The sequence below is a fragment of the Gracilinanus agilis genome, chromosome 1 (genome assembly GCF_016433145.1).
Source record: "Gracilinanus agilis isolate LMUSP501 chromosome 1, AgileGrace, whole genome shotgun sequence".
In the NCBI taxonomy this organism is placed as follows: domain Eukaryota; kingdom Metazoa; phylum Chordata; class Mammalia; order Didelphimorphia; family Didelphidae; genus Gracilinanus; species Gracilinanus agilis.
In genome coordinates this window covers 151,553,152-151,625,240 of record NC_058130.1, presented here as the reverse complement: position 1 = coordinate 151,625,240, position 72,089 = coordinate 151,553,152, and the positions used below count along the sequence as shown (strand labels likewise).

The 72,089-nt window shown below is 36.8% G+C and overlaps 1 protein-coding gene across 1 annotated transcript; it reads left to right on the top strand.

Moving 5' to 3' along the window:
- The first annotated feature begins 35,310 nt into the window (after nucleotides 1–35,310).
- NR4A3 (nuclear receptor subfamily 4 group A member 3) lies at nucleotides 35,311–63,621 on the top strand. The gene is made up of 7 exons (XM_044657223.1): nucleotides 35,311–35,326; nucleotides 36,650–37,575; nucleotides 41,120–41,249; nucleotides 41,673–41,845; nucleotides 48,380–48,579; nucleotides 51,390–51,568; nucleotides 63,358–63,621. The coding sequence occupies exons 1-7, from the start codon at nucleotides 35,323–35,325 to the stop codon at nucleotides 63,618–63,620; spliced, it is 1,875 nt and encodes a 624-aa protein (XP_044513158.1). The 5' UTR covers nucleotides 35,311–35,322; the 3' UTR covers nucleotide 63,621.
- Nucleotides 63,622–72,089: the final 8,468 nt, after the last annotated feature.

The following is a 72,089-nucleotide window of genomic DNA, read 5'->3' as shown; positions in this document are numbered from 1 at the left end:
TTTTATAGATTCTTACTGCCTTTTGAAGTCATTTGCTTCTAGTTGTTGGATTCTAATTTTTAAATACTAAATTTCATTCCTGGCTTTTTGGTCATCCTTCTCCTTCTGGTCTGATTTTCTTTGTAGGTCATCTTTCACCTTCTTTGCCTCATTTTCAAGCCATTCAATTCTGGTTTTCAAGACACTATTTTCTTTTTAGTTCATGTGACTCTGTTTATAGATGACTTATTTTGCTTTTTAAGTTCTTTTCCCAATTGTCTTCAGCCTCTCTTAGTTGTTTTTTGAATTGTGTTTCAAATTCTTCCAAAGCTTGTGTTCAATTCACTGGAATTTCTGTGTTTTTGTTTGGTGTTCCTTGATCCTCCTCTGTTCCATTTGCTGTTTGTTCATTACCTGGATAGAAGCTGTTGATTGTAATTTCTTTTTTCTTTTTCAGTTTTTACTCATATTTTTTCCTTCTTTCCCTCCTGTCATTGGCTGTAATCTTGTTACTCTGTTTAATTGCTGGATCTATGGGTTTGGGCTATTATGTCCAGAAGGGGCTTCTTCTCTGCTCTGATGATTGACTAGATTAGGCTCATAGAGTATTAATGAGCCCTGAGGTCAGATCTTCCCCAGCTGGCAGCAGAAACTGAAAGTGTAGGTGAAGGTATAGAGGCTGAAGGGAGCTGTGCTTCCCACTATTACAAGGTATTCTGTAGTGGTTACAGCCTTTGCCCTGGGAGATTAGTCCCCCAAATTGCCTTCTGACAATTCATGAGAAAAAAAGAATGGTAAATTCAGTCTATACCTGGGATAATGGTCATTAAATACCATCACTATATAAAACCAGGACTACTTTTCACTGATCCTGCCCTAAAGGACCAGTTGTACATACCAAAATAGTCAACAAGTGAGACCTTCTAAAAAAGATAGTGAGAAATGTGTCTACATATCCTTACCAAAGTAGATACCACAGAGGGTACCTATGTGCATGTCTGGAGCACCTTTTTAGAATAAACCTAAAGTATCTAAGTGTTTGTGACAGACTGCTACTACTTCTAGGCTTTGAATATTTTTGTCTTTTGACCCCTCTGCATCCCTGGGATTTCTTATACAATGAAAGTGTCATCATACTTAATCTTCCTTGCTACAACTAAATCTAAGCAACATAGTACAGTGGACAGAGCTGAATCAGTCAGATCTGTTTCTGAATTCCAACTTGTTCTCTGATAAAGGTCTAATTGCTCAAATATATAAAGAATTAAGTCAAATTTTTAAGAATCCAAGTCATTCCCCCAATTGATAAATGGTCAAAGGATATGAATAGGCAGTTCTCAGATGAAGAAATCAAATCTATTAATAATCATAGGAAAAAATGCTCTAAATCCCTCAATTAGAGAAATGCAAATTAAAACAACTCTGAGATACCACCTGATACATATCAGATTGGTCAATATGACAGTAAAAGAAAACAATAAATGTTGGTGAGAATGTGACAAAATTGGGACAGGAATGCATTGCTAGTGGAGTTGTGAATTGAATCAACCATTCTAGAGGGCAATTTGGAATTGTGCCCAAAGAGCTATAAAAGAATGCATACCTTTTGATCCAATAATGCTACTATTAGGTCTGTATCCCTAAGAGATTTTTTTTAAAATGGGGACGGATATGTTTGTACAAAAATATTTATAGCTGAGCTTTTAGTGATGGCAAAAAACTGGAAAATGAGGGAGTGTCCCTTAATGGGGAATAGCTGAACAAATTGTGGCATATGATGGTGGTAAAATACTACTGCATTCTAAGGAATGATGAACAGGATGATTTCAGAAATAACTAGAAAGACTTATATGAACTGATGCAGAGTGAAATAAGCAGAACCAGGAGAATATTATATACAATAACTGCAATATTGTGGAATGATCAAATGTGATTGACTTTGCAACTAACAACAATACAAAAATTCAGGACAATTCTGAGGGACTTATAAAAAAGATTATCTACCGCCAGAGAAAAAACTATTGGAAAAGAAATACAGATGAAAACATAAAATTTATCACTTGTTTGTTTATATGGTGTGGGATTTTGGTTTTATAAGATTATTCACTTACAAAAATGAATAATATGGAAATTTTTTGCTTGATAATACATATATAACCCAGATTGAATTGCTTGTCAGCTCTCTAAGGGAGAGGAAAGAAAGGAGAGAGACAATATTGTGATAATTAAAAGTAATAATTTAATAGTAAAAATAGATCTGGTTAAAAGAGATAGGGAAGGTAATTACATTGTGATAATTAGATTAAGTCTACACTGCCTATCTTTAGATTTGATCACCAAAGGTGAGAACACCTCTAATTCTGGGAGGTAATCAACTGACCTGCCCCCTAGGCAGTCTATGAGAATTGTCTATTGTGATTGGACATGCAAATTAGGAGGGAGGAACAGGAAGTGACGCATAAGTGACCCCTTTAAAAGGAGGTCCTCAGTCAGCTGAGGGCTTCAGTGGAAGAGAGCATCTGGTGAGGACCTCTTCTGGTTCATGGAGGAGTGTTGGAATGCTGAGACTCTGGTGGGACCTCTGGCTGCTTCCCTTTGAATTGTCATGTGGGTAAGTTAGGTTGACTCTTTCTCTCTCCCTTGGCTTTTCTGGAGGCTCTACCCTCAAGGAGGCCTCTCTTGCCTCTCTAATTGTAAAAGGCTTTGTGGCTAGAAGCCTTGTTTAATTAACCTCTGTGCCCCTCTGCTGGGCCTTAAATTCTTACCTGGTCCCAGGCCTCTGGTCTGGGACAGAGTTTCTCTCTCTCAATTTTCCTACCTTAAACCTTCCTAATTGTAAATAAACTTCCATAAAAGTCAATTTTGACTTGAGATTATTCTTAATTAAGGATTGATCTGGCAACCAACTTTTAATATATTGAACCCATAAAACCCCTTTTTCACCCTTACAATATGAATCATATAACTTTGGAAAACTTATGTGGAAATTTGTTATTAAAATAAAAATAAAGATAAAACATAAAAACAATTTTTAAAATGAAACCAACTTGTCTACTTGCTATATGTGTGACATAGGACAAGTAATTAATTTTTCCTTGGCCTCCATCTCTATGTTTATAAAATGAGGTGAGTGGACTAAATGGCCTTTAAGTTCTCTTCCAACTCTAAACATCTGATCCTATGATCTTCATAACTGTCCTTTGAGTGTCTCAAAACTTTGCTTCAGAGACTATGGCATTTACAATTGTATTTACCAGTGGAAGAATATCATTATTAAAAAGATGTTCCATTGATATCCATTGTAATGCCAAGAAATTTGGAGGATAACTACCAAAATCTTGGGAAGATGCACTATGGAGAAGTTATGAGAGAATATTGACAAGAGTCACCCATGAAAAGAAGGAACAAATGGTTACAAACCACATTTTGTATCAAAATGAGAGGGAGATGATGGAAAACTACATTGCAGATAGAGCATAGAAACATTCTCAATATATGATAATACCCATCGATTTGTTATCAAAAGCTTTAATGATTCTCTAGTGCTTCATGAATTTCTGTCTTATGTCATTATGAATAGAGGCTAGTCATCTACTTAAAACACATATTTATTCAAAAGATCACAACCAGAACATTTGTCTAAATCATCTTAACTCATCTCTGAAACCACAGCCATTTCATACATCTATAAAGGTGATGAGAAAAATAGAGAGCTCCTAAGGTACATCTTATAGACCTGTAAGATTTAAATTAGTATGCAATAACTCCAAGTATTATATTTTATAAAGCTTATTAATAATCACTTGAAGTAGAAAGAAAATAAACTAAAGGAAACAGAAATTCAAACCTAATTATCTAGCAAAAATAAACTCACATGAGTAAAGCCTCCAGCCCGCTTCTGCGCCTGTGATCAAGGGAAAGAGAGAGAGGTGGGGCTACACAAAATAATATCCTCCCTATGTTAACACATAACGTGAGAAGGAACATGGAATGCTGGGAATTGGAGTTCTCAGGATCAGATTCTAATTACACTATCCCCCCTGTGATTCCAATGGAAAACAAGCATGTAGAAATCTCCCAGATTTATATGCCTGGGACTTCCCCATGGAATCAGTGCACATAACCAACCTATATCTCTAAAGATCTTTAACTAGAGGTACATACAATATTGCACTTTCTCAAGGGAAATTACAATAATTTGGAGATAAAAGGGAAAGAAAAGAGAAAGAAAAAAATGATTGCTAGGCACATTGGCAAAAAGCCAATTGGGGGCAATCCCCTTTGGCATGAGAGTACATTCAAAATAAATGTGTCCAACACCCCACAGTTCAATTTCACTACATTCCAAAGTTCATTCTGGATCTTTTGGTACAGTGTGTGGTTTCTGCAGGCTTCTTTATGGTATCTTCTCCAACAGTTCACTTTCTTGATTCGGGGAGATAGCAAGTTTCTTATCCTAAAATTACAATCGAACAAGAAAATTTTTTATAAATCTAAAATTGTATGACAATTATACAGCCCTTAAAAGGTTTCATGAGAATCCATAGATGTTCCGGGCAAAGCACAACTTGAAGGACCCCACAAAACCAAAGGACATCCTGTGATCTGCATATATCATCATTTATTCCCAACCCCCATATTTTTCAACTTTGTCATCCTCTCCTCATGGATTTGTTTACGAGACAATTTGTCTAGGAAACTCCTTTCCAGTGGTTTCCTACTGCCAAACAATCCTTTTATGCTTAAATGTCAGTTCACCTAGTGGTCCCATTTTGGGATACAGTTCCAACGAGGTAAAGATTTTTCTCTTTCAGTATGGGACATTTCATTTGTCAAAAAAAAAAAGGTTCAACTCTCCACTGCTTACCACCCCAAATCAGAAAAGAAGATTAAATAAATTGACCATACTCTCAAACAATATATCCAGAGTGGTACCTCTCTTTGGGGTCAGGTTTAACTCAGGCCAGTTTAGTGGTTCAGGTCCAGAATTGAAATGAAATGATATATATAGCCTGAATGACATTATATAAAAGCAAGTTTATTTTAAAATAGCAAGGGAAAATACCCAGCATACATATACCAGTATTGGTTCAGTTGGATTAGCATCCATATGGAAATCTTTTTGGTCCAGAAAGTGTGTTGATTTGCATGGCAACATCAAATCCAAACAACTAAGTTGCTGGGCTTATCACGTCATCAGCTACTAGGAAGCTACATCCATGATTCAAGCCTTATTCCTCTGGGACAATTAAGCCTTTAAGTCAGTTTATTGCATTTTTAGGGAAAAACTAACCAAGCTATATAATATTGCAGTGTTAGTAGATTTGCTCCTATCACATACCACTATTGATGGAAAGGACCTTAAAGGTTTTTCTAGAGTAGTATCAGACTCAAATTGAAACAGATCCCTGTGGGTTGCATATTGACTTAGAAAACCACAACTTAACATCTATGTTATATTTTTATTTATTTTGTTAAACATTTCCCAATTATATTTTTTGCAGAAAAACAAAGGTTGGCCTAAATGTTTTTTATCATTTATTTTTATTTTTACATATAACATAATATGTAACATAATAACATAATACAACATATTTGTTATAAATATGTAATAAATTATAATATGCTTATCCAAGAGAAACAAATGTTCACATTAATTATGTCCAAAAATCTATGACTCAATTTTTCCTGCCCTTCTACTTCTCCCCCCTCCTCAAGAAGCCAGGTAATAAGCTTTTTATATGTTGATCATCATACATTATTGTTGTTACTATGTAAAATGTTCTCCTGGTTCTGCTCACTTCACTTTGCATCACTTCAATTAAGTCCAAAGTTGTAATTGTTGCTGTTTGTGTGGTTTATTTTGTTTGTCATTTCTCGTGGCACAATAGTATACCATTATAATCATATGCCACAACTTATTCAGCCATTCCCCAATTGATGGACTTCCCTTCATTTTCTACTTCTTTGCCACCAAAAGAAGAGCTGCTATAAATATTTTAAAATATATTGTTTCTTTTCCTTCTTCCTTGATCACATTAGGAAATAAGTCTTATAGTGGCAATCCTATGTCAAAAGGGATACAATTGGGGGAAGCTAGATGGTTTGGTGGATTGTGAGCCAGGCCTGGAGATGGAAGGCCTTGGGTTCAAACCTAGTTGTGTGACCTTGAGCAAGTCACTTAACCCCCATTGTCTAGCCCTTACCACTCTTCTTCTTTGGAACTAACACAGTATTAATTCTAGGGTGGAAGGTAAGGATTAAAAAAAAAGATATATAATTACATTTTAATCTGGTTCTGGTACTACCTACCAGGCTGCAAGTTTGACACATCTGTCTGGAAGACCTTCAACTACTTAAAAAAGATCATTATTGCACAACCCAGACTTCAAGAATTTGAGAAGTCTTGCATAGGAAATGAAGGAGAAGGAGAAGGAGGAGGAGGAGAAAGAGGAGAAGGAAGAGACAAAGACGAAAATAGAGAATTCCCCAGAAAGACAATAAACCATATAGAGGCCTCTGAAGGACTATAGTCCAGGTGGTAGCAATGATGGTAGATAATTCATAGTTGATCTCCCTATATTAAAGTGGTGACAATGAAGAGCATCAATATCAGGAACATTACAACCAAAGTACAGATAAAGATAATTCTAGCAGCTACCAATTCCTCATTATGGATCAGGATCATCTGCAACAAAGTAGCCAAGAGGTCATTCATTATCTTCTTGCATACAATCTATTCCAGGATCTGAATCAAAACTTGCCCAGCACCACCACCCATTCAGTATTCCATAGCCCATCAGCCATGATCTCTCCACATCCCAGGAAGCCCCATTAGGAAGGAAAACCATGACTATGTCCCATTAGGGGCCTCTATGGAGATACTGCATAGATAATGTCACCTCTCTTATTTTGTTAGAAAACAAAGAACCTCTTAACAATTCCACTCCTGAGTCCCTCAAGTTTACCTTGGGGGAGAAGTTGTCTGTTGACTACTTGATACAACTTTGGCAGCAATGTAGAAGGACCTTTTCATTTCCAGTTTATATAAACACAAGGCTATAATAGTACTCGTTCTATTAGAGCCAGGATCAACATTCATTGCCCTGCCTATAGGCAAGGGAAATTCTGCTCCTGTCTCATCTACCAGACGGATGAGGTTAAGAATGTCCACAATGGCTAGTATGAGCAACTTCAAGGGGTTCTAGCAAACCAGACCAGTTTTTAGGTCCCTCTTCCCATTGGAAAGGCTCATACTCTCCAAAAAAGAATATAATTGCAGAAAATCCTTCTGCTCTCAGTTAGTTCTTACTGAAGAACCTGCAAGTTCCTAGCCTCTTGAATTCACAAGGGTTCTGCAAAGGCATCTCAGGACTGCTGAATAATTCACATACTTATAAGCTGTTTGCTCACCTCTGTTCAGAGAATAAGAAAAAAGGCAGAAGAGAAATCCAGAAGTCTGAGATCTCAGCTTAGACTCACTTAAATGAGCATCAGTTCTAAGGATTGATTACTTACAACCAGTTGTTGCTTCTTCCAGGGTGGGGAACTATTAAAGTCCCAAAGAGTTCTAAGGCACATATTCTAAAAGATATCTCCCTTCACAATTATTGTGTTTTTCAGTGTAAGATTTTTTACCATTTTCTACCAAACTGCTTTTTCTAGCAATATTGTCAAACAAATAACCCATTCTTCAATAGTTTGTATTCCTGAATTTATAGAACACTAGGCTGATGTACAAATTATTTGCTTGTAAGTCTTCTTTATTAATTTTTGAGAATAATTTGTGTAGTATAGGTGTTAATTGTTTTTTAAAAGTTCAATAAAATTCACTAACAAATCCATCTGGATGAGGGATTTTTTTTCCTTTGTAAATTTCTTTATAACTATTTTTATTTCTTTACTGAAATTGAATTATTTAGATTTCTATTTCGTGTTCTGTTAATTTGGGTAACTTCCTTATTTCTATTGAGAAATCCTTCTTATCACATGGATTCAAAACTTTCACTCTTATTCACCCATACCCAGTCAGTTGCCAAGTCTTATTGATATCTTCTTCCAAATTATCCCTCATACCCAATCTTTTTTTCCATACAAATGGCCACTACTTTAATTCACATCTTTACTACTTTTCATATGAACTATATTTTGAGTGTCCTAAATGAGTTCCATGACTTCAATGTCTCTTGTCTCCAATATACTTTTCATACAGCTGCCAAAATAATCTTTAAAAAGCACAGGTTTGATGATGTAGTCATTTTCATCAAAAAGTGTAGTTATTCCCTCTTGTCTCTAGAATAAATATAAGCTCCTCTGCTTTGGAACTTACAGGTCTTTACAATCTAAGTCCAATCTGTCTTTTCAAACTGATTTCAGACATTTTTTATACATATTAGCCAAATTGGCTTACTTGGTGTTCCCTATACATACCATTCCATCTTCCAACTCCATGCCTTTGCACAAGTCCCCCTTTCCCACCATATACAACATGCTTTCCCTCTTCGTTTTTGCTCTTGTATCCCTAGCTCCTTTCAAGATTCACCACAAGTGGCAACTCATACAAGGCTTTCCTGATTTCTTTGTTAGTATTATCCCTTTCCCCCACAAATGTTCATATTTTTCATATTTTAAAATGTCACTTATCTATGTACATGTTGTTCTTCTCAAGAGAATATAAACTCTTTGGAAAGGGGATTATTTTGTCTCTCTTTGAAAACCTAGTACCTACCACAATACCTGGCATATAAGTAAGCACTAAATGCTTATTAAATTGGTGAATCAAGTAAGTAAAAAAGACCCACTTTGATAAGCAAAGCCTAAACAGTTTTGAGCTTATCCATTAAATAATTTTAAAATAAAGGTAATATCCTTCCACAATATTCAATATGTAAGGGGGAGACTAGGTGATACCATTTAAGGTCTTTCAAATTTTTAAGTTTATTTTGTATACAATAGGAGAGAAGAAATAAAAGAACAAGTTGAAGAAAATGGTAGGATGGGAAAGAAGGGATTTTCTGTTGTTCTCTTTTATCACCCTCATCTTGTATTTGTTTCTATGTTGCTACAGCCAAAGAGAATAATACTAGGCTTAGATTCTTGTGTGTGTGTGTGTGTGTGTGTGTGTGTGTGTGCGCGCGCGCTTGCGGTGGGGTGGGTTATGGGCAAGATTGAAGAGCATAAGGAGAATACCTCATTCCAAGAAAAGTGGGAAGATAGAGTAACTAATGTTCCATAAGCTAAGAAAGGAAAAATGTAAATGATGTTCTATACTCATGTGGTTTGTACACCTTCCCCCAATATAAGAGTCCTATTTAGGCCTGAAAGTTGGGAAACTACCAAAGGAGTAGGGGATACATAGCAACTAGACTTGATTGAGTATGCCAATTTGGTAAGCCAACATACTGTCACTAATTACAGCACTAACAGAATCCTATAGGGAAGACATTTATAAAATATATTCCAGGTGTAGGGCCATGGGTTTTATGTCCTTGGAACTACACAAAAATATCTCCTCCACACTTCCTGAAACTCTTCATTTCACTTTTTCACATTTCCTAAAATTCTACCAACCTATAATTTCATCACCACATTTGGAAAAACCAGTTGCCTTCAAAGTCAAAGTGTTAAAGATGTATTTTGATTAAAATCATTATTTTAATATATAAGAACCACTGAAATAATTAAAAACTATCAATTGACTATTTATATCTAATGATTAATTAATCAATGGCTCTTCTCCTAGACCTCAGATAAATTCACTTTCACTAAGGGAATAGTTTTTATAGGGAGCCATTTTTATAGTATGAAATACTTTGGTAGAAGAGAGAGTTTGGTTGGATGAGGTGCTAAAATGGGTAAATGGGCAACAAGGGACAGCATGAGGACATTGGTACCTGAGGAAGCGACAGAGTATGAGGTGGGAGGATACAAAACACAAAATTAATATTTTTCAAAATTTCATCTAAGACCAACCTTGCACCCAGAATAGTATCATATTACCTTTGAGGAGTCAAATGTTACTTGAAATGAAAGTCACAGCTAGTAAGTACCTGAGGCTGGCAGATGCAGCCCTCTATTGATTGTGCTGCCTAGCTATAATCAGAGTTGTAAACACCTCTAATCAGAAGATGTAGGTTCTAATTCTTTTTCTGCAAATTACCCAACTAAGTATGCCCTTACCTCTTCTAAGGCAGAAGCCCCCTACCACATATAAGCTTCAATTGTCTCACCTGTGGCATGATATTTGTTGTGCCTACCTCAGAGGGTTATTATGAGTACCATAGGAAACTATGTTTCTGAAAGGGTTCTATAAGCCATAAAGCAATATAAAAGATTTAGTTTTCTTTCAAGGTCCAGCTTAAATATCACATTCTTAATTAAATCTTTGCTTATTCCCTCAAATAGATGTGTTCTCTCCTCTGAAACCCTCCGATATTTTTCTCCTCTTTTATAGGATTTCTCCTAATTTGCCTTATGTTGAAGTTAATTCTATATTTATTTTTCCTTACTAAATTGCAATCTCCTTAAAGGCAGGGATTTGTATTCCCAACAGTCTCACAAGTAGCAGATGCTCAAAAATCTGCTATATTAAATTTGCTCCCCTGATACAGGTCATATACAGCAGAAGTAAGGGACCTGGGAGGAAGGGAGAAGAATAGAAGAGCATTGCCATAGATAGTAGTAAATTCCCAGAGTTTAGCTTAGTGCCTAGCATATAGAAAACATTTAATAAATATAATCTCCTATATTCAGACAGGGACTATATCAGAGCTGCATATTTTATTGAATTTTAATTTATTTTTTAAATCTTGACTTTTTAAACAAAGATATGTATTTTGAAAATGAAATCATGCTGACTAATTCTGAAGAAGAGATCAGAGATCCTTGGTGATATCTAATTTAAACTGTAAACCCTTGTGCCAAGAATCATGTGTTCTGTACTGCGCTAAAACAATGCTGGCACTTAGTGACTGGGCCATAATTGGTTACAGTACTTGAATACTAGTTGCATTATGCAAGAACAAAATATACACAAACACATTATTAATTGTATTCACCTTTCCAATTTTATGATTGAACTACTCTTTCTCCTATAGTGAGTGAGATTTTTCTCTCAAATTGTAGGTTCACTTCACTTAACATGAGTATACCATTCCACTAAAAGAAGGGTGAACTTTCAAATATCAAAAAGTCTGATTATGTGGTTTGGGAATTGTCCAGGCCTGGTGCTTCTCCCTCCAGCTGGCTACCTCTTGTATCTATATAGGAAATCTTTTTTGTTGTTATTTTAAGGGCCATTGTCTCACAGGAAAAAAAATACAAATTAAGAGCTATAACTAATTTGAGATAAGTTTCAGAGAAAAATATAAAATGTTCAACTTACTTGATTTTTAAATTAAGAACAGAAAAATATTTATTAAATAAATATGATCCATGTCCTACCCAACTCATAGGATTATGAGAATCAAATGGGTTAATGTGTATATTAATATTTTGAAAGACATAATATAAATGCATAATATTATTTGTAATGGAGATACAGCTAAATTAAATACTTAATTAAATGCAAAGGAACCAAACTTTATGCAACTTCAAACATCTGAAACACAGATCCTCACACTGTGAAGAAGGCTCTGAACAGCTGAAATGCCAATCACATAGCACATATACTTTACCTATAAAGGAAGTTCTCAGGAATTAAAAGACCAATATGTCTCATTCAGCTTAGCATATATTGCACTCATTAAAAATTTTTCAAATGAAATTATTAAGAGGATGAACATACATCTACTCTCAAATCCTTTCCTCAATCTCCATCACCTGACCAACATTCTCTCCTCTCACTGACAATTAAAAAATTGTCAGTTTGCTCAGTGAACTCTGCTCTTCCCCATTCCTAAGACCCTTTGAGAGAAGTGTCTATCCCTGCATCCCCACTATAGAATAACCACTGTCCTATTCTTTTGGAGAATTTTTATATTAATTATGAGACATAAGAGACACTGGTACAAGACCATCCAACATGGTGTGCCCACATCAAAGAAGAGGCTATGCTTTATAGCAAAGCAGAACTGCAGTAGCTCAAAAGAAATCTGAGCTATGCAAATTTATGAACATTTCCATCCCAAATGTTCAAAAGGCTTAATGCCAAACCTATGGTAGAGCCTTCAAAGCTTATACTGGTCAGATCAGCCACAGTCAAACACACTACTTCATTTAGCCTGACAGAGTTAATATCATTTTGGTCCTCTTCAAGTACAAAGGACAGCAACCAACTCCATTCTCTAACAGATAAATAATGATCCAAAGACATGAAGAAACAATTCTTAAAGGAAAAAATGCAAGTAATCAAAAACAATAAAAATGCTTTAATAACTATAAATTAAAGAGCTATACACAAAAATAATTATGAAGTTCTACACCACATCTATTAGACTAGCAAAGGTAGCAAAAAAAAAAAAAAAAGGAAAAGGAAAATTGTTGGAGGACCTATAAGAAGGCAAGCACACTGGTACACTGTTGGTAGAGCTGTGAATTTGGTCCAGTCAAACTCTGAAACTCTGAATACATATCACTTGAACCAGTAATATCACTACTACACCCCAAAGAGACAAAGAAAGAGGAAATTGGCCCATCATATACTAAATTATTCATAGCAGCTCTTTTTGTTCTAGCAAAGAACTAAAAACAAAAGAAATGGTGGAACAAATTATAGTAAATGATTGAACTGAAATATTCATAACTTCTTAAGAAATTATGGAAGAGAAGCCTGGGAAAACTTATATGAACTAATACAGAGTGAAATAAGCAAAACCAAGAGAACAATTTCTACAATAACAGCAATACTGTAGAGAAAAACCATTTTGAAACATTCAAGAACTCTGATTAATGCAATAACCAACCATGGTTTCTGGAGACTGGCTTGAGTATAAAGAGTTAATATAATGTTGTTAAAAAGAAGAAAAAGAGAGTCACTGAAGCATCTTTTAAAATACACAGTTAAGGAAAAGAAGGAAGTTAAAAGGAAAACAGGAACAAGTAAGAAAGCTTTGAAAGTAATATGTAGAATTATGGGACTTTTTAAAACAAGCTACATGTAAGGGAGACCTATAGTTTCATATATGATCCCTTTTCTGTTGTATGTGAAAATGTTCTCTATCTCTCTTTTTAAAAGGGAAGGGTATATATGCTAAATTTAGAAAGTAAAAAAATTTTGAAAAAATTTATTAATGACTTGGATAGAGTTTGTAAAGGTGGCATGCTTATCAAATTTTCAAAAGACACAAACTTGTCGACATGGTAAATGATCCAAAAAGATTATGACAAACTAAAAAACATTAGGTCAAATCTTAAAAGATTAAGAGATAAAGTCTTACACTTGGGTTCAAGAATCAATTATCACAAATATAAGAAGGATGCATGACAGGGTAGCAGTTCATCTGAAAAAAACTGGAGAGTTTTGATGGACTTAAAGTTAAACATTAATCAACAGTGTGATGTGTCAGCCATAAAGCTGATGTGCACTTTGGCTAGCATCTTTGGTGATCACAGAATGGCAGAATTTTAGAAGAAAGTTCAGAGGCCACCTGGTCTGATCCAAACCTGAATATCCCTTCTATAATGGGTCACATGGATAGAGTAGTGCTGGATTTGGAGTTAGAAAGATATGAACTGAAATCCTACCTCAGGTATTCACTATTTGTGTGACCCTGTCCCTCAACCCCTTTCAAACCTGGTTTTCTCATTTGTAAAATGGCCTATGAGTTCTCTGTGACCTTTGAGATTTCTTCCAGCTCTAGAACTATGACATCTACATTGTTCAGTTCTGATCAGATTTTAAAAGGGACATTGGTAAGCTAGAGAGTGTCCAGAGCTAGAATGGTGATGGCACTCATGTGTATTCCCTGATCCTGAAATAAAGGAATAAAAAATATTTTGCTTGGAGAAGACCTTATGAGGGCCATGACAGCAGTCTTTAAGAATATGCAGGGCCATAAATGGAATATAGAATTAAACCTCTTCTGTTTGACAAAAAAACCACCCCACCCTTCTACCCCAGCCCCAGAGAAAAGGTAGGAACAATTAGTGGAAGTTGTGAAGAAATGAAATTATACTTTATGCAAGAAAAAACATCCTAATAATTGGAACTATGCAAAAGTAGAATGGACTGCCTCAGTTGCTAGTGGGTTCCATCTCACTAAAAGTCTCATTAATTAGTACATAAAAGCATAGTTCTAGAACTGGAAGAAATCTCAGAGGTCACAGAGAACTCATAGGTCATTTTACAAATAAGAAAACCAGGTTTGAAAAGGGTTGAGGGGCAGAGGCACACAAATTAATGAATACCTGAGGTAGATTTCAATTCATATCTTTCTAACTCCAAGTCCAGCACTACTCTACCCATGTGGCCCATTATAGAAGGGATATTTGTTCAGGTTTGGATCAGATCAGGTGACCTCTGAACTTTCTTCTAAAATTCTGCCATTCTGTGATCACCAAAGATGTTATTTCCTAAATGCAATGTAATTCGACTTCCTTATCCTACTCCATTGGAAGTTCAAGTAGCTGTAAGTTTTGCCTTTTGCAGTGGGATAGTTGATGCTACTCTTTACATCTCTTCAGGACCAAAATAGTTTCGTTCTGACACTAGATATCACTGATGAAGGGGACATTAGCATTATAGACTTCAGTCCATATTACCTAACACTTGTCTAAGACATAAGTTTTGATGGATTAATTCACTGACCTGTCCATATACTCAGCATTTTTTGTTTGTTTTTAATGTGACTGGTTAAACTTATCTTTTTTACGATTTATATTACTGTAGGTTCTTCTGAAGAACAGTGGTATCAAACTCAAACAGAAATGAGAGGCCACTAATCTACACATAAGGATCCCTGGGGCTTGTATATTGACATAGTTTTAAACGTAATGTTATGCATGTTTTATTATATTGTATTTATTTTGTTAGATATTTCCAAATTACTTTTTTTTTAAACCCTTAACTTCGGTATATTGTCTCATAGGTGGAAGAGTGGTAAGGGTGGGCAATGGGGGTCAAGTGACTTGCCCAGGGTCACACAGCTGGGAAGTGGCTGAGGCTGGATTTGAAACCAAATTACATTTTAATATAGTTTAGTTGTACTCAGGAGTGTTTCACGCCACATGGGCTGCATGTATGACACCTCTGCTATAGAGGTTTCTTAGTGTTCTTAAGTGTCAATGCAATCATTATGCTAGCGCCTGTGATTAAAGTAAAATTTAAAAGGAATAAATATTTAGATTCAGAAAAAATAATAGTACAAGTACAAAATGAATGAAACCTCACTAGACGGTAGTTCATTTGAAAAAAAAAATCAACTCTAAACTCTTTGGAACCCCTGCTGCCAAGCAATGATATCTTAGCCACAGTACTCCTGCTTGTGGTACTTAATATCACTGTACTGGCCAAGCCAATCCACTTCAGGTGAAGTTGCCCAAAGAAAAATCCTATAATGCTAATGTCCCCTTCACCAGTGATGTCTAGTGTCAGAACAAAACTATTTTGGTCCTGAAGAGATGTAAAGAGTAGCATCAACTATCCCACTGCAAAAGGCAAAACTTACAGCTACTTGAACTTCCAATGAAGAGTGTAAACCCTACTATTAAATTGGTGTAGTAAGAGCTTTTAGGTGACAATAAACAGCTGGCATAATAAAAACTGACAGATCCCAGTATAGAAATTGTAAGCTAACGAGCTAACCCATGCCAATAACCTTGCTTAAGATGAGAAGAAATGAAGGTGAAAGAGGATTTGTTAGGAATGGATGAACAGTGCCACAAGAAGGAAACACTTCCAGGACCCACCTCATTGCAAGATTAACAGCTGTTGAAGCTCCCTAGCATAAAAATACGGAAAGTGAAGAAAACCCATGTGGGAATATCTTTAGCATTCTCTGCAACTGTTTTGGGGAGGGCCCAAGAGGAGAACAACCCAAGAAAAAGCTGCTTTGAGATCTCTCCATATGGTACTGAGTGATAAACCATAATGATCAAAGTAGAATATAAAATCCCTAAGCTTTTGAACCTTAAGTGCTTCTTTTTAAGTCTAACATTTCTGTCAAACATTTAGGATATGACAAGCTGTCTTCAAATACCTGAAGCACTCTATCAGTGTGGTGATAATGTGTCATTTGAAATTGTTATAAGCCCTGGAAGACTACAACTCCCAGGACTCTCTCTGCTACAACTTCCCCTGACAGCTCCCACTTCTTTTGTGGGAGGTATCAGGGAAAGTATAAAAAAGAAAGTTTGGGGCCTTTTCACTCGGACCAGGGGTCAGCAACCATTTGAGTGCGGAAGGAAGAGAATGGAGGTAGAAGGCTCTGGAATATGGGGCGGGGGCTGAAGGGCCCCCTGGGGCACATCCTGGGGCTCTGCCCAGACTGGCTGGTTGGGAGATAGAGCCAGATATGGCTCAAGAGCCATACATTGCTGACTCCTGCTAGACCTTGGAAACTCTGCTCTCTACTCTGGAGCTCTCTTTACCCTGGAGCACTCTCTACCCTGGAAAGTCTGCTCTGGAGCCTGGAGGCTCTCTCCTGATCTCTCAGTGCCTTTTCCCCTTTCTTCCTACCTCCTAGTTTTCCCTAGACCTTCCTTTTCCTAATCTAAACAAAACCTAGCTATTCTAAACCGTAAAGTTGCTCTCTGATCTTTTACTAGAGCCCTGAAGGGCTCTGGTCAATTTCCCCTGCTGGGGGCTGGGACTGCTACCTTCCTTTCCCTTCCTCTACCTTCCTCTCTCCTTTCTCCCATTCCATGATATCCTCCTACCTACCACCCTTCTTCACACCCCACACAATACCAAAGGATTACACTAAGACCGGTAGGTACAAAAGCAATAGGACACAGATTTTGTCTTAATATGAGGAAGAAATTTCTAATAATTAAAGCTGTCCCAAAATGGAATAGGCTGTTTTGTGGAATAGTGAAATGTCAAAATAGAGACTCCATGATCACCTGTTGGAGATATTTTAGAGACTACTCAAATATAGTTGAACAATAGTAGCTGACCTCTAAGGTCTTTTCAAATTTTAAAATTAATTGATTCTAACTTAGAAAATGATGAATTTAGGCTCAATATGAGAGACTTTTCTAATAATCAAACTTGCCTAAGAACAGAATATATTACACCCTCATCACAAGAGAGTGTCTCACAGAAAGGCTGAATGACAATCAATTATCAAGGATATCATCCCCAGAAGTCCTACTCCAAAACCTTATTTTGGTCTACATGTAACTGTTCTTGGAAGTTATGCCACTATAACATAAGCTCTTGCTAGTTCTGTCATGTTGGAAAGCTTTGCGTACAGCCTAAGAAATAGACCAAATCTATTTTCCAAGGACCAGTCTATAATCATAGCCAGTTGAGTGACAATCTGATGATCAAACATTTTTGGTCACTGCAACTCATGAAACAGGGAAAATGAAAAGTGGATCTCAAAAGACCCTTATACTTCTTCAGTGACAAAGGCAGAGCTGTAAGAAAGAGAGCAGAGGAAGTCAAGAATCACAATTTTTAGATTGTCAACAAACTTCAACTTGACTGGTTCTCTAAATATAAGATCTTTGTCTAATAACCTAATGGACATATTTCTGGAAAAGCTAAATCAGTACTGACATTCATTTTTGCCATAAACCAAACCAAAAGAAAGAAAGAAATTGAAGTTAAATAGGATGGATAACTGGACTTTGATGAGGCAAAGAAAGAGGTTAGCAGAATGGGTTTTATCATATACCTAAAAGCTATAAAAACTATTATTTCATGATGCAATACAATATTAATGGTAAGTATTTGAAAAGAGCCCACCATGAAAATAACAAGTTTATGCATCAATATCAATTGCTGAAGATGAAGCAGCAGAAAAATTCTATGCAGAACTTAGAAAGACCTTCCAAACAAATAGACATACCCCCTGATACTTGATTACTATGCAAAGGTGAAAAAAGATGAGATTGGAGAGAAAAGTATGGTTCACTAGAAAAGAATTTAATGAAGATAAAGACATATATAGAAATGTAATGCCTCTATACCACAGACACACTCTTCCAAAAAAAAAAAAAAAGGGAGAATTAGAAGGTATTGGACATGGCCAGAACCAAAGAACATGACAAAGAATGAAACTGACTACATTTTAATAATCAGCAAGTAACTGAGGGATATGGGAATTATTACTGAATCAGCAGTCTATGTACTGTCAGACAATCATTTAGTCAGAATTAAGAGTAGAATTTATAAAAATAAAGAAGAATATTAATGAGAAAAGGATATGGTACATAATCAAGAAGATTTAACTCTGAATTAATTAAGCTATTAAAAATCAAAAACAGGAAATGGACAATAAAAATGACATTAAAACCAACTATATAATTTCATCCAGAAATTAAATGAATGCAAATATATAAATTTTTGCTAGAGGAATAACAAAAGAGCCTAGGAAGCACCTTAATCAGCAAACTTCCAACTTATTTTCTAAATATAGATGGCCACCAAAGGTAACTCCAAGTTAGCCTATCAATTCGTCTATAAAAAATCTTAAGAATAAATGTGATAGGCAATTATGATCACTATCACTTCAAGAAACAAAGAAAATCAAAGGAGGGTAGAAACAGTCTAAAGAAAGCTTGGTACCAACAACTATGCAAAATCATCCCTAGGTCATCCAAATATTAAAAACAAAAAGAAAACTACAAATGGAAGAAATGGAAAAATTGTAACAAATTATTTTCTCCACCAAGGAAAGTGGAATCTTGGATCCTCACATCAGAGTCCCTGAGGTTCTGACAGTGGAAGTGGAAGTGGCACTAAAGAGGACAAAAGTGGGAAAAGTTCTTTTCAATACAAACATTTGGCAATGGTAGCAATATGACAGCATGATCTAGGATACCACTGCCTTTGAACAACAAGGAACATCACCCAGTAGACAATGGAAAGATGTGTCGTAGCTATGAGTACACTGCAATGTATAGACAATAAGTAACTCCAAAGAAAAGGAATAAAAGATGTTATTGAAGAATTGCCTGGCAGAAAAGAGGGGATAGACTGGTGAAATGTGAAGAGCAAAGAATAACAAGGGGACGACCAGAGTGCTCAGCTAGTAATATCTCAAGAAATCAAGGAAGGCCTCCAGCACATTGGGTAGACTCTGTGTGATAAACTTTTTGGAAGCCTTGTATATAGGATGGTTAAGAATACAAATGACATGATTAGAAGGAAGACCTAAATGGATAAGATCATAGACTCACATTTGAGTATTGAGTCATCCAGGGGATTCACAAATAAGGTAATTGGTTAGGCCATCTGACCTTCAAGTTCTCTTCTACCTCTAATTCAATTCTATGAATCTGAATTGGTTAAGTTTCATGCAGGCTTCCCTAATACAGCCACACAAATATCCCAACTAGGAATTCAGTATTGAGCTAAAAGCTTAAACTAAACAGCGAGAACTTTTTTTTAATACCTGCCAGGACTGATATTTTAAAAAATAATCTCATGATAGTCAAAAAGAATCTGAATTAATGAACATTCATTCTCTGTTCAGCTACTAACTGATATGAGCTCTTTAACTGTGATACATATGTTCCTATAAAGAGGATATAGAAAGTAAAGAGGCAATTACACAGCACAGTAGATGGAGCATAGGATATAGAATCAGAAAGACCTGAGTTCAAATGAAGCCTTAGATATTTACTGTGTGATCCTAGACAAATCACTTAACCTGTCTATCTGAAATTTCCTCATCTATAAATTGAGGTCCTGTGCTCCTGGGTTGTTGTTAGGATAAAATAAGATACTTGTAAAGTACTTTGTTTACTTTAAAGCACTATATAACTGCCAATATTATAATTATGCTTGCATTTCACAAAAACATGGTATTTCAGTATATGTGTCAATATAGTCACAGTGCATTTAGAGTGGAAAGTGTTAGAATATTACAGTAGTAGTTTAAGGATTTAGAAGTTCAATTCTCACCATCAGCTTCTATTCATTTTGTGGAATGGTGGTAAACAGAGACACACACACAAAACACATAGACACACACATACAATGTGACATTCTCAATTTAAGCATTCATAGTGTTCTAGCATATACAGTATGTAAATCTACCACTACCAAATAAAAGTTTATTAACATAATAGCAATAAACAATGTTTATACTGCTACCTATTTCCATGTTAACTATGCTGATTATCAAAATGTAATGATGGTAATATGACAGTACTCCATTTTGCAGGTAATAAAAATATCTGGAGAATCTGGTTTGGGGGGACAGCTTTTTACTTGTGCCTGCTGTAAAATTTGAAATACACTGAAATACATTGTCATTGTTTTCATTATGATGCATAAAGTGCCCCAAACTTATGTAAATAATCTTAAAATAATTCCACATAGTTAATAGTTCAGCTTTTTCATTCAAATCAATATATTTCAATCAACTAGCATTTACTATGTGCAAGGCAATATACTAGGCAATAAATACATAACATACTGGATACACTTATACCTCACTGACCTCTGCTGTTTTTTAGAATACCCACTTATTTTGTTCAGCTACATTTCCACCAGTTGGAATTTCTACTATTTTTCGACTTATCATATGACAGAATAAATAGTACATCTATCTACCATTTGTAAGCATAACTGCATTTATTTTATTGAAATGTTTACATTTTTAAAACTTCATCTCATAGAGTGATGTTCAGTAAGTGTATTTTGAAGGAAATATTTCAAACCAAAGCCTGGATTTATTCGAACCCTAAAAGTTACATTGAATGGAAAAGGAGAGAGGGGAATGGATAAGATTAATAAACACAGCCGAGTCTGAGCCATAAATAAAAGTCACCACTGAAGAGGGCATAATTTCTATATACAGCTTTTGATATTTCATTCAACAAGGTCAAATAGTAGGATCTTCCTTGCTGGTAGGTAGATATCTCTGAATCCACTTGTCTCAATAGTCTCTAGTAACTTCATTGTACAGACTTATGTAGTCAATTTCAACATATCATGTGAGGCAAACCCCAGCAAACTGGTATTGATTGCCTACTCACCTCTGGCTCCGTCACAGACCATTATACTAATAGAAAAGTCCTTAACCTTTGACTTTACTCTGTCAACCACTTTTACTGTAATTCTGGGACTTAAAAGGATGACACAATGAAACTTTTCCATCTAATCCCAGTCCCACCCCTTCTCCCAACATTTCAAGTGGACTATTCATATCATTAAGCCATTTGCTTCAACTTCTGGGATCTGCCAACAACACAACTAGGAGAAAGATTCAATGTCACAGACAAACAAAAAGTTAAAAAAAAATTAAGCTGGTCTTCCTAAAAAAAAAATGCTATTACTATGTTTTCCACCTCCTGGAACTATATGCCTTTCTCATACCTTTCACTGTCAAACTTCTCTAGTTGATGGCATAAAAGTATGGTACTCATACTTTTACTTTTTTTTCCGATCAGACCTTTGCCATTCCCATTGTACTAAAACCATTCTCCCAAATTTTACAATCTCCTAATTTCCTTTTGGTATATATGGGGTGTTCAGAGAGGATAAGCACCTCTGGTGTGAGGGTTCACCAAACTCTTTTTAGGACTATTCATCCACCTTTAGTGCCCATCTTCCATTCAACTCTCACCTGTGACTCCAAGAAGTTGAAGCATGTGCAATGGCCATATCCTGGTAAAACCATCTCAAATAGATTAAAAACTAGGTTAAAGATAACTGACAGACCTCAAACCCATCAGTGAGGTAGGATATCCAACCCCAAGTATGTGAAGACATTCCCAGTGGAATGGACAAAGGAGAAAAATTTGTTCCAGTGGCCATGAATGTGCAGAAGGCTTAGAGCTTAGTCAGACATTGAAGATGTCAAGGTCATCGATGGCATCCCAGCCCATTGAAGGTCATCTTGACTTTCGTCTTGCCACTGAACTTTGATGACTCCGGAAGAGAGTGTGAGGCTGACAACTTTGTTCTGCTTCACTTAAATCCAATTCACAGGCAAGCCAAGACTTCACCCCATGATGTCATGGGTCCTCTTCAAAACAAAGGCCTAACAGCAATTACCTTTTATCAGTCATTACCCTTGACTTCCCCCTTTGGTCTATTACTCCTACACTATACTTATTTTGTTCTTTCATCTCTACTTGCTTTATGTCTGCTATCTGTATCTTCTAGTTACAATGAAATAGAAATATTACCCAAGTTTCTGTTCTCAACTTTCTTTTATTCTTTCTACTTTTCTCCCTTAACAACTTCATCTATTCACCTGGCTTCAACTATCCTCTGTGTGAATGACTTTCCTGTCTTTGGCTATTTGTTATCCTGATCTCTAGTTCTAATATAGTTCACATATGAAGACCCCCTACGTAATAATAATAAATAGTTTTGCTATTACCTACCGATTGAGAATATATACAGTGACAAAAAAGCTACTACAAATTCTATAATATTTTAAGGAATTTTTAATTACATATATATGCATACACACATATATTTTAAAATAATACATAAAAAGAACAATTTTCAGGATACAAAGTACATTTATCTAGATTCTAGCCAAATGTAGCAGTTCCACAAACTTGAACTTCTCTCTCCTGCCTCTGCCTTGATATAAACCACCCTCCATGTTCCATGCTTGTCTTACACATTTCTTCTCATATGTACAGATATAATCTTTATCTTCATTCAAGACTCATATTAGGTGCTGCCTCCTTCATGAAGCCTTCTTTGATTTCAATTATTAACACTATCCCTTCTCTAATTATCTTGTACTTATCTCTGTGTATGCTATATACTTCCAAAGAAATATAAATTATTTGAGGGCCAAAAATGTTTTAGTCTTTCATGTCAATACCTAGTACCATACCATGCAGGCACTCAAATTCAACTAATATTTAAGCCGTTACTATGACCAAGGCACTGAGCATTTATAAGCCTTTGTTGACATGACTTGAATATGATTTTTGAGCCCTTTGCAACATCTCTGCTACCCACCAAGCGGTCTACAGTCCAGATTCATAACCACTGCTCCAATACTATATTTCTAGCTGTCTGTTGTATCTCTCCCATGCTACCTAAGAACTTCAAAATGAATATGCAAAACTTAATATATAATCTTGTTCCTTAATTGGCTTTTTTTCTTGACCTTAATTTCTGATGATAGTACTACCATCCTCTGAGACTCACCTCTGCCCCTTGATGGCTTAGCATCCAACCAACCTATCTTGAAATCTCTCATATATCCCCCTTCCTTTCTTTTCCTACAGTCATTATTCTAGTTCAGGCCTCCTTTACCTCTGACTACTATAGTAGTTCCTGTGCAATAGCTACCTATATTCAGTTCTCTACTTTAATCCATCCAATGGTCAAAATCAATTTGCCTAACCTACAGATCAAATCCTTTACCTGCTTTAAAGAGAGAGAGAAAGAGAGAAATAGAAAGAAGGAAATAAATTAATGCCTTTTAATGACTTTCCATTAACTACTAAATAAAGGCCAAATTCTTCAGTTTAGCATTTAAGGCATTGTAGAAAGGCTTTGTGGTATAGAGGAAAGAACACTGATTCTGAAACAAAGGATTTGGGCTTTAACTCCTGCCTCTGATGCTTATTATCTATATGACCTTGGGAAAGTCATTTAATCTCCCTGGGTCTCAGTTTCCTCATCTATACAGCTCTTGAAATTGAGAACAATTGCTTTCTTTGCTTTCTCTATACTGACCAAGAGAAAAATGTACAGTGAAGTTGCTATATTTGCAATTTTTCACCAATTCGGATGGTCTGGATCTGTTGAATGTCCTACAGGGAGCATTTCGATTTTTAAAATGTTATTTCACTATGCAAGCAAATAAAAAACTTACATGGGGGGAAGTAATCAGCTAATTTTGCAAACTGTCCAATTATCTCATTTTCAAAATGTCACATATATAAATGTTTGTTCTAGTTCATGTCCCACTTTAATATATATTTATAATGTAATACATTTATGTAATTGTTATGTTATATTTAAAAATATTATGTAAAATATAAGTATAAATGTATATTATACTTAACTGGAGAGTTATCAGATCTCACCTCTTAATATATACTATGAGATACTGGACATATGATAACTTCTCAGTGTTGTAGGCCAGGGGTGTCAAACTGTTGGAACCAGATTAAAATGTAATTAAAAATGTTTAACAAAATAAAAATCCATTACAACATAGATAAAAATATTAACATATGGTTCTGCAGGGAGATGTTTCTATTTGAGTTTGCAACCACTGACTGCTCTAGGCAATTCTTCTAAGACTTTAAGTTGCAAAGAAGATACCAAACTATGTTGGCAAAAAGTTTCCTCACCTGGGAGATCTTTATACTGTAGAAAATTATTTATTAAGAATTCATTAGGAAATAGATATAAGTAGCATACGTTATTGATAGATGCATAGGAAAGTTATGTTAGGTTTCTTTAAAAAATCTGAATGGAATCTCAGATGGAGTTATGGCTAAGAGAGAATTTTCCCAGAGTGCTTTGAGAGACAGTTACCCAACTGACTTTCACTCTTTGAGCTGACCCTATTCTGAAAGAGGTCCTAAGAGCTGCTCAGCAAGACTGGGGAAATCTCATTGTTTTTCACTTCTAAAGATTCATCTAAAAGACCTGACAAGTGAAGGAGATTGTAGGGTGAAACATCAGTGCAAGCCCCAGCAGGTTTGCTGTGGGAATGGAGAGAGGCTGTGGAGATTCAAAGTTGTTTGTTCATCTATACAGCAAGGAAGAAAGAGACCTAACTTATTTCTCTCGTGTATAATTTAGATTAGGGTAGATAAAGGTTTTTGGAGATTTAGATGAAATAGGAAGAAAGAGTGGCCTCAACTCTGGGGAAGATCTTTGCAGATCAGATTTTGGATGGTTAGAGTAAGAATTATTAGCTTAGGGATTTACATATTATAAGAATTTCTTTTCCAATTGTTTCCTTTTACTATCCCTTTCATCAGTTTTTTTACTTATAATAAAAATTTTTTTTATTCAACTGGCTAAGCCAGAATTCTTAGGCTGCTCTGAGAAGCCATTTTTCTCAAACAGTCACACCAACAGCCTGTCCACACAGGACAAATTTATTGGTATTACCATACTATACCAATAATCAATAAGGGTTAGAAAACCCTTATAAAAATACCAATCAAGTCATAGGTCCAGCTTCTATCCCTATACTTTGTTTTAATCAAAGCATATAATTCAGTATGTCTATCCATATGAATATATTACAAATATATTTTTATCTATATAAAAATGGATTTATTACAGTATGTATATATGTTACTGACATATAATACTGATATAGTACATATATGTTACTGATAAATCTACCTTTAAAAAGGCGGAAGGAATCAGATTTATTGGAAAAAGTCAAATTTTATTTTCAAGTAGCATCATCCACAGATCTAATCTCACAGAATTATGATAAAACTTAAAGACCTATAAAAATTTGAGTAATAATCATACCATTCCTCTGCTCAAAATCCTCCACTGGTTTTTCCTACTAAAAGTTCAAACTTCTTAACATAATTCAAAGCCTGTTTTGGGTTTGTTTGGTTTTTTTTTAAACTCCACTTCCCTGAGACTTGCCTAGTGTTTTAGCATTTCTATATTACATTGTTTTCAGTCTTATATTTTAAAATGAATTCTGATCTTCAGAAGGTGGGGAGGGATAATACAATTCAGTTAAAATAGACTACTCCCTCTCCTCAGTATACATCCCATGCTCTACAAACTCTTACAAGTCTTTGATCACGTCATTTCCCAAAATGCTAGTATGCCCCATCATGGTAAAATTCTACCTGTCCTTTAAAGGTCAACCAAATAACCTTTTCATAAAAGAACCGATTTCTCTCATCCCCTTCATAAATGATCTTTTCCCTCCTTGGGCTTCACATGGAACTTGATGTGAATCTTTCCATACTTATCAAGTAGCAGTTTGTATCAAAGATCTTTTTCTAATGTGTTTCATCTCTCTAACTTGGGTATGGATTCGATGGCAGATTTTGTTTTATTCAATCTTTCTATCTCCCCCAGCATTTGTGACATTACTCTGGATAGAGCAGGTACTTAATAAATGATGACAATGCCTAAAGATCAAACAATTAGGCACCCCATGAATGCAGAGATCTAGGGAAATGAGAGATGAAAACAAAATAATTTGTAATAAGTCTGAATTCCACTATTATTTATACCTGCAAATTGAATGCAACTGAGATCCCACTACTCAATCATTATTGGGCTCTCGTATCTAGCTAAATTTTCTTTTAAGAAGCACAATAAACTTAAGGAAATGTGAAATGATTGGGCTGGGTCAAACAAGTAGCACCAAGTGAAGAGTCTTGGAGCAAAATAAGTAATCAGATGAAGGTAAATTACACAGCATAAAACAATTACTATTATACTATAGAAGGCAGTGACAGAACCACCCAATGAGAAAATGTTGCCTAGGTACTTATGTTAGAAGAAATAAGTAAGCACACAATTTTGAAAACGTAAGTAAAAGAGCTTATAGGATTGTAAGAATTAAAAACTAACAAAGAATGGCCTAATTTCAAATGATCCCATCATATCAAAATCTGAAAACAAAAATTTGAAAAAAACGTCCTGAGTATGCAAGGATCTTTTTCATATTTGAAAGAAAGCTGGACTTGGAGTCAAGTGAAAACAAGGTTGGAATTCTGCCTGGCACTTACTATCCATCTCTTGGGAGTCACTCAATAGTAAAATGTGGACAACATTGTCAGGATCAAATGAAATAATGTATGTTGTAAAGATCTTTGCACGTTTCAAAGTGTTGGGTCAATTGGTTATTTCCTGTAAAATAAAGGGTTAGGGGTAGGAGAGAAAAAAGAAATGTTCATTGATTTAATTAAAAATAAAATAAATGATTAGATACTCTTTAAGGCCCCTTCCACTTTTGAAAGACCTACTTTTCTCTGTACTAATTTGTCTGTGTAATCTCTGAAAACTTTTGCCATTTAATAAAGCAGTTGACTGTGGTATATGCGGGTGATAGAATACTATTGTGCTAAAAGGAATAATAAACTGGAGAAGTTCCAGGCGAACTGGAGAGACCTCCGGGAACTGATGCAGAGCGAAAGGAGCAGAGCCAGAAGAACTCTATACACAGAGACTGACATTCTGTGGTAAAATCGAATGTAATGGACCTCTGTACCAGCAGCAATACAATGACCCAGGACAATTCTGAGGGATTTATGGTAAAGATGCTACCCACATTCAGAGGAAGGACTGCAGGAGAGGAAACATATAAGAAATACAACTGCTTGAACGCATGGGTTGGGGTGGACATGATTGGGGATGTGGACTCGAAACTACCACACCAATGCAACTACCAACAATTTGGAAATTGGTCTTGATCAAGGACACATGACAAAACTAGTGGAAATGTGCGTCGGCCAAGAGTGGGGGAGGGCGAGTGGGTAGGGGGGGTGAAGGGGAAAGGTGGAGCATGAATCATGTAACCATGTTAAAAATGAATATTAATAAATGTTAAAAAAAATAAAGCAGTTGAAGACCCTTTCCCCCACAAATTCCTACACATTATTTTAGCATTTTTACTTCATTCTAATCCCAATTTTGCATATGATTTTTTTTTCAGAAATGCATTTTGGTCCTTTGAAAGGGGAGGAGGGCAAGGGAATACATATTAAAATGTTACACCATGGAAATAAAAGTATTTTTAAATCTCTTTGAGGCTCAGAGTTGGGTAAGAAGAAATACGTGGAAATTGTCAGATGCTTCTCCATACGTCCACCCACCAGATACCATCAGAGCCTGCGTGGGGGAGTCTCCCCGATCTTGCCTGACAACCTCCCTCACTTTCTTTGAGGTCTGGAGCTAGTTAGTGATCACACTGGCCCGTCATGGTATTTTCAGTTAACAAAGCAGTTACTCAACAAGGGGGAAAGCTACAAAGGAGGAGCAGCTGCTCCCGCCGCCACCGCCGCTGCACCCGTGATGTCAGGGCAGGATGAGCCCCGGGGCAGCCACCGCCGCCTCCTCTGCTCCTCCGTGACGTCCGGCCAGGGGGTATCCCCAGACTATCAGGAAGTGGCGGCGGCAGCCGCCCGGGTTGCAATTGCTGCTGCTGCAGCTCCGCCTCCAAGCCCGAGGATGGGCACTTCGGACCATCCCTGAGCCCCACACTCGCGCCTCCGACCCCTCCCCCACCCCATCCCCGGGGCCCACCCTGAAAGATTCCCAAGTCTCTCACTCACCCCGACCTCCAGGCTGTCGTGTGTGTGTGTGTGTGTGTGTGTGTGTGTGTGTGTGTGTGTGTGTGTGTGTGTGTGTGTGTGTGTGTGTGTGTGTTGTGTGTACGTAGGAGGGCGGGGTAAAAGAGAACTGGATCTCCCTCAGCCCGGGTCACTGGACCAGGCTGACACCAGAACAAAAATGGCGAGCGTTGCTGGCTACAGCGCCTCCCCTCCAACCTCCCACCCCCACCCCAGGGAGACTCCTGAGGTCCTCTGGGCCAGGGTCAGGGCGCCCCCTCCCTGCGAGTTCTCACCAGGAGTGCCCAGGCCAGGCGGGGTGAGGGGGAAGGGCAGGGAGCTCGCGCCGGGGCCCACGCGTCTAAAAATAACTGCCCACTGCTATATTTGGTTCGGCCGGATCACAGCCCGGCCCGCGCCTGAATGGAGAAGGGGTGGGGGGAGGAGGGGTGACGGAGGGGAACCTACTCCGCTATCTCCGGCGCGCGGCGGCGGCCGGGCCCGGGCCAACAGCTAAATTTAGAAACCTCGCCTGCGTCAATCACGCGCCTCCCGTGCGTCAGCGCCTAGCTGCTCTCTGTCCGGCTCCCTTTGAATAGATACAATGTAGCAGCGCCCTCCACCAGTCCCTGGATTGGTAGCAAGGAGAAAGAGGGCGGTGTTCCACACTACTGGGCTATCTTCCGAGCTTTCTCCCACACGGATCCCAGCCGCTCTCTTCGTTTGAGAAAAGAGAAAAGGGGGCGAGGAGGGTGGAATATATAAATATACACATATATATGCATGCATGCATATGTGTTTATATACGTGTTTGTGTGTGTGTGTGTGTGTGTGTGTATTTCTAAATTCCAGTCCCTTCCTGAACCTTCTTCGAAGGAGTCCTGAAATGAAATATGCTGCCAGGTTCCCCACGTCTCAGGCTAAGATTGTGACACATCAAAGGGATGTTATGTCAGGTCTCATTCAAGCAGAGAACCACGGGACTGAATACTGGTAGTACAAAGACTTACCTAGACAACCATGATCCGCAGCATTTGGTTCAAAAGGTTGTTTGAATACTCAGTCAACAGCCTGCGTCCAGTCTCGGTACACTTTGTGTATTTTTCTCTGAGAAAATTTCACACTCAAAACATGATTTCCAGAGGAAATATATATTTTCGGATGGGGGAAAGAGTCTCACATTAACGGAGCCAATAACTATTTAATTCCATATCATAATTCCATATCACCGTGGGGCGATTTATCCATGCCAAATTCTCAACCAAGTAAAACTGATAGCTATAAACCCTATTATTATCGCAACGTTTTAACCTGGGAACTTGCAGAAAAAACCTGTTTCCAATATGCAAAAGTAAAAGTGTTGGCTAGCTAAGTGTTCAGTTTTTGACGTGGTGTGTGTGTGTGTTTGTATGCAACAAGAGACTAATTCAGCTAAATCATACATGTTCTACGGCTGTTTTCACTGATTTTGATGTTCCCAGCTAGACAAACAATAACGTAAACGCAATGAAATAAAAAACTCGCCGTGAGAGTAACCCTCATTAACTGTGTAAAATACGCACCAGAATCTGGAGGGAAGGTTGCTAATTAACCCTCTTTGAAGAGGGTTGTATAAAAAAATAAGCAACTTTAAGAAGTTATTACATGGGAAAGAAGTAGTTTCACTGCAAAAGGGCCGTTTAGCTATAATGACTACCTCCTATTCATCCTCTCTCTACTAGGTAGGGCACTCAGTTAAACTGGATGGCAAATCTCACTTTATGAAGCACTGTCCCCCTTTTCACCCAGGCTTCCTGGATACTCTGGACAGCCACGGAGCTGTGCCAGCAAGTCTTCTCCACTCCTCCCCCGCTCCAGCCTAAGCAACCTGCGCTGACAATCTCTGCCTAGAAGCACAGATGATCGGTCTTCAGACAGGAGTTCAAGAAGTGAACGTGTTCGCAGAGGTTGGCAGCCACCGACCAGGATCTCTCAGAGTGACAGACAGTTGTGCTCGGCTTCCATTGTAAAACAGAGCGAGTGACTGGAACACGCGCGTGAGCGCGCGCTCACACATACACACACACACACACACACACACACACACACACACACACACACACACTCCCTTACTCACACACGCGGAACCGGCCGGGATGAGGGGAGGGGAGGAGGAGGGTGACGTGAGCGTCCCATGGCGTCACCATTGACGTCTCGCATTCCTGGAGCTCTATGGAGAGGCCGCTAGGGCTCCTGTGGCATAAATGACGTTCGGAGAGAGCAAAGCGAGCGCGCAGCCGGGAGAGCAGAGTCTCCTGCCTCCCCCTAGCTTGCACACCTCTCCCTCTCCGCACACAAACGCGCACACGCTGACACATACACACACTCATCCCCAGAAACACACACACCCAGAAGCACACACTGCATACACACTCTACACTCTACGACACGCTCACACACCTCTCCGACAGAGCTTTGCGGTATATTGCCGCGCCGGCGAACCCCGCCTCCGGCTCACATTGTCACCCTGACAGGAGCAGCAGCAGCGGCCGCGGGAATAACAGAGGCTACAGCAGCGGCGGCAGCGGCGCGGCTGCATCTTTCCCTGGGTTTAGTCCCAATTCCCTGGCTCAGAAGCGGCAGGAGCCAGGGCGCCCGCTGAGCTCCTCCTCCGTTCTTTCCCATGAGTTGGGATCGCAGCATCTCCTGCGAGTCCGCAGCCTCCGGGAGTTTCTCAGTTTGTACGAGTCAGCCCTTCCGGGACCTCGACTACTACTCCCCCATGAAGATTTCGGGGCAGTCCTCTATAAACTCGATATAAAGACGGAACCGCCACAGCAGCCAAGTACGTATGAGATTCGCAGAGCTATTTAAGGGAGTTGCTAAAAGTTGCTCGGAGGGCTCTCTGGTAACTACTGATTTTGACAACTTTTTGTGGTTTTCTCCTCTTCGCTCCGCATCGGTCGTTTTGTAAGGAGTCCCGAGGGCTCTAATCTGAAACTTTTGTCCCTTAGAAGTCCCACTGGGTTATTAGGAGTTCGTGTGATTTTCTCCCCCTCCCGGAGAGTGGCTTTTTCTTTAACAAAGAGAAGGACCAGGATTTGTGCTATAGCTGCTCCAGCGATATTATTCAGGGTATTTCAGGCTCTGGTTGTTGTCATGGAAATGATGCTCTCGGCGGCGGCGGCGGCGGCGGCCGGGAGTTGTAGCTCTGGTGATGAATGGCAGTAATTTTCCTTCTTTAAGTAGGCTTGAAAATAGGTGATTTTGTTGGTACAAGTTAGTAGTACCTAATGGAAACTACAGGGCAGGTTGATTGGATTTGGGCTGAGAGAGGAAAATAACCGGGGGCAGCGACTGCATGAGCTACAGAAGCAGCTCTGAGGAGCACAGTGGTAATTGTTGGAATGTGGCATATTGTAATGAAATGAGACGGGGGCTTCTCTAAGCACGTCTGCCCTGCATCTGCTCTTCTCACATTTACTCTTTTCCTTTTGGAGGTAATAAATTGTAATCACCAACTTTAGTGACCCAGCACGTGTGTGTAGTTTTCCTCCTCTCTCAGTCTTGGTTTGGTGTAGAAATTACTTTTTTTCTTTTAATTAATTGAAATAGCTGGTGGTTCTGGAGGAGTAGAACAAAGTCATTTTTTAAATGATTGAAATGAAAGTTCTCAGCAGAGAGAAGTTATGTGAACGTTGAAAGTACCTCTTCAGGGATGTATTACAAAAGCGTTGGGAAAGGTATTGTTTGGAACGTTGATAATAGGTGGATATTTTTCTTCCAGTAATAAATCCCCAAAATACCATTTATAAGTACTCCAAGTCAATAATGAGGTTGGAAATACCTTGATTATTGAAATCTTTTTACACCCTCCCCATCCTGAAATATATCAGGAAATAGACACATATGCTATTTAACCATTACATTGGGGGGGGCAACAAATGCTCTCTTATCTTGGCCATTGTGAAACTTTTTATAGAAAGCAAAAAACTGGAAGAAATAAAATCTGCTTGACTTGGAAATTGAGTTTCAGTGTAAGTGTTAATAGTAACGTGCTAAAGTTATTATAGTTTAATGAGATGTTCAGAATAAATCAACTCAACCTCCAACTTTGCTACATTTTACTACCCCCTCCCCTCCCCATCCTGTCCCCATTCAGCTCCAGGAGTATCTGTTCCAGTAATTCTCTTCCCTACTATCCGCCAATCGTCAAGGGTTAGAAACTCCACCTAGGACCCTAGTCACAATGTTGCATTTCAAGGCTTCTTCCAAAAGTTGCAAAGGGGAGGGAAACACCGGGGTGTCACTGGAGTCTGAATTTGGGAAAGAAAGCCTCTTTGACAGGAGTAGTTATCCTTTCCTAATTTACAGCCCCGGAGGCTCTGTGCTTCTGGCCCTGCCGGCTGCAATCAAGGAGGAGTGTTACGTGTTTAAAGGCGCAGAGAGTGTATCTAGGTAACCAGCGGCTTTGGGGGCGGAGAGGAGCCCTAGGGCGCTCAGCTTAGAGAGAAAAGCAGCCTCGTTCACAAGGGGGCTAACCCCGGGGACAAGGAAGAAACAAAACCTCGGAGCAAAGAGATGAACCGCTCACCTCCTCAACCGAGACCCTGGTGAAGTTCAATGGTAACGGAATGGAACAGCGACGCTGAAAGTGTCTCCGCGGTTAGAAACCACTTGGTGACTCGTCCATCAGGCTTCACCAGTATAGGGGTAGTGAGGGGGGGAAAGAGAGATTTTGAGAGATGATATTAAAGATAAGCAAAAAGTAATGAAAAAATGAGGCGTCCAATGCGGAACAAGATGAGGTACCACTTACACGTGGAACAGAACTGAAGGTTTCCGGTCTCCTAGATGCTAAGGGACCTGAGGGGACGGGAGGGGCGGGAAATAGCCGGGGAATCCCCACTTTCCCAGACACTGAGTGTTGTGGACCGCACTTCGCGAGAGTATGAAGTTTAAACCCGCTGCCAAAGCATTTCTTCCCAGACACAATCCAGTGCCTGCACTTCTAAATGAGAAATGAAACTTTTCTGAAGCTCCCTCCAGATTATATAACTATTGAAAATTTTGCTTCGAGTTCCAAAGCGAAATCCCGAGTTTGTCCAGTGGAAGGGGGCGCTGCAAGCCGAAGGTTGTGGCTTGCCAAGCCAAAAACCCTGGCTGGCGCTGGAAAGTTTCACTGTCTTTTGTGTAGATACCCCCGGGGAGCTTTGAGTTAAAGCTAAGTGAGCCAGAAAAAGTGACTCCTAAAGATATATGCAGGGCTAGAGACCAGTGGAACTCTAGAGGAATGAGAGGTGGAGGGATTGATATGGAAAATAGTACGCAAGTAGACTTCGAGAACAGATTTACATGATATCTCGTTGTCTGCAAGGGTCTAGTTAACACATTATTGTTTGCTTTAACCCTAGAAAGCTAAACTCTGGTCATAGAACTGAAGATCCACTAGCATTTAGACTAAAAATCAAAGATTTTGTCAATTCCCGGGCGTAGCCTTGGATTCGTTACAAACAATGTGTGTCTCCTCTCCACCCGGTCAATTTATAATCCTTAACCGGGTAGACAAAAAGCCTTCATTCTGCATATGTATGTTCACTGATCCCCAAATTTGGTTAGAAAGTATTTTCATTCCTTTTAAAAATATGTGTGCGTCTTGAAGTGTTGAAATTTCGAACAATACTGAGAAAATTTCCTGACTGATTAGATGATTTGGGACTTTCAAAGGCAGCAGCATCCTGATGTCATAGACAATCACTATGAATATAAGTTTAGTTGGTATTGTTACTTTTTTCTGGGTGTTGCCTTCTCTTCAAAAAAGTACTAGCTTATTCTTTAGTGCTGGAAAAATGAAGAAATTACTCTTATTACTGCCCTTATGATAATTATTGATAGTTAAATGGCATTTCCATTATCCCCTCTATCTACCCCCCTCCCTTTCTTTTCCCTTGCTAAGTAATCAACCAACCAGACAAAAACCTAGCCCAACACCACTGCTGCGTGGAAGTCGGAAGATGTCACTCTTAATGTCGATTCCTTAGCGTCTGACTGGTTTCATTGTCCGGCTGAAGACCCAGCTGGTCTCACTGTGAACTTTACTCTCTCCCCTGCGGTGCCTAACGCTGACAGAACCCAGTTCGGAAGAGCGCCGCCAGCCCAGCGCCAGCTCTCAGACTGGAACCAGTGACGACCACAGCAGCTTCACAGCCGCCACCCCGCTGGGCCCAACTCCCCCTCCTCAGCCTCTGTCTGTAGCCTCCTCTGGAGAGATCACCAGCCCCAACATTCAGCGCACAAGATTCCCTCCAGGTAACCGGCCGCCCAAGGCCCAACGCTCTTCCTCCCCCGGTGGATGGGGAAGGGAGATAACTGCAGAATGGGCTGGTTAGTCACTCTTCCTTGGCTTCCAGGCCAGATATCTTTGACGAGGTTTGCCTTAACCAGGATCTAATGGCCCACTCATGTCGCTGGCAGTCAGCATCCAAACTTCCTTTTTCATAGTGAAGCTTTGAATGCCCTAGTAATGGGACTAGTATTTTAGGGCTAAGCTTTGCATTTCCCTGAATCATTTTTTCCCCAAGAAAATCACAGACAAACCCACAAATTACTATCCCTCTTAGGTTTCAATACATTCATTTTAGTCATAGAATTGAGGAGCCATCTCTTTTTTGCATTTAGGGGGTATGACATCATCATTTTAACATAATAAACATTTCATTTCTCTAAACAACCGGATTCCCATTTATCTCTATCTAAAAGTCACTTTATTATTATTAAAGGTCATGTGATGGACAATAGAAGGAGTTTTTTAAAGATACAGTAGTCTAATTGGGGGAGTTTTTTACAACTGAGCTCCATTCCTCCCTTGCATTATTATTTTCTCTTTTTAAACAATTAAACAGTGATTATTAGTCTTTCGTTTCATTTTAACAATTCTAGCAGCAAGGAAAACAGTCTTTTGATCCCAATTGAAGCCAAGCAATCCTCTCTTCTCTACATTTTGGAAGTAAAGATGTCTTCTCCTAGGATATTAAATCAGTGAGATTTGGAAACATGGGTAAGATAAGATTGTTAAAGGAAAAGCAAATAACTTTTAAGTCTTTCTTTTCATGTGAATCTGACTACATCACCTGGCCTTCCTTTTTCAAGGAAAACAAGTTACTACAAGCTGCTGCATTTATAGAACCATAAAGCAAAGAGAGATGGGCTGTTTAGACTTATATATATATAGTTAACTAAGCCTATAAAATATTGTAACTCAGTTACATTAAAGGGACATCTCAAATTGCTATCTTTCTAGAGGGTTAAGTACACTAAAAATATCTGGTGCCAATAACTATCTTGGTTGAAACTGATAGGGAACCAATCTAATTATATGACTGCTTAGCTTCTTTCTCTCTCCTCTGCTCCCCAATAATACAGCTTTTTATTTAAATGGGGGAATGAGCTGGAGTTTAACAAATGCTGATTAGTTTCAGCTACATATGTTTTTTATCATATATATATATATATATATATATATATATATATATACCTACAAATCATATGAACGCATATGTGTGTATGATCTAAGGCACAGAATATCCTTGGGATGGGCATTTTGTCTTTGCAGAGGGAGCAAAGTGCTCAGAGTCCATTTTCTGGGCCTAAATACACTGCTTGCCTAGGGAGCTGAAGTTGGTGGTGGTTTGGGGAAAGGGGGAGGAGTGCAGAGGAGAGCTGCTGCACATTCAGCAGGGCTATTAGGAAGGGGGGTATTAGGAAGAAAAACGGCTCTAAAGAGGATTGACCTCCTCCATCAGAACTCATAAATATGTCACTGTTCCCCAAGAGCATTAAGTCTGATGCTGGGCAGCTTCTTTATGAACTCGGGTTTCTTATGGGTAAATGGTCTATGGCCGGGGGAATGAAATGTGGTCACTTCTTTCCCGAAATAAACAAACAGGGTACTAATTTACTAGTCTGTTAGTTGCCCACTCGAGGTCTCGGTTGTCAATGAGACCATTGCAGTTAATTTTCAGTAGTCTTCTAGCAAACGTTTCTGGGTTTTAACCAGTGACACCAGGCTCCCGGGGGCTGGCGGAAGGCTCAGGCAGAAACTGTTCAAGCCTGGAGTCTGGCTGCAGAGGACACCGCCTCCCTAATATGCCCTTTGACATAGCATTGCCAGTCAGGAATTTCTGGGGAGTGAGCAAGGTTGGGTTTTGGTGTCTGTAAAAGGCGACAAGCTTTGACTTCGACGGCTTCTGGAACAGAGGAGAGAAGGGGACCTGTCTTCACGAATTGATGGGGGAGGGGCAGCACTCGCCCTCGCTGATTATTTAGTTTAAGGAGGATTCATACCTGTTTCTCAGAGGCTTTTTTGTTTTCTTCTTTGCAGATATGCCCTGCGTGCAAGCTCAATATAGCCCTTCGCCTCCTGGTTCTAGTTATGCCGCGCAGACGTATGCTTATGGATCTGAGTATGCCTCAGAGATCATGAACCCGGATTACGCCAAACTGAACATGGACTTAAGCAGTACTGCTGAAATCACAGCCGCAGCTACCACCTCGCTGCCCAGCTTCAGCACCTTCATGGAGGGTTATTCTGGGAGTTATGAATGCAAACCCTCTTGCCTATACCAAATGCAGCCGTCGGGTCCCCGGCCCCAGGTCAAGATGGAAGATTCCCGGGGGCACAGTTACCACCATCATTCGTCCATTCCGCCGCCTTCCTCCCCCTCGGAAGAGGAAGGGATGCCCAGTACCTCTATGTACTTCAAGCAGTCTCCCCCTTCCACCCCGACCACGCCCAGCTTCCCCACGCAGCAGACGTCCATGTGGGACGAGGCACACCAGCTGCAGGCCACCCAGACTTGCCTCCCAACAAGTCACCTGATGGATGCCCCAATGAAAACCGTGCCAGCTGCCGCACGCTTCCCTCTGTTCCCCTTCAAACACTCGCCACCTCACCCTCCAACCCCCACCGCAGTGGGCGGCCACCACCTCTGCTATGATCTCAGCCTCCAGCTAGGAGCCGCAGACCGGTCTGCTCCTAGTGGCCAGCCAGCCCCCATGGAGGGCCACCCTTATGGGCTACCGCTGACCAAGAGGGCTGCTGCCTTGGCTTTTCCCCAGCTGAGTCTGACATCTACTGCTGCTGCCGCTTCAGCGGGGTCCAGTCTGCTAGGAGAGAGTACCAGCCTCCCATCACCTCCCAGTAGGAGCTCCTCCTCCGGTGAGGGCACTTGTGCTGTGTGTGGGGACAATGCAGCGTGCCAACACTATGGTGTGCGCACCTGTGAGGGCTGCAAGGGTTTCTTCAAGGTGAGCATCTTTGTTCGTTTTTCTTCTCTCCCCTTAACTCTCCACTTTTAGGCTCCTTCCTACAGTCCAGAAATTTAGCCACTGGCATCCTGAATCCATGTTATTCATGACTTTCTTTATCCTGGTCCTTAAGGAAACTCCGCAGGTGTAAATAAGGAATGGCAAGGGGGCAGCTGCCTCCCCTCTATACAATCTAGGAGTTAGTTTAGACTTCAGGAGAAAATAACTCATTCAACTGCTCAGTCTAGCACTCCGATGTTCATTCATAGACTTTCTAGAACACTTAATTATTCCGCTTCCTTTAGCACAAAACATATAGACACCCCTATGCATACCTGATTCAGGATCTCCCTCCTTTATAGCTTCACAAGAGTTCTAATCCATGTATTCACTCAATGTTTCGCTACTAAGTTGTTTTTGGAAGGTGAGGAAGGAATGAGGAGAGCTAAGAGAGGAAAGGTTGGATGAATGAAAACTAGGCTATAAAGTGGAAAACAGAAAGTGATTTTAGTAAGTTGGGTGTAGAATTAAACATGACTTCTTGTCAGCAGATGACAGGCATAAATGAAATTGACAGTTAATGCAGAAATTTCATTTAAGCCATTTCCTTTAAAATCCTTTTATTATCAAGGATATGCCAGAGCTACTTTTCAAGCTATTTATGCCTTTGATTTGGAATTTCCCAACTTATGCCTTTTCCTGGTTGCAATTGCTAAAGAACAAGCAAAAGGCCTGATGATGAGCAGCAGGAGAACAATAATGAAAATTAAGAAAGGCATGGATAATCCATGCCCTGAATAATTGAAAGTTGAATGAGATATCTAAATGGCAATGCATCCCAAGGTAGAAATTTCCATTGTGTCCTACCAATAGCCCTTCTTTTGTTCCAGTTATTTTACTTTGGGGGGGGGGGAATCTATACATAAAAGATGGAGAAATAAACAAATCAAACAAAAATAATCTGTTAAAGAAATAGAGGCATGTTTTACCCAGTGGTCTTCCACCATTAAATTGAATTCTTTTAAAATGTGACATGAAGTGTAGTTAATGATGGGGAATTCAATTATTGAACCATAACAATCTCCCCTGCTTCCTAAATTGTGTAGCCACATGCAAATGCAGGAAATGTTTTAGGTTATTGGAAAAATATATATGGCACTTGAAATAAAATGCCACTGGAATTCAATTGGCATATATCATAGAAGCAAGTATAGTTTTAGGAAGGTCTGTATTTTCATTGTAAGAAACATCTTTTAGTAGCTAGATTCTTCTAGTTTTCAACAGATTTACCAGTCTTAGAATTAGCTTTTTCTATATAGTATAAATGCTTTATTCAAAATGTCATTGAAAGGGAACTTGGGAATGTATGTGTGTATGTGTGTGCAAGTTATTAATATTGAACTTAAACTTTTGCAATTAAGAATATTCACTTATGTAGCTGAAATTTACATTAATTTTGACATGTATGTTTAACTTTTGCTTTGTTAGAATTTAGTTTTACTTAAGTAGTCTTGTTAAGTGAAGTTTGAAGTCTCGGAAACAAACCCAAAAAAAAAGGTTACATGGAGAAAATTGACAATCATTTTAAAGGCCCTGGTAAAACTTGTCATCAAGATAGCGCATATACTCTTGGATAATAAGATTATTTATTCCTGATTATCTTGTTCATTTTCTACACTGACCAACCAAATTACTTTTCATTCTCCACTTTGTTCTGTGCTGGGTAATCCTAGATTTATAGTCATTTGTAAAATTTCATTCTAAATATAGGCGTATTCTGTCAAACTCTTTAAGTGGAAGTAGGGCAGGGAGGATGATGACATTACGTATGAAACAATAATTAAAGGAAGCAATTGGTTTCATGGGAATAATGTCATAATAAATATTATTAATAAGACATTGAACTATGGCACATCTATGGTTATTGTAGTGGTTTGATTACAATGTATTAAGGAAGTTACTGTTATATGATGTTAGGTGGAGCAATCTTGGACAGTGTGTTCATATAGTAAATAATTACCAGTTAACATAACTTTCCTTTAAGGCCAATATTCCTTTTAATGTTGGAGTATGGAAAGATTTTATTTTTAATGTTGCATTCATTCGCTAAAATATTTTTTAAAAAGTATAGAGAGACAGAGGGCTGGGTCTTAAAGTCTGGAAGACCTGGGCAAATTTGAGTCCTCCTTCTGGCATTACTATGTGACTGACCATGGACATGTCACAGCGTCTAAGTATCCACAGCAACTCTCTAAGACTAACAGTGGACCTGCCTCAGTAGAGAGTATTTGCACACCAGGAAATTTTTCACACTAATGAAGTTACAGATATAGAACAAAAAAAGAATAACTATGATTCTGGATGAAAATAACATAGTTCTTTTTCTAATCCTAGTAAATGTGACTTATAAAAGATCATCATTTTTGTTGGTTGTGCCATTGGTTATTTGAGATGATATTGATGGGATTTTTTTTCTGTAAATATTTGATTATAAGAAAAGTTTTTGTTTCTTTCAAATATCAATGGGCAAAAAAATGTATAATATTCCCTTCCTGCTGTGAGCCTGTGAGGTTTTTTTAATAGTAAATTTATTTGTCACTAAATTACTTTATCTCCACTGATGTTTTTTCTTCAAATACTTTTAAAATGTCATTGTTGTGGGTATTTACTCCAGTGAAATTAATCACAGACTATCCCTTTTTTAGCAGACAATCTTCCTAAGTTTGCTATGGCCTTTTCCACCAGTGATAAGTCTTCTAAGTGGCCAGCCTTTCCAAATTTAGCTAAATTAGTATAAAGATAACTGGCATATTGTCCATTAGTAGACACTGCTTTAAGCCTTTCTAGGTTGGTAAGACCTGCCAGGCATAGTAATGCAATGGCAAAGCCTTCAAGAACTAAGGGTTACCCCCATTCTAAGATAAAACACTGAGAGATGACTTTATTGAATGATTTTAAATTAATATTTGTTCATATCTTGAAATCTGAAATCTTATTGTAACTTTCTAACATTATTGAGGGTAATATAAGCTGAATAAAATTGTATGGTAACATGCTTAAATTTTCTATATATTTTAAACTAATTCAACCCCCTTTCTATTCTACCTCCAATGGATAACAATACCAATCACTATAATATACTCACCATAAGCATAGTAAACAGGTGCATTCTAGTAATAAGGTTAACAATAATCAGGGGGAGTAAAGCAAAAATAAAATTGTTTCTTAGGGGGACTTTACAAGTAGAGATAATCTAATCCATAAAGGTATGATGCTTTGACCTGGTAATTTCAGATATTATTTTATCATTCAAAGTTAATTGTCTCCCAGGACTTGCTTCACAACAATCCCAGATGATTTTCATTGTCAGCAGCTAACACTAATAAAATTGTTTTTCCTGCAGGCTAGTATGTTAGGAAATTAAATTTATCTAATTATACGAATTGCACTGTCACTTTTCACAATGTAATTAAAATACATCTTGTCGGGTCCTAGCTCTTTCAAGAAACTATTAGTTAACTATCTCTATGTTGTATTTTGTCAGAGAACAGTGCAGAAAAATGCAAAATACGTTTGCCTGGCAAATAAAAATTGTCCAGTAGACAAAAGACGTCGAAACCGATGTCAATACTGTAGATTTCAGAAGTGTCTCAATGTCGGCATGGTTAAAGAAGGTAAGAAAGTTGTGTACTTTTTATTAATAAAAGCCACTTATTCTAGAAGCATAAAAATTTTTCAGTTTTATTGTTTAGTAGTGAAATTTTTGGATTCATTTGTGCTCCCAAATGTTTTGTTGCTAACATGTATTTGAATTTTAAAATTTTATGTCATTCTAGTTTCTAAACAATTAATTTATGTAAATAAATATGGTAGTCTTTATAAAGTTGATTTTTTTATCAATATTAGCTCTAGATAGAATGTGCCTTTTATAATATTTATCTTAATTCTCAGTTATGAAATGAACATTATATAGAATTCAGATCTGCTTCTAGAAGATAGCATAAATGATTTTTTAAATCATTTTTAAAATGTCTTGATTCTCTTTTGTGATTTATGGATGTCTTTGAAGGTCAAAATTTGTTTCTTTTTTAAATCAGTTGTCCGTACTGATAGTCTGAAAGGAAGAAGAGGTCGGCTGCCTTCCAAACCAAAGAGCCCTTTACAGCAAGAACCTTCTCAGCCCTCTCCACCTCCTCCTCCAATCAGTGTAATGAATGCCCTTGTGCGAGCTTTAACAGATTCAACTTCCAGAGACCTGGATTATTCCAGGGTAAGTTTTTATAAAACTCTGACCTCAAGTAAAGGAACAGGATGTCTCTATTTCAGTAATTCCATACATTCGATTTGTAGTTTTCTGATGCATTCCGTATCATTATAAGTAAGCCTTTTAGTAACAAAGATGTGCAGTCACATATTGCTACATGATACCTTATGGCTATGCCAATTAATTTTTAAGTTTCACAGAATCACAGAGTTATAAAGGACTTTAGAGGTCTTCTAGCCCAACTCCTATATGATTATGAATCCCCCACCCCTATACATGCCCAAGGAGTCTAAATGCCTTCCACCTCTTTGCCAGGCACTACTTAAAGACATCAATGATGAAAAACTAACAGCTTACCAGGGTAGCCCATTCCATGTTTGCATACATCAACTGTTCAGGATTTTTCCTAATATTCTAATCTTCCTCCCTTTTAACATCCACCAGTTGTTCATAATTCTGTCCTCCCAGGTCCCACAGAATAAGTCTAATCTGTCTTCCATATCTCAATCTTTCAAATATAGCAATGTCTTTCCAACTGAAGATTTCTGCTCTAGACTAGCTCCTTTAACTAATCCGTTTTTTGATATTATTTCAAGTACCTTACTAGTTTGATCATGGTTTTTTCCTGATATGCTTCATTTATAAAAGTTCTTCCTAAATTTTGGTGAACACAAACCAAGTGCTCTAAATACAGGATGACCAGAATAAAACAAATGTGACTGTCACCTCCCTTGTTTTATATATACTACAATTCAAATAATTCAGGCTACAATCTCCTTAGTTTTTTTGGGCGGGGGAGGGGGAGTTGTCACATCACACCATTCATATTGAACTTCAAATAAAAGCCTTAAGTCTTTCTTCACATGAAATTCTATCTAATCACATCACCCCAATCCTATACACATATGGTTGGTTTTTTTAATCTGTTCAGCACTTTCTATTTACCCCTACTAAATTTTATCTTATTAAATTTTTTTCCAATCTCTCAAGAATCCTTTTAGATATTGTTTCTATCATCCAATTTGTAAGTTCTCTCATGTACTTTTGTGCCCTTGACAAATTTGATTAGCATAATATTTATGCCTTTATCCTGCCTTTATCCAAGTCACTGAAACAACACAGACCAGAAAAAGGCTAAGGACTAAGTCCTACAGTATATATCACTAGAGATATCTTTCTAGTTTAAACATCAGATCATTAACTTAACAGTCTTTGGAACCAGTCCCTATCTAGCCATCTTATCTACAAGGATATCATGAGAGACTTTGCCCAATGCTTTGCTGACATTCTATATTGTCTATCAGCATTTTCACTGATCAAAAACCTTATCTAAAAAAATAAATTATATTAGTCTAATTTGACTTTTTCTTAAATGAACCCATCTAGCGATCTACACTTATTTTTGTCAGTGTTCATCAAATATACATTTAGCAACCCACACTAGAATATTGTCAAGAATCAACATCAAGTTTGCTGACCTATGGTTTATGAATCCGTTTTCTTCCCCCTTTGTTGCAAATAAGCTTGTTTGCCTTTCTCTAGGCCTGTGGCACCTTATCATTTCTCTAGGATTTCTCAAAAATCATTCAAGTTCTACAGTCATATTCATAACTTCTCTCATTACTCTAGGATATAATTCACTCACGTGTGAGAACTTAAAGACATTTAAGTTCTTGTCATCTCCTCTCTTATCTTAGTTTTCATTCTCCCTTTAGCTATATTTTGCTTGAGTCTTTTTAGTTCTAATTATATCCTCCTAGATAAGGAAATATTACAACAAATACATGTTCTCATCAATGTGGATACTCCTTTTAATGATGCAGGAAGACAATATATTCTTATCATGTGTGACTCTGATCCATATTCGCACATAAATCTTTCCTGCAAGTAATCTATTAAATGTGAAAGATATTTTCCCCTAGGTATCTTAACAATGCATAGGTACTCGTGAAGAACTCAAACTATTTATTTTCTATTGCTTGCTTTTGCTGTATGACCAATCCACCTTCTTTTCTGTGCAAGTATTTCTAGGATGATGGGCTAAAACAGAAGCAATATAATTTCAATAACTGTGCTTTCTCCCTGTCATAAGTCCAAGGTACAAATTATACTATGGCTTTTATGTCTACTAAGATGACTTGGTCATTTTTTTCCTCAAGGTTTCCTGTCATTTCTGTTTTACCAGTCATTGGACTCTAAGAATCATGTCCAGGATGGCAGTTCTCCTTTGTCATTTATTCTAGGTTCTTAAAAGAAAAGTATGATCAAGACCTCAGAAACTTTTCAGATACTTTGCTTTTAGTAGGACAAGACCAAAGCAGATGTCCAGATAGTCAAAACCCATCCGTTTTAGGTATATTTTGTCCCGAACCAGTTTCATAATCTATAAAAAAAAGTCATCATTCAGTTCTTCCATCTGGTTAAGCAGTCTATAGTTCATATATACCATAATATCACTTACATTTTACCATTCTTTTATCCTTACCCAAATGCTTTCCAGTGCTCTTCTTACTCTTAGGCTTATAAATATCCCAACAAAAATATATAGTCATAACAAAAAGTAATACACTGCTGACCTTTCTAACTAATCTGTTCCTTCTGAACAAATGTTCCATTGCCATATGTCAACCATAAGTTGTATCCCACCAAGTCTAAGAGATAACACCTGGGAGGCCTTACTTATCTCTTGTGTCAAAATCTAAAATACACTTTATTGTTCATTTTCTATACATTATAATATGACATATAACATCCATTCATGCCATGGCTTTTATTTCTGTTAGTGATTTTTAGAATGTAAATCCTTATTCAATTTTATTGGATTCCATTAAGATGTTAAATTAATAGCAATTCATATTTTAAGTGATTTTCTTTATCTATTTAAATCATGAGTCAAGCTAACAAGCATTTTAAAGTCTTTTTACCATGTGCCAGGAACTGCTGTACTAAGTGCTGGGAATACAGAGAAAGTTGAACAGGTAGCTGAATTGTTCTGATTCTTAAAGCCTATATTTTCTACAACTGAGTATAAGTTAAAAAGAAAGATAGAAAATATTTTGGCTAAAATACTTAATCTTTATATATCAAAATGTAAGCCTTTCAGATTGATAAGTGATCATGTTCTCCAAAGACTGGAAGAAGCTGAGTCAGAAGTTTGACATAATGTCATAAAGTTAGTTTAAGAACCAATATAAGAATTCAAGAGTTCTTAGTTCCATGACTTGTACTCTAACCATTGGACTCAACTCCCTTCTTTGAAAAATATAGTCAGATTATTTTATATTTATTTTGTCAAACCATGTCATGCTAGATCAATTTCTCCTTACAACTTTTTCATTTGCTTTCTGTTTCAAAATTATTTTTATGTTTGTAATAATACATATTCATAATATGATTCAGAAAGCTACTAATTATGAATTACTAATTTTAAAATGTGTTTATGTACTCATTTGTTGGCCATTTTATGTATTTCTTCATCAAACTATGATGATTTTTGGCAATCAGGGTAGATTAGTGGTACTGATCTCATATGTAAGAAACATTATACAGAACAAGGCAGCTGTTAGCAAAAATTGCCATTGTGTGTTAGAAAAGCATTTGAATTAAATCAACAATATTTTAGCATATGGTCTGTCTGCTAAGTACTCAAAGGAGAATGTGTGCATGCGTATATATATGCACATTCTCCTTTGAGAATTGTGTGTATTGTGAGAATTATGTGCATAACATATATATATAAATATATATACATTCTCCATATATATTTTAAAATAATTACTCAGAAGTATTTTTTAAAGAGTTGATATTATAATGTAAACTTTTCTTTCTGAGGAAGCAACTAGAGAAATATAATTAAAATTTTGGAAACTACGACAGAAAAAAATAATTTTTTTGGAGAAATAAAAAATGAAAATTGTAAGACATTTTGAAATATAGATATTAAGTATTTTAGAACCCTTTATGGATGTAAATACATTAGGTTAGATAAGGAATGCAAAATATGCATCCATCTTAATTTACTATAAAGTTATAATATTATAATTAGAGATGCAATTGCTTTCATAGTTCTAATCTGGGTAGAAAGACAAGAGACCTGATTTTCTTGCCTCAGCTCTACTATTAAATAAAATGTTGTTGTTTTTTTTTAAAGTAATGTGAATAATGGATTATACCTTCAAGTTTTTAAAAAAATTCTTACTTTTCCTTCATCCAAATATCTTTTGCTCTAAAGCTCCTATCTTGTTCTAACTTTAATGGCTATATTAATATGATGTTAAGAATGTAAAGTAGTTTTTATTATTTGTTATTGGACTAAATTCTTATTTTCATTCAAGGTAACAAGGGCTATATCCATTAGGTATTGGATATTAGTAATTATTATCAATATTACATTGTTTGAAAAAATAAAAATAAAAAAAATATTACATTGTTAACTAAACTGTCAAGAGATTGACAGATTGACATGACTTTAGGCAGAACAACTAAGAGAAAGAAAAAAATAGTTCCTAAGAAGGGTCCAATACTGAATTGAAGAGAAGTTTTTACAAACTAGAATGCCGAACTTGTAATCTAAAGACCTAGATTTTAATTTTGTTTGTGACTCTTATTAACTCTTAACCTTTCTGAAATTTAGAATAATACCTATAGTACCAACCCTAGAGAGTTTTTTGAGGTTCTAATGAGATGATAAATTAAAATACTTCCAAAAATTTAAGGTACTGTATAAACATGAATTATTTTTTAATGACATTCAAGATCATTTTCAGTATTCTTACATATCTACATCCAGTACAGAACAATATTCCTTCAATCTGTATTTCCTACATGTGACACTATTAAGTTTCTGAGCACCCTATCTTTCAAGTCAATTCTGTGAATGTGTATTAAGCACCTAACACTCATGAGAGGCATTGTACTAGATGCTGAGAATACTAAGGACAAAAAAAAAAGACCCTGCTCTCAAAGAAGGTAATTTCTACTGAGGAGATAAAATATTTTCACAGATAGATACAGGAAAAGTAATTTGAATAGGAAGAGAGAACTAACAAATAGAGTCTGGGGGCTTCTCAGAAGGGATAATAATACCTTGAGTATAATCTTAATTATTAAATTTCCATCAGCTTTTAACTTTCAACTGTGGGAAACTTGTTTATGCCTTTAACTGCTGCCATTCATAAATAGCCCTATAACACAAGGAAATTTTATTGTCCTAGTTTAGTAGGACTGGGCTGCAGGGAACAATGATATCAATCCCACTTACTCATTGTGAATTTGTTCTCTCTAAAGAGGAAAAGATACAATCATGTGATTGAGATGGACTCCTCATTTTCCTTCCAACAAGTCAGAAAGCAAATATCTGAATAATAAAAATTTTTTTCAACTGGCCAACAGAGCTAAATCAATGAAGAGTTGAATAGATGAGTAGTAGTATATTCTAAAACCCTGGGTAGTAGGAAATATAAGGTAACCTTCCTCTCCCATGTGGTTGTGAAAGAGAAAATATGGGCCAAAGAGTAAACAGAACTCTTTGTTTAAAATTAAGACCATTTAATTATGATATTTTTACTACCAACCCTAAAAACAAAGGTATTGATAAAATTAGGTATTTTTCAAGAGTTCAGTGAATGAAAATATTCTTCAGCATATTAGCATACTTTACATATAATAATCGTATTAATAAATGTAATTGTCAGACATAGAGCATGCCTGTAATTCCTGCTACCAGAGAGATTAGGCTGGTGGATCTCTTGAACTAAGTCGTTCTGAGCTGCAATAGATTAAGCTGATTGAATATCTGTACTAAAACATTAATATGATAAACAACTACCTAAGAAGGGGTAAATTCGCCAATATTGGAAAAACAGAGCAGTTCAAAGCACCCATGCCAATTAGAATAAAACCAAGCCAGGGAGTAGTCTGTACACTTTCAACCTGGGCATCATAGGAAAATCCCGTTGTACCACCACCACCATTATCATCATCCTTGTAAATTTATAATAATAGCAACAATTTACATATATTCTCATTTGATCCTCACAAGAAACCTGAGAAGGGACTATTTTATTTACAGATGAGGAAACTGAGGCAAACAGAGATCAAATGGTTTGCCCACACTGCTAATATGTGCCTAAAGTTTGAACTCAGGACTTCTTGACTCTAACCTCATGACAATATTTAAATAAATATGGCATATATTTGAATGTATGTACAATAAATCTTCACTATTGGTTGACCTATCATGAATTGTTTTGTTAAATTTATTGTCTTTTCATGTAACAGGAAGACTCTTCCTACCATTGGTTTCACCCCTAACACCCCTAAAGAGAGGGCTCTTATTATGATGACTTGTGCTTCCAGAGGGGAGCAATGAGCTTGAGAGCACAAACAGAGCCCCCATAGAGAGGAAAGGAAAGCTCAGAAAGGTTTTTCCACTCATCACATTCAACAGATGTCAGTCCATTTCTACAGGAAGAATCTTTCTCATGATGAATCATTAGACTATGACAATGATGATATTCCTATCTGTCGTTTTCATTCCAGTACTGTTCCGGTGATCAGGCTGCGGCAGGCACTGATGCAGAACATGTACAACAATTCTATAACCTTCTGACAGCCTCCATCGATGTATCTAGGAGCTGGGCTGAAAAAATTCCAGGATTTACGGATCTCCCTAAAGAAGATCAGACTTTACTAATAGAATCTGCCTTTTTGGAGCTATTTGTACTCAGACTTTCCATCAGGTAATACCTTCTATTATTTATCTATCATCCTTCTACTATATAAATTCATGTACTCAAATGTCTGAAAGGTATCATATTTTAAGAAAGGTTCAAAATTGCCTCTATTGGTAATTTCAGTTACTGAAACAATTCTAAATCAATGAAATTCACATATAAAAAGTTCCTTACCTATTTGCTTAGCAAATCTACTGCATTAAGAAACTGCATAGGGGGTGGCTGGGTAGTTCAGTGGATTGAGAGCCAGGCCTAGAGATGGGAGGTCCTAGGTTCAAATCTGGCCTCAGACACTTCCCATCTGTGTGACCCTGGGCAAGTCACTTGACCCCCATTGCCCATCCTTATCACTCTTCCACCTAGGAGCCAATACACAGAAGTTAAGGGTTTAAAAAAAAAAGAAAGAAAGAAACTGCATAAGTCTTTCAAGAACTCCAAAGTTCTTGTAAGATGTTACAGTTTTCAATATAGTTTATATAATATATATGCTACTTAGTGGCCTGAAAGAGTTAATACAATTATGCGAAGTCAAGTCAATAAGCCTTTATTAAGCAATTACTATGTGCCAGGCATTTTACTCCTAGAGAATACTTGAAGTATTCTTAACCAATAAAATTAAACTGCCAATACTAATAAAAGAAAAGGAGCATTTTTTTAGTCATTCAGGGCCTTATGATGATACAATTCTAAATGTAATATCTCTTTTAACAGTTCTTTTTGTCTTTCATTCATTGTCTCGAAAGTGTTTTCAGGAGATAATTGTTCAATATTTTACCACCGATATTACAGAAAGTAGCAGATCTGGCTTCCCATTCATTTTATACCTGAGAAAAAATTTTTAAATGGTATTTTATACCATCTGAGAGGTTTCTTGTCTCTGGATTTTTTTTTTAATGTGGGAGATAGGCTAGGTCACATAAACATATAAGTAAATTATCTAAATGAGGCCCAATAGCCATCATCATTTAAGTATTATGTTGTGGTTCATAAAATTCTTCTTCCTCAATAGCTCTAGGAGGAAGATAGTATAAAATATCACTGTCAGTGCTCTGATGTGGAAATAATGCTGGATCTGGAGTCAGAGTAACTGAGTTCAAATCCTATGTATTAAATTGGGCAAGTCATTACCTCTCTTGGCCTCAGTTTTCTCATCTGTAAAATAAAAGGATTAGATTAAATTGCTTTTAAAGTTCTTTACAATTTTCAATCTATGATCCTATACCCATTTTAAAAACATGAAAACTAAAGGGAAATGATTTGCCAGTGTTTATATAGGCAATGTGTTTCTGAACTTGTGTTTCCTAATTCTTTAAGTGCTTTAAAAAAAAAATAGACACCCATTGATAGGAAGGCAAACCAGAAATATATGTTGAGAAATGAAGGGGAGGGGAAGCACACACATACAAAAATTAGACTCCGGTTATTAATAATAGAAATGAAGGGCACCCTTTGGAAGAAAGGCCTTGAAATCAGGGAGACAGGTTCATGTCTTACCTCTGAAATAGAACTTGTTGTGTGACCATAGAGAGTTCAGTTGACTTCTTAGTGACCTAGGCAACTTTCAAACACTATAATTAACAGAATTGTTAGTTTGCATTTTGGAGGCAACTTCCACATTAGATGTTCCCTGTAATTATCAAATGAGATATTTGTAAAGCAAATAACACAGGGCCTGACACATAGTAGGTACCATTTATTTATTCCTTTTCCCTTTCACAAATCAGAATCATAAAAATAGCATAGTTTAAATAATAAATATGAGGAAAACAGAAAGCTGCAACTATGAGGACATTTTTTTAATCAAAAAGAAAGAATGGGAGAAAAAAAGAAATATCAATAATAATAGAAAGGAGCAAAAACAGATCAAGGTAACACTGTTCAGAAAGCATAGAAGGAAAGGAAAAGGAATTTTAATAAGCAATTTTTAGTGTGATTATAATCTAGCACTTATATTGACTTTATTTTTTACAATAAATGTATATACATTTACATATTTTTAGAATCTGTAATATGTCTTTATTCTTGGTCTTTAATTTAAGAAGTAAAAAGAAGCAATTATAGTTACAGAAGCAATTATAATTATAGATTTTGAATCATCTTTCATAAATTTCATGGCAGTATACATCACTATTTATCAATAAGTCATAGGTGGGATCTAAGAGATGATCTATCTAGTCAACTCTCTAATTTTATAGATGAAGAAACCAAGGCTCAGAAAAGTTAAATAACTTTTTCAAAGGTCTCTCAAATAACATTTCAGTGGATATCTTGCAAAATATTTAGCATAGAGTGTGATTTTTCTTTTTCTTCATGTCTTTGGGTTAACCCTAATCCCATTTGGACATGAAACATTAAAAATTATTAGAGACACTATGGTGTACTGTAGTGATCTTGGAATGTGGAAATTAGAAAACATGGGTTTACATTACAGTGTTGACACTAACCATGTGAATTATGGGCAACTTAAAATACTTGTCTATCAGTTTCCTTTCCTATAAAACAAAATGAAAAGTTGGGGTGAGGGAACAATGACATTTGAACTACCCATCCCTACAAGGTTGTTGGGGGAAAGACACTCAGCAAATGTGATCAAGTATACTAGTTAACTATAGACCTAAAATTTCCACCAAGTAAGCTAAAGCAAGGAAGCTTATTTGTTGAAGACTTCATTGAAAGAAGCATATTGTTAAACATGAGTGCTTACATGTGTTGGACAACATGTTAGATTCTAAATGACACAGTGTGGATATTTGAGTGCATATATTTATAATAATGTGCATATTTGTAAAATATTCTGGAATTATTTTTAATTTCAGATCTAACACAGCTGAAGATAAGTTTGTATTCTGCAATGGACTTGTGCTTCATAGACTTCAGTGCCTTCGTGGATTTGGGGAATGGCTCGATTCAATTAAAGACTTTTCCTTAAACTTAAAGAGCCTTAACCTCGACATCCCCGCCTTAGCATGCTTATCAGCTCTCAGTATGATTACAGGTACATACTTTCTTCTTAAGTTCAACTCTTCAGCTCTGCTTTCCTAGTGTTTTCTGAGTCATAAAGAGTTCACCTGGCAGAAACATAAACTTAGCCATTACTTGGATTTAGATTTTGTTAAAAGTTGGGCTAAACTTTAAATGAACAAACAGTATTTCTACCTTTTAATTTTACTGTCCATAAATTTCACCCTGTAGCCCAACCCTCCTCCTCACTATACTATTTTTAGGATAGGGGAAGCCAATGTTGGAACAGATGTGATTTCCTTTAGATACTACATACATTCTAATTCCATAAACACTAAATAAACACCACTTATAGTAGTACTTGGGGAAATAAGAACTTTAGATAAGACAATATCCCTGCATTAATGAAAAATGTAGTCTAATAGAGATATATAATATACACAAGTAGCTATGACACATATGAATGTATCATAATTATATTATAAGGGGCTTAGTTTTGGAGATTCAAATGCTGGCAGGACATTCAGGAGTATATGTGTTATAGTAGGCAATTCCAGAAGCTGGTTTGGGCTTTAGTTAGAGATGGAGACTATATTTATGTTGGCATGAGAGTTAAAATAAAAGAAGTGAATGAGAGTAACCAAGAGATAAAATAAGAGTGAAAGCAGTACTTTCAGAAATGTAAACCTTAAGTGATCAGAAAAGGCAGAAGTTTTTAGAGTCATAAAAGGATAAGAATAATAGAATACCTCAAAAACTAGAGGAGGAGAGAATATCCAAAGGACATGGTTAGTCAGAAGTGTCAGATTAAGAGAGATGAAAACTGAATAAAAGCTTTTTGGGAACATTTAAGAAATCCATTTCAGTAGAGTAGAGAGAATGGAAACTAAATTATTATAAAGCTAAAGGGGAGAGTGGAGTGTATGAGGAAGAATTAGAGGCATTGGAGTGCAGACAAGCTTTTAAAGAAATTTGGCAGTGAAGGAAGGGGTAGAGAGAAATGGCAGAGTAGCTAAATGGGGATAAAAAAAATCAACAGGCCTTTCTAAAAAAGGATTTTGGAGATCTGAACATGTTTGTGGACAGATTAAAGATATATGTGTAAGAGAGATAATTGCTGGAGCAAATCAATCAATAGTCAATAAAAATTTATTAAATACCTTGTTTGTGTTAGGCACCATGATAAGCTCTTGGGATACAAAAAGAGACAAGGAACCTTCAAGGAACTCATAGTCTATTTGGGAAGAAAACAAGTAAACAAATATATACAAACGAATTATAAACAGGATAAATAGGAAATAATTTTAAAAGGGAGTATACTAGAATTAAGAGAGGTTGGAAAAGTCTTCTTATAGTAAATAAGATTTTAATTGGGACTTAAAGAAAGGCAGGGAAGGCAATAGGCAGTGATGAGCAGGGAACCCAATCCAAGTAGGAGAGGCAGCCAAGAAATAGAGTGTCTTGTTCATGAAACACCCAGGAGGCTGGTGTCAATGGATTAAATGGCAAGGAGTAAAGAGTAGGAGAGAGCCACTAGAGTTTGCTGAAATTAAGGGGATGATGTGGTCAAACTGGACCTTAAGGAAAATTATTTTAGTAGCCGAATGGGAGGCCTTGATGCCTCTTCCAGAAGGCAGATCAGAAGGAAAAAGTAGACAGTGATCCTGAGAAGTTTCTTAGAAGTTAGGGGGATTGCCTGGGTAGCCATAATTTTTTCTCTGAAGTAAAAAGATAAATTATCTCTTATAAGTAAGTGTTGGGGATGGAAAACAGTTGGTGATTTGAGAAAAAAAGAAAAATATTTAAAACATGATAGATGTATTCAAATATGTGAAGATATGTGATGTAAAAAGTAGATTACATTAATTTTAATTGGCCAACAAGGGCATAGTAAAAAAAAGTGGGTAGAAGAGATACATTTTGGTTTGATAATTAATTTTTTTTTTTAACCCTTGTACTTCGGTGTATTGTCTCATAGGTGGAAGATTGGTAAGGGTGGGCAATGGGGGTCAAGTGACTTGCCCAGGGTCACACAGCTGGGTAGTGGCTGAGGCCAGGTTTGAACCTAGGACCTCCTGTCTCTAGGCCTGACTCTCACTCCACTGAGCTACCCAGCTGCCCTTGATAATTAATTATAATAATGCCTTATGTTTAGAATATTCTCTAAGATTTATAAAACAAAGGGCAGCTAATTGGCTTAGAATGCCAGGTCTGAAGTCAGGAGGTCCTGGGTTCAAATTTGACCTCCACACTTCCTAACTGTGTGACCCTGGGCAAGTCACTTAACCCTGTTTGCCTAGCCCATGCCCTTCTATCTTAGAATTATTATTAGGACAGAAAATAAGATTTTTTTTAAAGGTATATAAAAACTTACATAAATTTTCCTATTTAATCTTTTTTTTTTTTTTTTTTTAACCCTTACCTTCCATCTTGGAGTCAATACTATGTATTGGCTCCAAGGCAGAAGAGTAGTAAGGGTAGGCAATGGGGGTCAAGTGACTTGCCCAGGGTCACACAGCTGGGAAGTGTCTGAGGCCAGATTTGAACCTAGGACCTCCCATCTCTAGGCCTGGCTCTCAATCCACTGAGCTACCCAGCTGCCCCCCCTATTTAATCTTTTGCAACAATTCTATGAAATAGATACACTAAAGCAATTAGAATTATGTAAAGATGCTGCTATAGGTTATCTGAATAGGAAGTAAGCTCTTTAAATGGAGATAGCATCTAGTCAGGGATAATGCAGATGGATTCCAGTTCAGGTGTAGCTTAAATTACATTATACTACAAAGGCTTCTTCAAACTCTATTAGTCTCTGTGGGTAATGAGATAGTGCCAGGTACCAGTAAGGCACTTGTTGAGGTTATACTCTATAAACTTAGAAAAGATTAAATCTGCTCAATGTTATATTCAATAATATGGGAGCACAAACAGAAGAATTCAATAGTGGGGGTTACTCAACATTGAGAATCAGCAGGGTTGGTGGAATGGCAGAAGGCCGAGAGAAGAAAAAAGGGAATCTAAAGATGGTGGCTCATTCAAGTGTCAGATAATGAAATGAGAATAGAGGATATGGTCTGAGGGGAAAAGGAGGGGTCAAGAACATGAATTATCTTAGTAAGAGAAAAATGCAGGTTTAGTATCAAGTAAGGGAATGAGATAAAAGAGAGAAAAGGAAGTCAGAGGATATAGATTTTAGCTCAATATAAAGGAAGTACTTTAAAATGGTTACCCCAAATTGGGATAGGCTACCTTATGAGCTAGTGAGCAACTGGTCACTAGAAGTGATAGAGGAATCATACAACCCTCTATTCGGAATATCAAGGAGGAGTCCTGCACTGGGCGGAAGGCTTCAATACATATGGCTTCAAAACTCCTTTCCAGTACTAAGGGCCTATGCTCCAATGGTTCTAGTTCAATTTAATTCATTATTTAAACATTCCTATAAAATATATACATTTTAATGGCTAGAATGTTCCATACTAAAAAATGACTAATTAGATTATGGGTTCTTTGAAGGCAGAAGCTCTGTATCATTTTTAGACTAGTAGAGGGGGATACAATATACATAAGTATGCAAAGATGAGATCAAGAACAGGACTCTAGGAAAATTTTAGTTGGGAAAGATTACTCAGTGGGAGTGATCAGGAAAATTTTAATGGAGAAAAATTGTACTTGAACTGAGACTTGAATGAAAAGAAGCAAGTTTCAGGCAAAGGGTAGAAGTGAGAACTGGGTAGCAATGTGCTGAAGTATAGTCATGATAAGTAAAGAACTCATAAGCAGATAGTGTAAAAAAAAATCTGAAAATGTAGATGAGAGCCAGATTGTGCTACTTTTCATTCTTGTAGTATCAACAATGAGCACAATTCCTTGTACATTGAAGACATTTAATAACTATGTTATGAATTGAATTTAATTTAAAATCCAGAATTTTTGGATTCACGTGCCAAAAAAATTAGGAGCATGTTTTATTAACAAAAAAAAATCATTTTAGTCTAGCTTATATACTCGTGATCAAATTTCAAAATTATTGTCAAAATTTAGTTCCAATTCCATTCAGCAAATATATTTCAACCTCTGCTATAGGCAAGGGACTATTCTAGGTGCTACACAGGACACAAAGATGAATAAAATACACTTCCTATCCTTGAAGAACTTATAATTTAGGAAAGAGGATAAGTATACAAATATCTATACTATAAGGATAATCATAATGATCATAATGTGTTTAAAAATCCTATCAATTAGGTAGTATAAGTATTATGCCTATTTTATAGATGAGGAAACAAGTCTCTAATAGGTTCAATGAAATCCACAAAAACACAAACATAACTGAAGGTAAGGTAGGATTTCAGTAGGTAAAGATATAGATGGTTGACAAGTATTTTGAGAAAAAGGAATAGCATAAACAGAGACATGGAGATAAAAACCACAGAACTATTTATTCTGAAGGGGGAAAAAGGCATAGTTTCCATATGAGTGTAGGTGTGTGTAAACCTAGATATACTTACTATTGCAGAGAGATTGCATGCAAAAAAGAAGAGACAATTTAACTTAATTGAATAAATATTAAGTGTCAATTGTACGCAAAACACTTGGGTTGTGGAGAAATGAAATTTAAGTAAGATGTGGTCTCTGCTATTTATGTTATGCTATATTATGTGGTCTCTGCTTATAACAGAAATATGCTTTTCTGGGCATAGTGGTCAAGGTACCTTTTTTGTGTGTGTATGTGTTCCTTTTGGAAAGAGCAATTAGGGGAACATGAGGTGATTGTGTTCCCTGAGTATATTAGTCTTTGTGAAAGAGAAAAGACTACTAACATCATAGATCCATAGGTCTATGTCTCATATTTAGCAGGCCACAAATCTGATATCTGGTACCCTTCCCTCATCCCTAGAAAATGTCCCTCCAGGGTTCATGGACATGGCAGAGAAACTATTCAAGATACTCTTGCCATATAGCTCAGTTGTATAAACTAGCATGATAGCAATGGGGATTAAGGTAAGAAATATGATGGAAGTAGAATCAATGAAACTTAGCAATTTAATGGATGTGAGTGTTGAAGAAGACAGAAAAAGCAAAGATGATTCTAGAATTTCAAACCTGAGTGGGAGAATAAGGATGAATAAAGAAAGGCTATTGGATAACAAAGGAAGGGAGATAATACTGCTTTTGGACAACTTGGGTTTGAAAAGTGATGGTTAAATAAAGTGAAGTGAAAATGTCTAGTAGACTTTGGAAATGTGGTACTAAGGCCCAAAGGAAAGCTTTAGGCTGGAGATATAGATTTAGGAATCATCTGTGTAGAAGAAACTAAAACAAAATGGCCTCTAAGGTCCTGATGAACTCTCTGAACAAGTATAGTGGAAATTGGGAGTGGGAGGGAGAGAGAGAGAGAGAGAGTATGTGTATGTTTTAAGGCATTGCAGAAGGAAAACAGGCAATAAAGAAAATTGAGAAGAAATGGTCAGAGAAATAGGAGGAGAATTATGAGAGTGCAGTATCACAAAAACCAAGAAGGAAAACTGTATAGAAAATGAAGTGGTAGACAATGTTGTAGAAAGGTCTAGAATGATAAGGACTAAAAAAAACTTGGATTTGGAGAGAAGACTACTCAGATAGTTGGAAAATAATTTGCATTACAATGGGTTAGGGAATGAGTGCTTGGGAAGAGCATTGTCTTTCAAGTTTGGCTGTGAAGAATAAGACAAAAGGGAAATTAAGTCAGAGACAAGATATTTTGAGTTGTGCTTTTAAGATAAATAAAATCTGATAATGTAACCCATCAAAAAGGAAGGTGCATAGAGATAGAAACTGAAGATGCCAGAGAGAAGGAATGATTGATGGAGTAAAGTCTCAGAGGAGGTGGGTGGGATTTGGATTCAAGGCACATGGAGAAGAGAATTTATAAGGAAGGACCTTGAAAATGAGGATGATACTATAGAGAGATTTGAAAATGGGCAGGAGAGAGACTGGGAAAGCTCATATCAGATGCTTTCTGTCTTCCTTGTAATGAGGTACATTGAGATTATTTGTGTAGGGTGGGGTTAGAAGCTTGAGAAAACTGAAAAAGGACTGTTTAAATAGCTTTGCAGAGAATGAAAAAGTGAGTCTAAGAGATGAATAAAAGGATTTTCAAATAATAGTCAGCCCTACATCTCTCTCCTATTTTCCCCTCCCTCCAAACCCCAGGATAAATAGCATGAATCTTCCTCCCCAAGCTTATTGGTGCTAGGTAATATCTCTGAAGTCATTTAACAGAGCATCCAGAAAAGGGTTCTTTAAATGTCAGAGCTTTGGAGTCTGTTGGAAGGTTATAAAACATGGTAAATCTTTAGCATTTTATATTCTTACTGGAAGCTAGAAACAGTTCTAGATTTATTTTATTTTAACTCTTTTTTTTAAAGATAAGCAAACAACTCAGTATATGATCAAAATAACAAAGGATGGTTGAAATGTCTTTGGTTTCTAATAAGAGTGTCTTGTGAATTCCTTGTGGAATTCCAGGCCTAGCACTGATAGAGATGGCAGTGAGTATTGATCTCCACTTGAATTCACTGAATAAATAATGGTTGCCATAGTTATTGAGCTTTCACAACTGGTAGGGAAGCAAAGAAAACTCCCAAGCACCTTCTGTGAATTTGGCTATAAGAAGGTTCAATTACAGAATTTCATTATCAATTCTCACCCTAAATTAGGCCTCAAATATTGCTTAGTTTCCTTATTTTGATAATTAACATGAATTCTATTCAAGGGAGGGAGGGCACTGTGTAATAAAGAAATTGTTGCTGAATATTGGATATTTTATTACATGAAAAGATTGATTCCTAGGTTATCGTTAATCTCCTTAGATTAATTTTATATACCTTCTTATTTATGGAATTTGAATTTGATGTTAATGAGATGACAGTTTACCACCTTGTTTAGTATGAAAAGCACTAGACAAATGCAGGAAATCTGGGTTCAAAATTCCAGCCTTCATACTTACTAGATTTATAACATAAATTAATCTCTAAACCTCCTGAACTTTAATCTTTATCTATAATATGACAGGGTTGAATAATAATAATACCTAGCATTTATGTAGGACTTTAAAATTTTCAAAGCACTTCATATGTGTTATCTAATTGTTTTAACAATCCTGTAAATTGGTACTATTGTTATTCCCATTTTACAGATGAGGAAACTGAGGCTGAGAAAGATTAATAATTTGCCCAGAATCACATAACAAATAATTTAAATAGTCTGTTTAGTCAGTCTGACAGCAAAGCCAACACTCAATCCCCTGAGCCACCTAGTTGCCTCTTAACTAGATTACCTCTAAGATTATTTCTTTCAGCTCTTAATCTCATAATCCCATTAAAAACATAGCTAGGCAATTAGGTGGCTTAGTTGGTAAAGAATCAGGCCTGGAGTCTGGAGGGTTCAAATTTGGCCACAGACATATCCCAATTTATAATCCTGAGCAAGTCACTTAACTCCAATTTCCTAGTCCTTATTGCTCTTCTGCCTTGGAACCAATCTTACAGAAGGTAAGGGTTTAAAAAAAGAAAAAGAAGAACTTAGTACCTCTTAGCCTAAAATATATGAAGATCAGTCTTTGGATTTTTCTGAGTCAGACTGTTTACTAAAGAACCAGAAGCAATAGTTAGGTCTATTGTCAGTATATTCTATCTTTTAATTCTGTAAATAAGTAAAATCAAGGAAAGTAGAGTTGTTTGTGAATTGGGAGTCTAACTACCCCTGGAGGCGATAGCTTTGTAGGTTAAAATTTAGTAAGATTCCGTTAGCATTCTTGGGGAAAATGTTCTTGGAATTCACAGGTATCATAAAACTAAGTCCAACCTTTGGAGAGATTTAGTCCTAATGATCCTCATTTTAACCAAATTTTTGCCTGAATTAATCTCATTGCAATTTTCTATACATACTTAATTTCACCAAATTTATCCAACTCTACACTGTTAAAGCCAAGAGAAAATTTTTGAGAAAAATTTCTGGCTAATTTCTTTAGTTTTCTGACTGACTCTTGTACTGGAGAAATTACTTTTGCAATCAGAATAAATATGACACCTGAATGAAATATAGAACTCATTTTTTTTCTCATTTTCAGGAATCCTTAGAATATGCACTGAGTTCTTATTTCAGATGCTGTAGTATCAAAGATAAGAAAATTCTGACTTTAAAAATTACAGAAACTGATTCAAAATTCTATCTTAATTCCAATCAATCAATAAGCAACTGTTTACTATATGCTGAGGACTGTGTTAAATGCTGAGGTCACAAAAATAGAAATGAAACTGCCCCTACCCTCAAGAAATTTGCCTTCTTTTGGGGGAACAAGAGGTAAATAGACAAAGGTGTATATGGGGCAGATAAGTGGCTCAATGGATTGAGAGCCAGGAGGCAGGAGGTCTTAGATTGAAATCTGATCTCAGATACTTCCTAGTCATGTGACCCTGAGCAAATCACTTAACCCCTACTGCCTAGCCCTTAATGGGTCTTCTGTCTGGAACCAATACACAGTATTGATTGTAAGACAGAAGGTAAGTAAATTTTTTTTTTAATTATAGGTGTGTGTATATATACGTATATACACACACACACACACAAGCCTAAATACAAGATAATTGGGGGAAAGGAAACTGACATATGGATTTTTCCTTTAGTTCTATGAATGTTAACAATGACTCATTCCATAAGGGAATGCCAAACTGAGTACTGTATTTTCCTAATGCCATAAGGGAGGCTATCCCCGTAGATTCTATCCATCACTTTCAAGAGAAGATAAGAGGGAGTAGAGTGTGCTTAGCCCAAAGGCTGTAGGTACTTAATAAATATCTGTTGATTGGCGGAATGTTTGATAGGTTTCTTTGGAAATATCTGATTCTATTCAAGGGTTTGAGCAAGCATGGGTGTTCTGCTGGTCCTCCAGTTTTCAATACCCCTATTAGACAGGTCAATTTGTAGGAGTTTCCTAAGCTCCTGAATAATCAGGAGAATTTTACTCCACAAGAGACCTGAACCCTCAGGGTACCTCAAAATCTCTCTCCCTAACCTGAATTCAAGATGGTTTCAAACTTCCATGGTTTACTTTCAGCCTAACCTAAACTTCTGGGCTGTATCTTAAAGAAACTGTGAATCAACAAAATTTGTAGCTCCCATGCTTTCCTTGAACAGTTAGGGTGGTGGTGTTTTAGATGGTAACAGGAAAGCAAAGCTTTCAAATGCCTCGGTAAAGCAGTTTTTTCAAACCCATGTCTGAAGAAATTGAGACATAGCTAGCTAAACTCTATTAATTAAAAAAAAATACAATCTAGAATAAGAAATACAGATGATACCAAAGTTTTATTCTCTGAGTACAATATTCAGACATCATTCTATTCTTTTTACTGTAGGCAACTCCCAATCGAAAAACTGGCCATATTTTAAAAGTTCATTTCAACACTGGTTTCAGAGTACATTTTTGCCCATAGGAACAGTATTCATAATGATGATGATGATGATGATGATGATGATGATAAGTATCAATTATATAGTACCTGCCATGTGCCAGGTACTGTGCTAAACACTCTATAAATATCTCACTTGATCTTTGCAATATCCCTAAGAGGTAGAGGTCCTTATTATTCTCATTTTACAGTTGTAGAAACTGAAGCAAACAGAGGTTAAGTGATTTGCCAAAGGTCACACAGCTATAAAGTGTCTGAGGATGGCTTTGAGCTCAGGCTTTTTTCTTGTGTCTAGGAAGCAGCTAAGTGGTACAATGGATAGGGTTCAGTCCTGAAATCAAGAAGACCCAAATTCAAATTTGACCTCAGACACTAGTTGTTTGACCCTGTGCAAGTCATTTAACCCTGTTTGCCACTGTTTCCTCATCTGCAAAATGAACTGGAGAAGGAAATGGCAAACCACTCCAGTATCTTTGCCAAGAAAACCCCAAATGGGGTCACAAAGAATTGACATGAATGAAACGACTGAGCAACCAAAAAAATCTTGCTGTATAAGCACAGCACTTTATCCAGGCTGCACCTGCAAGTGACCTATAAATGGTGGCTTCTAGATGAGCTCAAAAAAATCTGAATAACCCATAGTGTGCCTTGCAGGCAATATACCTCTTAATAATCTTCATATCGATGACATTTTACAATAACAAACTGCACTGTGAGGTCACAAAACTTCCAACCATAGTATTATTTGGTCATTTACAATATTGTTCCTGTGAAACTAAATACCCCTATCCCATCTCATTGTTTTAACCAAAGTTCTATTTTTTAAATACTCTTAAACACCACGAAGAAAGTTATGCCTGTTAAGTATTCCAAATGTTACAGAACTTTAGGGAAATGTGTCCAACTTCCAATTTTGGATTCTAGGAGCTTCTCTTCCCTACTGTATATAGTCCTGTAAATGGAAATATGGATGATGCTTCCAGCTTCAAACTACTGAGTTTCAGTTTGAAGAGCTGAGAATAAAAGACTAGTGAGAGCAAATGAAGGGCAGGGAAAATAATCCCAGTCATTCTTGAAGTCTACATCAGTGGGGACTGAGAGGAGCAAAGAAGGAAAGCAATTTCTCAGGAGGGGCAAAGAAAGAAATAATTCTTATGGTAGCCATTCCATGATGATAACCTACATAAAGATGTTAGGTATCTATAAGCAAAGGACAGCCTATATAGATATTTAGCACTTCATTTTAAAAGTTATATATATCTCTGGAAAAAAAAATTGATGTTACATTTCCATAGCTAGATTTGAATTTCATTATAAAATTGGAGAAGCATTCTTAAAGAAAATGTTTGGCCTCCAGATATAAAAATCACACAGAAAACTTCCATGCCCCTTTAAAAAATCACTCCTAAGATCTTTCAATATTTCTGGTGAGCCATGATTTTACCTCTTTGGGTATCCTGATTCAGAAATTTCTATCCCATAGAGTTGTTTCCAAAGGATAAAATGATATATCTTATGGGTCTCTGGGTGTTTTAGATATATATACCTATAGCTCTATCCAAAGATAAATATTCTTCTCTCAACTCCTAAGTTTGTAATTGTTCTGAAAAAGATTCGTTTCTTTCATTTTCACAGTTATTTTAAGCATATATTTATACTGGGTTTTTGTTAAGTAAACAAATGCTTAAACATAGTCATCATTGTTGTATTTATTAGGTTTTTCACCAGGCTATTTAAAATAGAGATTTTATTTAACAAAAATCTTTAAGCATCTAGAAGGAAAAGAGGTATAGCATAGTGGATAGAGATCTAGCCTTGGAGTCAGGAAGACCTGGGTTCAAGGCCTCCCTCTGATAAATACTGTGTGATGATAAGGAAATCATTTAATCTTTTTGTTGCCCCCAAATAAGACTTGAAGACTATAAATCACAGGCCAAATGACAATCTTCATTAATACATGGAATTCTATACTAGGAATTCCCCAAACTGATGAAATCCCAGGTCCAAAGTATTCAGTGCACTGTAATAGAGCACTGAAGGAAAGATACAGCCTCTGCCCTAAGGAGTACAACCTGATAAGAGAAGTAAAGCACATGTAACTACAATGCAAACTATAAGTGTGTATGGGAGGTACAAAATACAGTGGCAGACCAGAAAGAAGAGAAGAATATATCAAACTGGGAGAATTAGAGAAGGCCTTATGGAGGAAGTTGTATTTGAGTTGGATCTTAGACAAGGGATGGAATTTCAGCAAATGAAGAGAGGAAAAAGTATGAAAACATTTCAGACATAGAGAAAAATATAAGCAAAGGCCAAGGAGACCATGCTTGGGTGATGGTAAGACTGACTTTTTTCTTCATTCTCTCTACAGAAAGACATGGGTTAAAAGAACCAAAGAAAGTAGAAGAGCTATGCAACAAGATTACAAGTAGTCTGAAAGATCATTTGGCTTTTGGATGCCAGACTAAAGGACAACCTCTTGAGCCTGCAGAACCTAAGGTACTAGGTGCCCTTGCTGACTTACGTTCTCTCTGCACACTGGGACTCCAGCGCATCTTTTACCTGAAACTGGAAGATTTGGTTCCACCCCCTTCTATTATCGACAGGCTCTTTCTGGACACTCTGCCCTTCTGAATTTGGAAATTAACCAGTGGATCACTACTGCTTTTCTGAGCAAGGAAACAGATTGTTAATCACAGCTAGTATTTCTGCCCTCGCTTAAGACAAAAGCAGCTCCAGTGTTAAACAAGGACTTAGTACTGGCACGGTTCCTCAAGACCTTAAGCCAGAAGACATAACAGCTTATTGTGTTGGGGTTGTGTTTTATAGTCTTTTTTTGTGCGATTTGTTGGGGTTTTCTAAGATACTGCTAAAAAAGCACTTTTGGACGATGCTATCCCAGCAGGAAAAAAAAAAGTTAATGACTGTTTTCAATCTCTTTATGGGAAATAAAGTTGTAGATGCTTTGTATTTAAAACAAGAACAACAAACAGTTGTTTGCCAGGGTAGTATGTGTCTTGTGATTGATACCTTTAGAATATACTTCCTGTATCATGGGCACATATGTGGTGCAAACTAAACAGAAAACCATTTTTTTGAAATTATGTGAAATTGAGAATTTCATATGACTCAAATAGAGCAAAAATAATTATGGCTGTTAGCTTCCACGTTCAAGTGCCATTTTTAAAGTGCTGTCTTACTAAGTCTTGTTTATTAACTCTAATTTATTTTAATATGGAAATAAAAAAAGAAGTCAAGTTTTTTAAATTTCATGCACTAATTTTCACCACAGAGGTTTCACCTAATTCATCTAAAATAATAGATTGTGATGTTCAGGTCAAGATTTTTCATCTGTCTTCATGATAGAATTCAATGCACCTAGTTATTTGAAAAAGTCTATTCAACAACCTAAAGAAATTTGAAAATATGAGACCAATCACATGCAACAGATTTGATGCTATCATATTGACTCAACCAGAGTTTCCCAAATTTGCATTAATGTAATGTCTAACCAACATATGTACTTGAAAAACAGAGGGATATTTTGTGATTCATCTGAGCACTTGTTCCCTAGATAAGGAAGTAAATGTAAGTAGTCATTGGATCATACAGGGTGAACATCAGGGATAGTAAGCTTTTTTAAATATAATCTAGATATCGAATTAGTAAAAAACAAAAATTTAAAAATTAAAAAAAAAACAAAAAAAACAGATCTGAGACAATTTTTAAGAACAAGCAAGCCTTGTAAAAATCGTATGAATGTAAGTGCTTATGAAGGCGTAGTGAGCAGGCTGCGATTAAACATTCCGTGTTCGTATTCCCTTTTTGTATGTTTATACTGTTGATGCCATATTAATATGAGATAATTTGTTGCATAGTGTTCTTCTTTGTATAAACGTTTGTATGCATGGTATATTGTTATAGCTTTGCCTGTATTTATTGCAGTGACTGCCAGCTCCCAGGAGCTGTGTTACATACAGAGTGATCAAGTGGGGTGTTCACAGTGGCTTGGATACACCAATTAGAAAACTATAAATATATATATATATATACATAGGACAAGTTATATATACATATATTTATATTGTGTCTTTTTATTAATTAACCATTTGTATATTATATGTCACTTAAACATGCAGTTCTTTTATGGTTTATTTGCAGTGACTTTTAAGACAGTCCTTACTGTTTAGCACTTTGATATTACAATCTTGCTCATGTTTTGCTAAATTCAAATAATATTTGAAGATTTTAAGCCTAAAACTCTTTATATTATATGCACTATATCAAGTCAAATTTTCTTTCATCATTTTGCTAAGGAACAAACTTTGAATGTCAACCTGATGTCACCATAGCTTTTGTTAGCTTTAAATAATTTTGGCTTTATTCTTTTAAAGAAAAAAAAACCTATGTTGTTTATATGGAGATTAAATTATACAATCAAACAAATGCCAAATGAATTGCCTATTTGCTGCAAAGGATAACCCAGATGTATGATTTGTCATAATCATCTGATATTTTAATCATTTATTATGTTTGTATTTACTTTTATGAAAGGTTATTATCAAGACTTATAGCATGGTCATTAGGAAAACATACTTTTAATCATTACAGTTAATATTCTTATCTGAAGATAACACTTAGAAAAACTATTGCTATCTTCAGACTATCTGAAGATAAACCTCTAGGACAGTATTGTTTTTTGCATTGACTTTTGAGCTTATATGCAAACATAATAAACATTACTAAATATCAGGAAAGTTAATGTCTCTTAGTGTCAGACTAAGTTTAAAATGGTTTTGAATGAATTGGAGATTTTGCATACACACGTCATTATTAGTATTCAGAGTGAATTGTTAACATCATACATCTCATACCAATTGGGCTCACCAAAAGTTTACTGAATAAGATCTATGATTTAGAAAGAGCAAACAAGCTTTCCAATTTGGGGTTCAGATCCTGGTGCTGAGCTGAATGTGGCCAGTGTGCTTCAGTCTTCCACAATTATTTTTAACTCCAATATCTCCCAACTCATCTAGTCCACCTTTATTGACATTGACAGACTTGTTTGTGCAGAATGAATGATCAATGAGAGATCACTAGAGAAAAAAAAAAAGAGACAGCAGATGATTCTTCCCCTTTTTAGAGCTCTCTCAGTGTGAACATGCCTTCAGTAGGCTGAAATCAGGAATATGCCAGCTGTTAAAGGAGAGTGCCTTGCTTTTCTTTCAGACGACAGAGTGTTTCAGAAGTTTCTCTGCTCTTCTAACAGCAGTGATTTGTGTGTGTATGTTAACCAGTAGGTTGAAAGAAATGCTCTTGTACATTAACGATGTAAATTAAAATTATTAAATCAAATTACATTTTATCAGAGGCCCTATGTGTGTTTGAATAACTTCTCAATTTTGTCATGATAGTTTTTTAAAATAATTTGTATAAATTTTTTTGCACTTAAACCTGAACTATTTTAAGGATAGAAGCATGCTTTGAAATGCTAAAAAAGGATATACTCTGCACTAAATATATTAAACATTACTAATTATGACTAATTGGGAGAAAAACAAACCTATTTATTAGTTAAGATTAGAAATATAGTATTTTTTTCTTTCAATTATAGAGTAACTTAAAACAAGCTACCAAAATATTACCTAGTAAAGGTCTTTAGGAGATTAAAATGATTTCTTTATCTGATCAATTGCTTGTAAATTAGAATTAATCATCTACTTTAAATTTTTGTTCTCTTAAACAGCATATACATTCTCTCTGCAATCTTGGTTATCCTATTACTTGCTTAGCAAATTCTTTCTTCAGAAGAATAAGAGTTCCAAAGGTAAACCTCGGCCTAGTTCCTGTTCATAATTTGATCACGGAATTTGAACTGGTGGAATCTGACTTAATGAATTTCTTATCATTTATCTAATCCCTTGAGAAACAGTGGTGGTATAGCAGACAGATCTAGCCTTAAAACCAGGAACACTGGGTTCAAGTCTCACTTCTAACACATATGAGCTATCTGACCTGGGGCAAGTCACTTAATCTCTTTGGTGCTCCCCGTAATTCTAAACTACACTGGTAGAGAGAATGTCCTTCCCAGAATTCCCTAACCAAGGAAATGACAAATCCAGTCCTTATCTCTATTTAGTTCATTATGCATATCACTCAAAAGTGAAACTATCAATATTCCATATTTTAGGGCCCTATCATCTAGCTCATATATTAAGGCATATCTATCTAAAGCAATGCCTGTTGCCTAAGATATAAGGCAAGGTCCATCACCTAATAATTGCTTTCATCTCTATTGTCTCAATACCTCAGTTTCCTTACCTTTTAAAATAAGAACAATGTGAGGGAAAAATCAATGAAGTTTGAGTCCAACAAATGAAAAATGTCGTATATTAGTAATTGACAAATTGAACTCTTAGGTCTGAAAGAAACCTTAAATGGTTGTGTAAGCCATCAATGCCCTGCTGTTAGACTGACCCACTCTTAAATCACTGGAAACAGACTGAGAAGCTATTCTCTTTTCAAGGCTCTCTGGAGTATACTCTACAGTTGCCCTCCATCTCCCATTCCAGTATTTCACAGGCTTCACTGTGAAGAAAAGCTAGCTTTTCATCCATATTTTTTGTATATTGTCTATTAGTACATTGGTATGGCCATTTTAGGGTTCTGTTAGCCCCCCTGGCCTTTGCTTCTGCCCTCGGGGCTCCTCTGGATGTTGCCAACACACAACATTTTTGGGGAAATTTTCTAAAAGAGATCTTCCTACGGCTTCTGATCTTACTATGTTAACATCTCTTGGGGCCCTGTCCTTATATTCTTGCTCATCACTTGAATACTTAGTGGCATAATCTCATTTTATAGCTTCAGTTACCATTTTTATAGCTCTCAACCAGCTCTGTCTTTCCAAAATAGCCTTCTCTTTGTAGTTTGGTTCTATCTCTCATTGTTCATTGGGAAGTATAAATGAAAAAATTATTAATAGGGAGAACCAGTGTTAAAGGAGGATTTGTCAAGAATTAAATGGATTCTCTGACATCTAAGGCAATCTGAGTTAGGAAATGAAGGAAGACATAGAAGAGAGCAACTAGCTATAGCTTCAAAGACTTCATGATACCAAGAACAAACAAATCTACATCCCAGGATATAGAAAGAACTTGCAGATTAGATTGCTAAACTGTTGTTGGTGATTTTTGAAAAATCACAGAAAAGAGGGGAGCTGAAGACTAGGAAATGTCCTGTTTTTTAAAACAGAGTCTATAAACTATAATCCAGTGAACTTGATTTTGATTTTGATTCCTGGGAAAACTCTAACATGCATTATTAAAGGGAAGAGCTATAAAGGGAAACTGTGATGACAGTGATAATGATAGGTGACGTTTGTATAGCACTTAACATTAACTCATTAGATTCTCATAATAGTCTTTGTGAATAACTAGTCAACATGGGTTCATCAAAATTAAGTCCATTTAGGTTATTCTAATTTTCTTTTTCTCAGGGCTTATGGTAAATCAAGGAAACACTATTGACATCATATACGATCTTCACAATATAACTCAATTTCAGTAAGGCATTATATACATTCTCTTGCAATCTCATTGTTGAAAAAAATGGGGAAATGTGAGCAGGATAATAGCCCAAAGACTAGTGGCTAATGGGTTGATATCAACCTAGTGAGATATCTAGTGGAGGGGCTCTATACTTGTCTGTTCAGTTTAATGTTTTATTGATGATTTAAATGAAGCCATATATAACAGAGGGAAGTTAGGTGGTGCAGTGGAAAAAGACCTTAGTTCAATTCCAGCCTCAGACACTAACTATATAACCCTGAACAAGTCACTTAACTCTGCCTCAGTTTTCTCATCTGCAAAATGAGCTGGAGAAGGAAACAAAAAATTCCTCTAGTATCTTTGCCAAGCAAATCCCAAACAGGGGTCATGAAGAGTCAGATACAACTGAACAACAACATTATAAAAAATGCTTCTCAAATTAATGAATGAAATTAAACTGGAAGGGATCATTAATATGCTAGGATGGGTCATATAATGGAAATCTCAGATATTCTGACATTGCAAAGAAGGTTCAGTGGATTCACAATTACTAGTTCTCCGGTCAAATTCAGGTCTAGGGTAGGGCCCCAAAGGTGAGTGAGTTAATTTAGCCAGAGAAGGAATAATCTCTGGACTGGAGGACAGTGCTGTTCCAGATACAAGGTAGGAGAAACCAGTAGAGGAAATCAAATAGATAAAAAAGCTGAATCTTCCTACTTTTCAGAAAACACAATTGGACTTTATACAACCTCAGGAAGTTGGAGATATTGGTCAGACCAGAGGCAAGGGCCTTTCTATGGAAGGAGAGTTTTGTTGTATAACTGAAACCGCAGCACTAGTAAGGGCATAAGAGTGTCAGGAGCCAGACTCACATATCAATGAGTCCTTTAAAATACTGAAGTGGAAAATGCTGCTATACGAGCATAAGCTGTCTGAAGGAACTTGGTAATTGGCCTCAGCACTGACCCATCGCCACCATTCCTGTCTAATTTCACTTTGATTCTGACATAGGCTCCATTTGATTTTTGCTTTTCCCATTTGTCTGTCCTATTCAGTTTAGTCATGTCACCTTGGCAGTCATAACTTATGGCTGTATCAATTTTGTTCTGCTCAACATTTTTATTGATGACTTGGATAAAAGCACAGATACCATGATTAACTGAGTAGGCTTAGATAGTTAAACTTAGATAGTTAAGGATCCAAGGATTTCATGACAATATCTTTTTTTCATCAAAATTCCTTAAAGGTTCATGGAAGCCCATCAAGAAATCCCCCAGTTATCCAGTAAGGGAGCTGGGGCAAGCAAAGAGATCATTTCACATTTCTTGTCATACTGCTTCAACAGGATGAATATGAAACATATCCTAATCTAATCAATAAAGAAAACTATTACATCCTTAAGTACGTATAAATCCCAAACTGGGAAAGTCAATTGACTCTTCTGATGGCCCTTGGAGTTATTCTAGATTATTCCAGCCCAGGGGTTAGAGTGAGAGAGAAGAATCTAGATTTAAATAAATTAAAGATATTGCTGATTAAGCAATCTAGACTGGCACCCAAAATGAGGTGCTGAGAGACTTCGACATCTTGGAGAATGTAGGGAGTATTATGAACAAGAAATTGTTATTCATGGTGGTGATACTTTACTGAAAGTGGCTGGAAAAGCTTATGCTGTCATGATGCCCTTTTGATGGGACACTGGGGCTGTTTCATAGAAAAAAAATTGATCTTCTGGCATTTCTGGGGGTCCTTTTGGGTCATGGAGGATTTCAAGTACAACCAGGGGATATAACTACTGTCAAATGACTAAAAGACCATGCAAAAGGCCATGGCATCTATTATAACTACTATTTGTACTCAATTACCCAAACCATATTTTTAAAAAGAAGCAATGAAAAAAAAAACATTTATTAAGTGCTTACTATATGCCAAGCACTGTACTAGTGCTGAGCTACAAATACAAAAGTAAAGACAATATCCTCAAGAAGTTTACATTGTCATAGGAGATAACATGGTATTGATAACCAGAGAGGTATAAAGCTGAAGGGAGTAGATTGATACATCCTCTTCAGGAATTAATGTCAGAGTTTATTTGATTATGGATTTGGATCTAGAAATCTTGGGAGGGTAGTGGGTGAGGAAAATTCTGGAGAGTAAAGTAAATTGTGGCTGAAGTCTGGACCTAAATGTAGTGAATTACTAAAGCAACCATGGTCAGTACAGTAGGTTCCCAAGGTTGTAGTTTCAGGTATAGGCCCATGACCATCATAGATCTACCACCATCCAGAAGATGTACTGACTTAAGAGTCAAAAAGACCTGAGTTTGGTCAATGAACATAAGGTTTCTGAACAGTTTTCTTATTTTTTTTTTTTTTTTTTTTTTTTTTATTAAAACCCTTACCTTCCGTCTTGGAGTCAGTACTGTGTATTGGCTCCAAGGCAGAAGAGTGGTAAGGGTAGGCAATGGGGGTCAAGTGACTTGCCCAGGGTCACACAGCTGGGAAGTATCTGAGGTCAGATTTGAACCTAGGACCTCCCGTCTCTAGGCCTGGCTCTCAATCCACTGAGCCACCCAGCTGCCCCCAGTTTTCTTATTTTTAAAGAAATAAAAATCTTTACATGTTCATCTTATAAGCTTTTTGTGAGGAAACTGCTTTGCAAAGAGTAGCATACTTGATAAACCTGAGCTATTATTCCAGCTCCTTCATTAAATTTCATTTGTCAAACTCTCATTAATCAATAACAGTGAAATATTTCCTAAAAGAGATAAGAGCATCCACATCTACCAATCGTTCATGTGATTTCAGACAGAAGGTTCCATTTTACTCTGAGATCTTAGAAAGATTTACAGAAAATACTAGGAGAATAACTTCTACAAGCAACATTCCATAATTCCTAGATGAACAGAAAGGAATAATGTATAAACTGGGCTATCAAAGAGATTCTATAATGCTGTACTTCTCACTTTCAAGAGGATTGAACCCTCTACCTTCTGATTGATATGGGAGAGATGATTAGGAAAACCTGAGCCAAAAGGGACACCGTCTTCAAGAATGACAATGCTCCAGAAATTAGCTTAAAAATGGAAAAATTTTATTAAGTTTAATGCAAGTTGAATTATTGGGTTGAATGGCCAGGAAGGCAGGAGCAGGTGGAATACTGCCTCCCAGAGGAGATGGGATTTGGGATACTTATACCTTCTTGACAACAGGGCCTACATGACTAGAGATGGGATGATTGTGGGGTGATGGAGTGATGTTTTTGGGACTCTGGCACCAGAGATGGTTCATACGCTTATGTCTTATGCCTCAAAGTCAAAAGGGGTAAACTTGTCCAGTTTAGGGGATGGTTAGATATCTAAGCTCAAAACAGATGCTTATCAAAAGCAAGCTAAGATTGGTACCTATCTGTGTTCATCAAGAATGAGGGGAAGGGGCAGCTGGGTGGCTCAGTGGATTGAGAGCCTGGGCCTAGAGACTGGAGGTCCTAGGTTCAAATCTGACCTCAGACATTTCTTAGTTGTGTGACCCTGGGCAAGTCACTTGACCCCCAATGC

Excerpts from the sequence above, each read along its gene's own strand:
- NR4A3 (XM_044657223.1), top strand. Across the intron at positions 37,576-41,119 it reads GCTGCAAGGGTTTCTTCAAG|AGAACAGTGCAGAAAAATGC; the intron begins GTGAGCATCTTT and ends GTATTTTGTCAG. Across the intron at positions 48,580-51,389 it reads GTACTCAGACTTTCCATCAG|ATCTAACACAGCTGAAGATA; the intron begins GTAATACCTTCT and ends TTTTAATTTCAG.